The 69,451-nt window shown below is 39.7% G+C and overlaps 1 protein-coding gene and 3 long non-coding RNA genes across 4 annotated transcripts in view; all 4 read left to right on the forward strand.

Annotated features, from left to right (window-relative positions):
• Positions 1 to 5,233, forward strand: part of LOC121655329 — an 8,210-nt gene extending 2,977 nt beyond the window's left edge. The window contains exons 3-6 of the long non-coding RNA XR_006013165.1: positions 1,410 to 1,448; positions 2,433 to 2,471; positions 4,091 to 4,291; positions 4,481 to 5,233. This is a non-coding gene — a long non-coding RNA (uncharacterized LOC121655329). The remainder of the gene's footprint in view (positions 1 to 1,409; positions 1,449 to 2,432; positions 2,472 to 4,090; positions 4,292 to 4,480) is intronic.
• A 6,424-nt stretch (positions 5,234 to 11,657) lies between these two features.
• LOC121654262 (ATP-dependent DNA helicase PIF1-like) lies at positions 11,658 to 13,513 on the forward strand. Its single transcript, XM_042008309.1, has 2 exons — positions 11,658 to 13,301; positions 13,369 to 13,513. The coding sequence occupies exons 1-2, from the start codon at positions 12,003 to 12,005 to the stop codon at positions 13,372 to 13,374; spliced, it is 1,305 nt and encodes a 434-aa protein (XP_041864243.1). The 5' UTR covers positions 11,658 to 12,002; the 3' UTR covers positions 13,375 to 13,513.
• A 979-nt stretch (positions 13,514 to 14,492) lies between these two features.
• LOC121655342 lies at positions 14,493 to 15,362 on the forward strand. Its single transcript, XR_006013170.1, has 3 exons — positions 14,493 to 14,994; positions 15,087 to 15,216; positions 15,312 to 15,362. It is a non-coding gene; the product is annotated as an uncharacterized LOC121655342 (long non-coding RNA).
• Positions 15,363 to 32,886: 17,524 nt separating this feature from the next.
• Positions 32,887 to 40,728, forward strand: LOC121655227. The gene is made up of 5 exons (XR_006013104.1): positions 32,887 to 33,129; positions 34,560 to 34,596; positions 36,959 to 36,997; positions 37,972 to 38,009; positions 39,571 to 40,728. It is a non-coding gene; the product is annotated as an uncharacterized LOC121655227 (long non-coding RNA).
• The last annotated feature ends 28,723 nt before the right edge of the window (positions 40,729 to 69,451 follow it).

The following is a 69,451-nucleotide window of genomic DNA, read 5'->3' on the forward strand; positions in this document are numbered from 1 at the left end:
TTGTCCAGGTGATCTGCTGAAGCCAGACTCTCCTCACCTGGAGGAAACTCTGTCAGGTAACACAGACAGACCCACAATGAGACACCTGGATGAGCTTTGACTGACATTTCTGTTTCACAGCAAGCTGAAAACAAGCAGTGACAATCACAGATTACAGGTTTTTACTGAAGAAGGTTCAGTTTTAGGAGGAGAGCAGGATGTTTGTTCAGTCAGTCTGAGCAGGAACGAATCAGACGTGAAGCAGAATAAACCTGGATGAAGGTGGAAGAGGAAGATAAATGATTCAGTTTTACTTTATCATCACATCAGGTGTTTGTTTTAAAAGCTGCTTTAGATTTCTGACAAGAGATTTAACTAGCGGTCATCCAGACGTCTTCCTCCTCCATCCAGGTGATGTTAGAGCAGCAGATTTAAACATTTCTTCTTCTCAGGTTTCTACATGTTAACACACTGTGTGTTTCCTGAACTCAGACCTGATCAGACTGGTCCAGTTCTCTGCTGCTGGCTGGATTTAACAGATATGAGGTCTCCCTCTGAGACTCTTTCAGCCATAAACACTGAATCAAGGAGCTGCATGGAGCTCTACAGTAGAACATTTCAAATCAAATCAAATCAAATCAAATCAAATTTTATTTATAAAGCGCTTTTCATGCAAAGGCAACACAAAGTGCTTTACATAGTATAAATGCATATTAAAATGAAAAAAAAGAAAATCACAGAACAAAAACAATAAGCCCTTTACACACCCAGTTATGTGACAGATTAAACACCTCCCACCCCCCCCCCACCCCACCCCTCACCCATCCACACACACACACACACACACAAACTCTTAATATCTGTCTTTGGCTTGGCGCTGCTTTCACTGCTTTGTTTACTTAAAATCACACAGAAGAAATGTCTGACTTTACTGGACAGTAATGAAAGCATCTCAGGTCTTTTCTAGAAGATTACAGACACGACTGTCCTCATCATCTCCAGTAAATAACGTCTCTGTAATGCTGTTGCATTCTGCTTCAGTGGCTCCTAAAGACACTTTGTTCTCATTTAAAGATGATGAATCCTGTTTTATTTACCAGCCAACATGACGTTATGGTTCTCAGGGATGGAAGAGATGAGACATCAAGATGGAAAATATAGAAAATATTCAGGTTAATTTAAGTGGAACTTCAGTTTTCTGCTGTTTGTAGAAAAATATGATTATTAATTGTTGTCATGGGTTTTTAGTTTGTCATTGTTTCCCCAACAGTACACAGTATTAAAGCTTTAAACACAAACACACCAGCAGCTACAGTCCAGCAAACACAGTTTATCTTAGTAACTGAAAAGCTGTTTTACCTCCACAGCTGGTTACTGACTTTAACCAGAAGAGATGGATCTGATAACTAACCTGTCGTCTCTTTTCTCAGGCTGAGAGATTGTTTGCTGCTTCCTGTGCTTCTGCTGCGGTACGTATGATCATGTAGGAAACATGCAGTGTTCCTGTATTCTTACAGAACTCGTATCAGATGCCTCAGAGGCCGAGTCAGTAAAGTTTAGATGAGCTGAGTTCTTGTACCGAGGAGGATTGAACATCTGTAGTGGTGCTGGACAGTTTTATCAGCTTTCAATGACTGTAGGAACACATGCATGTCGGCCGCCATCACCTCATACAGTCTCGTGTTCATCTGCTCATGTCTGTGCAGTTCAGTCACATTCATGTTTCTTCTTAGGCTACAGAAATGAGCTATAAACATTAATAATTAGTCCAGCAGCTTGTAGAGAACCAAGCAGCTTCCACCAGAGATATTCCACATTTCACATGTAAACAGATGTTTCTCTGAGGATCCTGACATGTTCCTGGAAAGCTTTTAGTTCAGAAGATGTAGAACATCTACAGCTGTTATTTTACATCTGGACCATAAACACTTGGAGCCTCTGAGATGATGATCAGAGCTCCAGCCTCCAGTAAAACTAGTCAGGTGTCCACACTCTGGCAGTGGGACAGGATTGTGGTAAAGTTGCACTCAGACCTGTTCCTGCTACTTCCTGTTTACCTGCTGTCAATCATCCTGTCAACATGCAGCTGGTTAACATCCAGACCAGCAGACCTGGTCCTCTCAGACTGGATCCATGAACTGCAACATCCGTCATCACACAAGATGTTTCACAGCTGATCTGCTGCTGCTCTGCTTTCCTTCTGACCTCTGATCACTTCTGTATTGATCAGCAGCAGGACTGATGTCACCTTGTAGAAAGAGGACATGATATTTTTATCTTTGATCATGAAGCTTCCAGCCTCTGAAATGATCTTCTACCAGCAAGTTAAAGTCCAGAAAAGTCTGGATCAAAGCTCATCCTGTTCAGACCAGAGCAGAAGCAGTCAGCTGTGAGATCAGATGATCTTTTGATGGTTTCTGGCAGTGAACTAACTCCTCTGTTTCTCCTCTCAGACTCCGAGAGAACGGGTTTCAGGATTCCTGCTTTGTCTGGTAAGTGTTTATAGTAGATGGAGGTTGGGTCCATCACATGACTGAATGTAGGAGGTTTTCACATTTAAACCTTTTCATCCTGCTTAAGTTCAGTAAATATTGTTATTGATCAGAGCTGCTGACCAGGTGAGTTCCTACATACGTGTTAATAAAAACACATCTAGAAACGTTAAACTGAAGTCAGACATGAGAGACGAGCTGTTCTACCTGTACATGGATCAGACCTGGTCCAGCAGCAGTGGGCGGAGTCCACCAGTATAAAGCCGACAGTTTCCAGTTGGAACTTCCTGTTAGGTCCAGTTTAATGGATTTAATGACCACAGCCAGAAAGCAGCATGTGTTCATGTAATTATGACACTTTATTATGATCCGTGTGTTCCAGCTTCATCCTGGTTCCTACATTTAATAAATGAATCAGACCAATAAGCAGCTGCTGACTCTTCCTCTCAGACCACATCCAGGAGCTGAAACATGGATCATCATGTTACAGAACACCTGCAGCTCTGATGTTTTCTCTCTGCTCATTTATGATGTGTGATGGTCAGTTTAAGCTCTGTCATCAGTAACATGTAAACATGACGTCTCCATCTGAGTTAATCAGCTGTTGGATCAGGAGAGAGCAGGTGAGTCCTGTCAGCCAGAGGTGGGACTAGACCAGAACAGCTGGATTGTTCTGGTCTAGAAACTGCAGCTGCTCTGTGTTGAACTTGTTTCCTGGTCTGCATGACATCAGAGGAAGTCCACATCTACCAAGAGTACAATCTGCAGTGATCACCTGTGTTTAGTTCTGGACTGATCTGGTTCATGTAGACCAAGACCACACAGTATGGTCCTATGAGGGCAGCAGCCATGCTGGTTTTTAAAGTCTCCCTGCTCCAACACACCTGACTGAGTTGTTGTATTGGATCCATGTCAGTAGTCTGGTGTGTTGGAGCAGGAAACACTGAAAACCTGCAGGACTGCGGCCCTCGTACGCCTGAGCCAGCAGTCCTGATGTAATAAGTCAGAGGGTCTGAGTGGGTTCTACGTTTCATGGTGCCACTTACTTTCACACAAACTGCTGGAAGTAGTGCTACACAGAGAAACTTTGCTTTTCTTTCGTCTGTCTCCAAATTTGAAGATCTGGGATGTAATTTTCTATTTTCATGTGTAAAGTGAATGATTGAACATCTGCAGCTTTAGGTCATTACAGACCTGTTACTACACCCACATATCAGCTCATTCAGTCTCATATTGATCTAATATCTGAAGCTTAATGAACCTAGATTTAATCTGCTTCATGTGGCCTTTTTCAAACTGCAGGAATGAATTAGAGATATGACTAATTTAGTTAAATAATATAAGCAGGAAAAAAAGTGAAAAACAACTTTCAGAACATTTCTATAACAATGTTTCTGTAAGAATCCTGAAGTTACTGGACCAAAGCTTCTTATTAAATAATAAAGACTCATCCTTATATTTCATACAGTTGTACAGGAAAATGTGTTTTTAATAAGGCGGATTTATTTATGCATCATTTTATAATAAATAACATTAATGGGTCTCCACATAAGTTTGAATTGTGTTTCATTGAATTGATGATTTCAAACAATGTCTAATCAGTGTTTTCTGTCTTCCAGGTGTCCTGGTGTCCTCCACCTCTCTACCCCTCCCCCCCTCTACCTCTATCATTTTTGGATATCTATCTTTCCTGTCACTCTAGTGCATATCTATCTACATATTGGTTATTCTATCTTGTATCAATCTATCCCTCATCTATCTTTAGCACCTTATACCCCAGATAGGGTGGTGCGCCATTAGCACCTTATACCCCAGATAGGGTGGTGCGCCATATTGGTTTTTCTATCTTGTATCAATCTATCCCTCATCTATCTTTAGCACCTTATACCCCAGATAGGGTGGTGCGCCATTAGCACCTTATACCCCTGATAGGGTGGTGCGCCATATTGGTTATTCTATCTTGTATCAATCTATCCCTCATCTATCTTAGCACCTTATACCTCTGATAGGTGGTGCGCCATATTGGTTTTTGATCTTTTTGGATTCTGATATATGACACCAGAAATATATGCTACCTGATATATTGGACAAAGTTGTATGGTTCTCTGATCTTCTGTCTTAATGGACTCTCATTATTGGCCTTTCTGAAATATTTGGTTATAAACCCTCATCGGTAGTCCGTGGTGATCCTGCTGAGGTCTATCTGTTCTAATCCTGAGAGCATCTCCGCCCTCACGCTCTATCTCTCCGCTGTTCTGTCCTGTCCTGCACCCTTGCACTTAGAATTGGAAAGAACATAGTTAACTGGAATTGCTATACAATAAAAATACTCTTCCAGATTTGACATAAACATTTAACATTAATTGGACCAAAGACAAATACAGTTATTTGAAATATAAGCTTGTACATTTGCAGCAGAATAAAGAAGTCAATACACAAAAAAATTTGGCTGGACTTCAGACATATTTTATACTTTATATCATTTTGATCTTTTGATAGAGATCAGCTCAATTTATTCATCGCCAAAAGTACATCTTTATACAGCGCTTGTGATTTGTAGTTCACTATTGAGATAAATCCACACATAAAATCCAATTGGATTATAGTAAAATCCAGAGCACTGTCATTTATCTCAGTTTGTTCCTGCTCCTCATTTTGGACTAACTGAAGGTTTGTGATCTGTAAGTATTTGTACTGCACTCACTTAAAGTTTGTTATTTGTGTTAAAATATATAAATAAAAGTAAAAAATAACCGCTAGAAGTTCCTGGAAGTCTTTATTTTCAGTGAATCAGCTGTTACTGCTCCTGTGCTGCTGCCACTCGACTCACTGCAGGTTTGTTTATTAAAGTCTTGCTATAAAAGACCACATCCAGCATTGGAGAAGCTGTCTGCTGTGTCTTCGGAGCTGGGCTGAAAGAAGGAATCCAGAGACCAGAAGCCATCTTCATCCAACCACTGTCACTGATTCTGCCGTTTTCCAGATTTGCTCATAAAACTCGATATAAACTATTCACAGATCTGAATAGAGTTTAGTGCAAAGCTAACAGTCGCATAAAACCAAAGAAGTAATCTGGTGTAACATCTGACGTAACTGATCAATATATTTCTAGGTATTGGATCTTTGTAAAACCTAATTAAAAATATAAATTGGCTCCTGAGAAATACAGAAAATCAGTATCTGATATTTTCTGTCTCCTAATAACAGTTACTGGTTTACTTTAACAGATTCCAACTTATTCATCTCATTCAGATTAGTTTTTGAAGATTTAAGGACTTCACAGATATTTTAAAGAACGTGGTTAATTTACAGTTTAAAGACATTTTTGGGCGTGTTCTTGCTTGACCACTTGCACTGATTACATTTCCCTTTAAGAGTTGGTGCATATCAGATTATTTTCAAGTGAAAACTTTGTTGATTATTCACACCTATAAACTCCGTACCAAAACTTTTAGTAGTTTTGGGTCAACTGATAAATACTAGCTGATTGTGTAGCCTAAACATTATATTTACTGGTATAATTTTTTAAATAAAAACTGATAGAATCCTTTCAGTATATTGTTGTAAGTAGCACAACAGTTTGAAAATAAAACCTGCATAAATTCTGGTCTTCAAATATTAAATTTGTGCTTTTGAAGAGCATCAACAATGAGAAAGTCTCGTCAGAAGTCTCAAGCCCTGAAACGCAGATGGAAGGAGCAGAAAGAAGGAAAAGGTGAACAAGCACATTTCACATCTCAGAGCACCAACCAGGTAAACGTGTCTGTGCCATCCACTGAGAGATCTTCACCTGCAGCTCTGGTTTCAGATGGAAATGGTGGTATGAACAGATCACAAACTAATGTTCCCAGTGTATCACACACTTCAACTACACAGCAGATAAACCGGGCACAGCCACAAGTTTCTTATGCTGACATGGTAAAGAGAGGAAGTCCCAGAAATAATACGCCTGTTGTAAAGTCTTCTAGTGCTCAGCAGATAAACAGCAGAGATCAGACCAGTTCCTCCACTTCACCACCAGCTTCTGATGGTAAAACTGTCATGAATACTCCCCAGCATGATGCTTCTAAACACCAGGTAAACCAGAGTGTACCACCGGTATCTTATGCTGACGTTCTGAAGAGAGGACTTGATGCAGCTGGACCATCTCATGAACGCAGAATAAACGTGGAACCTCAACCATCTGTGACACGAGTGTGTGCTCCAAGGAGTCAGGATTCAGTCAGATATGGAGTTAAATCTAGAAACAAACAATGTGTAGCAAACAGTTTGATGTTTCTGTCGTTTCTCCATGAGGATGAAAACATTACCAGAACAGATCTTCAACGTGTTTTGGATAAAGGTGATGCACTGTACCGACAGATCATACAGAGGTTTCCTGGTAATGCTTATCTTGCTACAGATGAATTACCAGAACAGATAACAGCACGAAAGACTAAATACCACGTAGACCTGACTCAGCCTTCTTATTATGGGAACTTTGGAGGTGTATGTGGTCTTCAGAGTCTTGAGACAGGACTGAACCGTTTGTCTACCGATGTACAGTATGCAGTGCTCATCATGGGCGGGTTATCGATTGCAGTCTTTCGAACGACTGATGGTCGATTTGGCTTTTTTGACCCACATCGAAGAACCAAACATGGACTGCCAGTACCACCAGGAATTTACAACATTGGGAGCGCTATAATGCTGATATTTACACATCTGACTGACCTGATCAACCATATCAAACTAATCTATAATAGATTTCACATGCCATTACATCGTGAATATGAGCTCAAGCCCCTGTCATTTTACACGGAAAACTCATCCAGCCTGGAAAATGCTGAACCAGACAGAGAAAAAAGATCAACACCTGTTGATACACCAACTCTGGTGGATGAATCAAACACATGTACAGCCACTGATCAGTCTGATAACATTTATACAAACACTCACACTAAAGCTGTTGAACAACCCGACACTGATGTGGGATGTTTTGCAACACAGGACTGTCTTTCAAAAGAATCAAACGTGACAGCTCAAGTATTGATCCCTATCACTGAGATTTCTGCTGATGTAGCAAATGGATCCAGTGAACCTGTGACACAATCTCCTGTTATCAGTGTTGAACCAGAACAGAGGGAAATTGCTTCATTTGCAGCATGTAATACCATTCAGTGTGAAACAAATCTTTCTTCCCCAACAATACATAGACCAACTAAAGACCTTTCTGATGCTACGCTGCAACAAATCGCTTGTAAACTGTCCAAGTATAGTAAAAACGAAAGGCAAAAAATGAAAAGGAGATTATTAATGACAGAAAAACCAAGAAAACAAAAAGTTGATAAAAAACAGAAAGAGAGGCAGCGATATTCTTCTAATGAACTTTATAGAGCAAAGAAAAAATGTTCCTCTACAAAGAGATATCAAAACAACCCTAACGTTAGACAAAAGAAAACTCAGTACATCAGAGATCAGTACAAACATAATGCTGAATTTAGAGAGAAACAAAGATCATTTATCAGGAATTCTTACAGAGAAAATGCTGAATTTAGAGAGAAACAAAGATCATTTATCAGGAATTCTTACAGACAAAATGCTGAATTTAGAGAGAGGCAGAAAAAGTACATGAAGCAGTGTTACAGACAAAATGAGGTGTTACGACACACAAAAAAAACATATATCAGAAGTCGATACAAACAAAGTAAAGAATTTCGAAACAGTCAGAAAACCTATATCACTCAACGTTATGCAAATGACAGATTATTCAGACTCAGACACAAACAAGTGATGAAACAATTGATGAGAGACAGATACAATAACAACCATTCTTTCAGGATGATGCATAAGATCAGATGTGCTGTGAATGTAAAAAGGAAATATAGACGAATGAACAGACAAACTCACAATGTAGAAACTGAACCAGAGAACAGAATAAATCCCATTGTAGAGCAGAACCAGAGTGAGCCAGAGAACAGTTTAATCAATGAAGCAATATCTGTCTTCAGATCAAACATAAAAGCAGGTCCCACCTTTGTTTGTTCTTCATGTGAAAAAGCATCTTTTCCCAACCAAGTCAAAGTTTGCAAAAGATCAAATTATAAGAAAAATCCAGATGTAGTTGCACAGTGCCTGACAGGAAAGTACGTTCATGTTTGTGATGAATCCTGTATAAATGAGCAGTGCTCTGTGCCCAATGAGAGAAAAAAAGAGTGGATTTGTAACACATGCCATGAACATCTTAAAAAGGGGAACATGCCAAGACTTTCTGCAGCAAATAACCTTCAACTCCATGAGATTCCACCTGAACTGTGTGATCTAAACATCTTGGAGAGACATCTGATAGCAAAGTGCATACCATTTGCTAAGATCATTCCTCTACCTAAAGGCAGACAAAGACTCATACGTGGAAATGTGGTGTGTGTTCCATCAGAGGTTAATGAGACAATTAACATGCTACCTAGACTACGTTCTGAGTCTCAAGTTTTACGAGTAAAGCTGAAAAGACGTCTGTCTTATAAAGGTCACCAGCTGTTTCAGTCTGTCACCTGGTCCACACTTGTTCAAGCACTTCTCACGCTGAAGCAGATCCATCCCCAGTATCACGATATTACTATCCGAGATGAAGCTGAACTCTGTGATCCAACACTTCCTGATGCAGACGATGATGATAATGATGATGTAAGCATGGGAGAGGATGACTATGATGAAGCTGATTTAATGGAGATTGACATGATTGAAAAAGATGCACTGTGTGATGCAGAAAATGAGCCTGAAAGTGATCAGGACATGCAGAGTGACACTGAACCGGAACATAGAGATGATGCAGAACCAGATGATCTACCAAATGGAGGTTTTGCTATAGAATCGTGTCTTCAGCCTGTTGACATATCAGATGAGATTCTCGGTTACACCGATAGCATCTACTGTGTTGCTCCAGCAGAAAGAAATGATCCAGTCAGCTTTTTCAAAACACCAAAACTTGAAGCCATAGCGTTTCCCTGCCAATTTCCTACTGGTCAGAACACCATAGATGAAGCTCGAGAAACATATGTCACACCTAGTGGATATTTCAAGTCCAGACTTTTCCACATTGATGAGCGGTTTGCTAGAGATCCTAATTATCTGTTCTTTGCACAGTTTGTCACTGAAATTCATTTGGCCAATTCCAGCATGATGGTACAGTTAAGAAAAGGAAAAACAAAAACCAGAGACGGAAGAGAAATAAACTCAGCCATGTTACAGGACAGAACAGAAGTTCAGAAGCTGGTGAGAAATAAAGATGCAGTCAGATTCATGATCCCACTAAGAGGAACTCCTGCGTACTGGGAAAGAACCTCCAAAGATCTGTTTGCCATGATCAGACAGTTGGGAACTCCTACGTTCTTTCTGACTTTTTCTGCTGCTGAATTCAGATGGCCTGAAGTGATAACAGTTATAAAGAGACAGCAAGGTGAACACGTAGATTTTGAAGCTCTAAACTGGTCAGAAAAAAGTGAAATTCTCAGATCCAACCCTGTCACATCCATGCGTATGTTTGATAAGCGTGTTGAAGCCCTGTTCAGAGACCTGCTTCTCTCTCCTTCACAACCTCTGGGAGAAATTATTGATTTTTTCTACAGACTGGAGTTTCAACACAGAGGAAGCCCACATATACATGGTCTCGTTTGGGTAAAGGATGCTGTAGAACTTGATGTAAATGACGATCAGACTATCTGTGATTTCATTGACAAATACATCTCAGCCCAGCTGCCTAACCCAGACACACAACCTGAACTGTACAGGAAAGTGAGTGAGCTCCAGAAACACAGTAGGAACCACACAAGAACCTGTTTCAAGAGTGTAAACTCTGGTTGTCGGTTTGGTTTTCCAAAGCCGCCCTGCAGAAAAACCATGATTGTGAGACCTGATGAAGAAGGAGACATTAACGCTGCCAAAGAGAAACTGAAACCTCTCATGGACCTGCTTAATGAACCTGAAATTGCTTCCTTGAGTTTACAACAGATCCTGGTTCGTTGCAACCTGACGCTGCAAGAATATGAAGGATGTCTTCATTTGATGAACAAAAAGATTGCCATCCACCTGAAACGTGATCCCAAAGACTGCTGGATTAATGGTTACAACCCACATCTGCTGAAAGCCTGGGACGCTAACATTGACGTTTCATATATTGTCAATGCTTATTCCTGTGTGGAGTATCTCTGTAAATATATTACAAAACAGGAGACAAATCTTTCAAACTACTTGACAGATATGTTACAGAACGCAGACAGAGATCATGTCAATGAGTGTGATGAGATGCGAGCCGTCATGCAAGCTTACTCAAAGAAAAGAGAAGTCAGTGCTCAGGAGTGTGTGACTCGTGCATGTGGAATAAAAATGAAAAAGTCTTCACGAAGCACAATTTTTGTTCCCACAGAAGAAAACTGCTGTAAAATGAGTCGTTCTATAGCATTCTTGGAGGAACTGCCACCAGAATCTTGTGACGTCTGGATGACAAGTTTGAATGACAAGTACAAAGCCAGACCAGAGAGACCAGAGTATGAGGAGATGTGTTTGGCTGATTTTGCTGCTAACTGCAGATTTGTCAAGAGTGAAAATGCTAAAAAGGACGACGTTTTTCCACTGCTCAATGGACTAGGATATGTTCAACAGCGTAAAAATGATAAAACTGCTATTATCAGATATTACCACTGTTCAAAGGAAAAGCATCCTGAAGAATTTCATGAGAGATTACTGAGACTGTACCTTCCTCACAGATCAGAGCAGGAATTAAAAAGAAACTTTCCTACATATCAGTCTTTCTACTCTTCTGGATGGGTGGTGCTACCCGGATCAAACCATTCTGTCTATGTGAAGAACATTGTCAAACACAACAGAGACAAGTACGAGAAACACAGTGAGGCCATTGAAGAAGCACTGGAAGAGTTTGAGGAGAACAGAAACATTGTGATCGATGAATGGTGTAATCTTGCTCCAGAATCTGAAGTTGTGAGGTTGGATTGTGACGAGGACATGATGGTAAGAGAGCTAATCAATGAAAATGAGCAGGAAAATGTTCCTGACCTTTGTCCTCAGTCTGATGCTGCAACAGAACTCAGTGCAATCAGAGAAGCCCCTGCCATTGATCCAACTGTTCTCAGACAAATGTATCAGAACCTGAACCAGAAGCAGGCCTGTGTGTTCTATGCAATCCGAGACTGGTGCATCAAACGTGTCTGTTCTGTCAATCAAGAGCCATTTTTCTTCTATGTAAACGGTGGTGCAGGAACAGGAAAGTCTCATCTTATCAAATGCATTCACTCAGAAGCATCAAAGATACTGAGCAGACTGCCGAGACATGCAGAGGAAGCCGACATATCGAGCCCTACTGTTTTTCTCACTGCATTTACGGGAACTGCAGCTTTCGGGATTGGTGGAACAACGTTGCATTCTCTCCTTCGCTTGCCTCGCAGTTTAAAACCTCCCATTCAAGGACTTGGCAATAAACTGGATGAAGTCAGAGCTGAACTGTACAATGCTGAGATCATTATCATTGATGAGATTTCTATGGTTTCCAAGCAGCTTTTCGCCTATGTGGATGCCAGACTGAAACAGATCAAGGGTAATAACAGACCTTTTGGAGGAATGTCAGTCCTAGCTGTTGGAGATTTTTATCAGCTGCCACCAGTACGACAGTCTAAACCTCTCTGTGTGCACGACCCATCTGAGATTGACCTATGGCAGGAACATTTTCAGATGATCACCCTGACTGAGATCATGCGTCAGAAAGATGATGTTGCCTTTGCAGAAATGCTGAACAGAATTCGAGTGAAGGAGAAAGATGAGGAACTGTCTGAGTCTGACAGAGAATTGCTGACACAAGCCATCACTCAACCAGAACTTTGTTCCACCGATGTTCTGCACATTTTCCCCACAAATAAGTTGGTTGAAGATCACAACTCAGCAACGCTGTCTCGGTTATTTTCTGACATCATCACTGTTGATGCAGACGACTTCCAGAAAGATTCTCGATCAGAAAGAATGACACGGCAAGACAAACCCAGCAAAGGAGGACGCAATGATTTACCTGACACCTTGAAACTTGCGGAAGGAGCTCGTGTCATGCTCACCAGAAACATTGACATACAGAAAGGATTGGTGAATGGTGCCTTTGGTACTCTGATGAAGGTGATTACTTCTGAGACGGATCAACGCATCACAAAGCTTGGGCTGAGAATGGACAGTCAAACAGCTGGAAGACGTAGTGGACCTGCAGGATCTGATGATCTGGTTTACGTGGAGAGAGCAGAGGATACCGTGAAACAGAAAGGAGTGGTACGTAGACAGTTCCCTGTGAAGCTGGCCTTTTCTTGTACCGTGCATAAAACTCAAGGCTTAACGACACATGCAGCTGTAGTTTCCTTGGAGAAGATCTTTGAAGCAGGCATGGCTTATGTGGCTCTAAGCAGGGTGACTTCTCTCAGTGGACTCTATCTGTTGGACTTGGATGAGAAGAAAATCTACGCCAACCCTGAAGTTACTGCAGCCATCCAGACCATGAGACAAGCCAGTGTGGATGACATGATGCCTCTTCTTCCTCTGAGAGAAACAGTTAGCAGGCCTGACACTCTGACTGTCGTCCATCACAACACAGAGGGACTGCCATCTCACATCGATGACATCAAGAGACATCATGAACTGTGTCTGGCCGATGTACTGTGTCTAACCGAATCTCACCTGCAGGGCTCCTTTGTTGCAGACAGTCTTCAGCTGGATGGATTCACCTTGTACAAGCGTAACAGACACGTGTCGTACACAAACCTTCCTCAGATGGCCAGCAGATGTGGCGGTGGAGTTGCTGTTTATGTGCGAAACCACATTCAGGTGCATGAAAAACAGTATTTGCATAATGTGACTGATCTTGAGTTTGTAGTTCTGAAGGTTGAGGCTCCAGTCCAGGCACTGATCGCAGCAGTGTACAGACCCCCCAGCTACAGTTTGACACGCTTCCTGGAAAACATGGTAAGCCTTCTTGATGCACTGGAGACGATGGACTGTCACCCTGTAATTGTTTGCGGCGACTTTAACGAGAATCAGGTACCGACTTCTCCCAAACCCATTTTGGAGCTGTTCCAGTCTAAAGGTTATACACAGCTGATCACATCTGCCACCACAGACAAGAACACACTATTAGATCTCGTATTTATATCCCGGCCTCAGCAGTGTCTCCATTCTGGTGTCATGAGGACGTACTGGAGCTACCATAACCCGGTGTTCTGCATCGTTTCCACCAGTGAACCATGAACATGTCTGGTGAGTTTTAAAGAGGACGTTCATTTGAAAAACACTTTACTTTGTATTTTGGTGTACAGATCAGTGACAAGTGTGCAAAAATTGAATATATAAATCATGGTACAGAGAAATTATGGGAACACAAGTAATGATACCGAATATTTATGGAAACAGAAATAATGATACAGAATATTTATGGAAACAGACATAATAGTACAGAATATTTATGGAAACAGAAATAATAGTACAGAATATTTATGGAAACAGAAATAATAGTACAGAATATTTATGGAAACAGAATTAATGGTACATAACTTTTATGGATAGAGAATTAATGGTAGAAAATAATTATGGAAATAGATTTTTGGCCTGTGCATTTACCTGGGTGGGTTTGGGTTTGGGTTGGTAAATGCACAGGCCAAACATGGTAAGCCTTCTGGATGCAGAAGAATTCCCATGCAGTGCAGCGGCTGGTTTTGTACAAACCAGCCGCTGCACCTCATGGTACGCAGCTGTACTGCAGCAACTGCAGCACAGTTGCTGGTTTTGCACATACCAGCAACTGTTTGCAGCATCCAGAAGGCTTACCATGCAGTACAGCTGCTGGTTTGTATACATCCAGCAGCTGGACTAAAGCTGTTCAAAATAACTACATCAACACACCAGAAAGCATGAGCTTCCTGGTGTATTGATATACCAGCTGATACCCACAGGGTGCAGGGCATGGTGGGTTCGGGGTGGGGTGGGCAGTCAAAGGAACCATCACTGATTTATTCAGCTATTCACAGTTTCACTGCACTATTTGTGTGTACTTAGAGCTGAATGGCCAAATCTTTGACACGAGGATGTTTTTACCGGCAGAAAAGATGTTTTTGTTTAGAAGTTTCTTTTTTAGACGTGTGTACTCCAGACAGGAGACATGTTCTCCTGTGTCCTCTGTGACAACTTCATCCAGCACAACCATCTGCAGAAGATCTACACCATCACACTTCTACATCATCTTCATGAACTATTGGTGCAAACAAGAGACACCACTGCTGGACCACACAGAGAAGTCTTCTACATGCTGCCATCCCAGTCTTTCTTCAAGTAGGTGAGGAAATGTCACCTGTGAAGCTTCACCTGACCACCTGGCTGGGCCTGAGAAAGACCACTGACATCATGCTGCCATGCTGCACAACAACAACAGAGGAAGCAAGACTTCACGGGACTAAGAGACTCCTCCTCCTCCTGCCAGTGACCTGAGTTCCTCACAGTAGAAGAAAAGGTAATGGAATTATTCATTATTATTGTAATTAATATATATTAATCCATGTTGCTGATTACAGCGTCTAAGACCATTTGCTTTGTGTTTATCAGCTCTTTCTCTGCTGTGAGTCTTTCTCTTCACCATCGATCCTGATCATCTATACTGTCATCAAAACTCCCAAAGCATCTTAGTGTGAAACTGCACTGGCCAGGAGAAGACTGGACCTGCAGCACATTTAAGGTATATATTTATCATGTGCTATGCAGGCTTTCAGCTGGTGGTCTTAAATGAATTGAGTTAATACCAACATGTGTTTATCCATTTCTTTTCCTCAGGACCAGTTCCATGTTCATGCCTGCATGACACCAGCTCTTAAAAAGAGTGTAGCAAAGGGCCTTCTCAGTAAGACTCAACCTTCCTGTGTGCAGCAGAGACTGAACTGGTCCATGGAGGCAGCAGATGATCAGCCTCTGGAAAAGGAAACCATCACATGGTGAACACACCGTACATCTCCACTGTGACAACATGTTCTCAGACTGTCTAGAATGCACCAACACACTGGACCACCACCAATGTAAAAACAGAACTGAACTCAGCTTACACCACCAGTCTTTGTAAAGACTAAATGTTATAGTATAGTTTCATATTATTTATAGTTAAAGAATTAGTTTTGCAGTAATAATAGTAATGAAAGAATCACAATAACTGCCAATTATAATAAAATAATTATTTAATAAAGCATATTTATAACATAAATTAAAAGTTAATAATTTCCAAGTGAATTCTATTAAATTAAAAACAGATTATTCCCCTGATAATAAATTATAATGTTGTAAAGGTTTTAGTTTTATTTGTTCTGTTAGCTTCCTCTTTGGTTCCTTTGACTGCCCACCCACCCGAAGACACTCTGTTTATCTTCAGAGTGTGTTGGGGTGTGAACAATTGTCCATATTCCGTATAATCATATGGAATATATAAGATGTATATATTTACATATATATGTGTCTGTATGTGTATGTGTATATACATATTTACTGTATTTTGTGTCAGTTGCTATTATTGTATATTATAAGAATAATAGGTATGTTTATAATTATCATTAGAAATAATAATAATAATAATACATTTTATTTGTTGGCGCCTTTCTAGACACTCAAGGTCACCTTACAGTATAAAACACAAAAACAAATCAATAAATACATTAATAAATTAAAGCAGCGTGAAATTTTACAGTGAGTATGCCAGTTTGAACAGATGTGTTTTGAGTTTGGATTTGAACAGTTGTATTGAATCAGAGTTACGAAGGTCTGGGGGGAGGGAGTTCCAGAGATGAGGAGCAGAGCAGCTGAAAGCTCTGCTCCCCATGGTAACAAGGCGGGCTGGGGGGACGGTGAGGTGGATGGAGGAGGAGGATCTGAAATGATTATTACAGTACAGTAATTATACTGATTATTTATAGAAAGCATCCAGCAGGACTCACACATACATATGTTAACTTTAGATGCTGACTGTGCCTAATATTTAGGCCTTAACAAAAATGAATTGCCTAAATGAAATGGGGCATTGCAATGCCATTTAAAAACTTGGCATTTTCCACCATAAAGACTGCAAATGCAGCTAACAGCAGGTCCACAATTCAGTTAACAACCACAGCATCACAGTGTTGAAGCTGAAGAGACGGCCAAGCTAGCAAAGCCTGGAACATGTTTGTGTGAGTCCTGCTCAAGTGTGGGGTATCTGCTGGTATGTAGGTAGAAAACACATATCTACACTTAACCTTAACTAATATAGACCCCAGTTGGAGACAAACATCATATAAAGAATATAATGTGACCAAATATATTGACAATGATCCTCAGGGTGTTCAAAGTAGTTCTGAAATGCCCACAACTAATGAGGAGGTCACACAGGCCACATCCAGAGATGTGAGTCGTCTTGTAGTTTTACGTTCAACCTGGGGTAACTCAGGTTATGTGTTCATAGATTTCACTAATAATATGATTATCTGGAGTGGGGCTGGGTCTATGAAAGACTGTGTGTACCCACATCGAAGCACAAAAGAAAAGTCTGATGGGATGTGGCTCCACATATCCATTTAAACTGTGATATGTATTTTTTTTTATTACTATTAATGCCCGACAAAGGGTGATGTTTGTTTGAGTGTGTGCTATTAATAGCTTTTTGATTTTCCAATGTTTTATTTCGTATAATTGCTGGCATTTAATATGATTACGTTTATCAAACAAAGCCAGTGCTTTCTTTAGGGTGGAGAATTCTCTTTTTTTCTTTTGTTTGTTTGTTTTGTTTAGTTAGATTCTCCTACTATTTTATTTACATTTTTTAATATATCTGTTAAACTGTATTGTTTTTTTTTTTTTTTTTTTTTTTTTTTTTTTTTTTTTTAATTCAGTCATAATGTTAATATAAAGTATATTTGCTTTGGATATTGCCACATTTTCTTGGAGAAAATGTTTAAAATCTGTGCTGTAATTGCAGATGTTCTGCTTTCTTTGTTAAAATGGCTATTTTTTTTTTCCAATAGTGATATTACTTTTATGTTATATTTATTCAATCTGAAATGTTATCAAACTCTGGTTAATCTAAAAAGTCTAATTTGTTCCATTGTTATAAAATTAATTTCTGCCACATTTATTTTTCAAATTGTCATTCATGTTACTACATTTACAGATTATTGAGTTTCAATGTAATCTATGGCTTCCTTGATTAAAAATGTCTAACTTCTACTTATACAAACTCCACTGATCTGCTTTGTAGAAAGAATAATAAAAATGCACATTTTGAATATTGTCAGACTGAGTTTGAGATTATTCTCCTATTGAATTAAACTTAATTACTACTTGTGCTAAGACTTCAGCAGAAGGTTTCAGATTTTGAGCTTTAAAGACTAATAGTCTTCACTTCAGCTGCATAAATACTTTGTCAACTAGCAGATTGCACTTGTCTTCAAACCTCTTCAACTATATTAAGCACATTTAAGTTAAACTTTTCATCGTTTCATCATATTTTCTCACCAGTGTCAGCTTTTCTTTTGCTTTTTACAATGATTTATTCCACTTTTCACCACTTCAGACCCTTAAAACTGAGAATCATATAGTTCAAGTATAACTACATTTGAAATATATCCAAACAATCTTTAACAACCACATTTCAGCACTCGGTCTGTCCGACATGTTCTGTTTCCTTCAGCACCATGGACAGCAGCACTGTTTGTCTGTTGTGAGCGTTCACACACCTCCTGACAGCACCATGGACAGCGGCAGTTTTTGCACTTCAACCTTTCAACCTTTCAACCTTTCAGCACTTTTAAATTCCACTTTGAGCTATAAATACTTAAACAATTAATTTCAGCTTAATAAATACTTTTCAAAAGTCACATTTCAGCTATCTTTCACTATCTTCAGCCATCTTTTCAGCATTTTATTTCAATCATTCAGCATGACAGCATTCACACATGCTGTTATGCAATAACAGCTTTTTCTAGTGATAAAATTGTTTTTCCCTCTTCTCTGGGGTGTGAACATCGGTCGTCCGCCTACTCCTCTCGCAGCGTTCGGCCCACAGACGCCGTTCATACATCAAATCGATCGGCTCGGCCTGTAGATGTCTGCTATGACTCCTGTTGTCTGTATCTATTAAACTTTTTAAGATATCGAGGGTTGTTCGACCCACCATTTCTCCATAGGAATGAATGGGGAATCTTGGCAGAGCCTCCAAAAACATGGTCTCCTTTGAAACCTTTCTTCTCCTGCATACTTTGGGCTAGAGACTCCATTCAAAGTTTAAATCGATCACAAGGGACTGGGCTATAAATCTTCTATTCAGAATTTTGATATCTTTTATGGTTTATGAGATATGCCAGGTTAAAAATCACTAAAACTTGGATATCTGTTTCACACTCTGATTTTTCAGCTTTTTTCACTCCTCAAACAAACTCTCATAACTCCTACACCGTTTATCGTACAGACACAAATTATATATCAAAACGGAGGAAATCTTCTTGGCTACAAATGAACCCTGGATGATAATGGAGCTGGGAGCTACGGATTTTGAGCTACGCTGCTCTAAAGTCTACCTACGCCCTCCATTGAACTCCATTCTAAAGGCCTTCTGGACTCTGGGCCCAAAGTGCATTTCTCCTGTGTTTTCAACCCATCACCATTTAAATTCTGTTCGCATTACAGTAAAATAAATTACATCCCTGCGTTCCCCAGACCCTCCTGGCGCTCACGGTGAAAAAATTATCTGGATAACTCTTATAGTTTTCTTTTAATGAACAGTTGTTCGGGAGGTGCGCAGAGTGATGAGAACAGTGCAGCTCTGGTCTCTTCTCTGTGTGCCTATCAGCTGAGGTGGGGGCCGTCGTCATGACAACTCACTGACTGCTCTCAGCTGTTAGGAGCCAGCTGACCTTTGCCCTAATCCATTCAGTTTTCTTGATCCAGATCATGGACTTCTCACCTGGTTTTGGCCTCCTATTGAGTCCAGGCATGTCCCTCTGTCCTCTTCTCCTGTGTCCTCCTTGTCCATCTCATTACAACAGGCCACATGTCCTCCCCTATCTCTCCTCCTCTGTCTGTCCTCTCATCATGTCTTTTGCTGCTCACTTACATGATGGACTGTGTTTAAGCTGACAATTCACCTCTTTTCCAGCTCTTTCTGCCTTTTACAATCATTACTTCTACATTCAACCAGTTCAGCACCTTTAATATTCACTTTCAGCTGTAAATCCTTCAACTATTTACTTCAGCTTCATGATTACTGCAGCTGGTGCTTAAGGAAGCAGACTTCAGCCATTTTCAGCCATGTTGAACTGTCTTAAGCACATTTAAGTTAAACTTTCCACCATTTTAACTACATTTAAACACCTGCTTGTGCTTTAAATCCTTCCAACTACTGACTTAAGCTTCATATATACTTCTTCAACAACCATATTTCAGCCCTTTTCAGCCATCTTCAGCGATCTTAAGCACATTTCAGTTCAGCTTTCCACCTTTTTAACTACATTTAAACACCTGCTTGTGCTTTAAATCCTTCCAACTATTGACTTAAGCTTCATATATACTTCTTCAACAACCATATTTCAGCCATCGTCAGTAATCTTAAGCACATTTCAGTTCAACTTTCCACCATTTTAACTACATTTAAACACCAGTTTCAGCTTTAAATCCTTCCAACTACTGACTTAAGCTTCATATATACTTCTTCAACAACCATATTTCAGCCATCTTCAGCGATCTTAAGCACATTTCAGTTCAGCTTTCCACCTTTTTAACTACATTTAAACACCTGCTTGTGCTTTAAATCCTTCCAACTATTGACTTAAGCTTCATATATACTGCTTCAACAACCATATTTCAGCCCTTTTCAGCCATCTTCAGTAATCTTAAGCACATTTCAGTTCAACTTTCCACCATTTTAACTACATTTAAACAGCAATTTGTGCTTTAAATTGTTGAACTCTTCATTTCACCTTCATATATACTTCTTCAACAACCATGTTTCAGCTCTTTTCAACCATCTTCAGCAATCTTAAGCACATTTCAGTTCAACCTTTCAGACTTTCAGCACCCTTTAACTCCACTTTGAGCTTTAAATCCTTCAACTTTTCACTTCAGCTTAATAAATACTTATTCAACAAAGACATTTCAGCCTTTTTTAACCATCTTCAGCCACTTTTCAGCATTTTATTTCAATCATTCAGCATGACAGCATTCACACTTGCTGTTATGCAATAATAGCTTTTTCTAGTTGTGTGAATGCTTTCAAGCATTCACACTATAGTTTTCCTGTTTCTCTTTATTATTATTATTCTTCCGCCGTTTTTCGGCACGTTATAACTTGAGCTAGCTTCAGCCGATTTCAACAATTTTGGTATCAAAATGTTCAGCTCGTTCAGGAGATTCCTGCTTCTATTCAAATTTTTGATATCTGTTCAACTTTTCAAGTTATTGATCATTTATTGATCTTCAGCTCCCATTGAAATGAATGGCACTTCAGCTGTTCAGCCTTCAACTGCTTCAAAACTTTCAGCTCTTTCAGCTCTTATAACTTCAGCATACTTTCAGCTAGAAACACCATTCAAACTTTAAACAACTCACAAGGGATTGGGCTATTAAACTTGTATTCAACTTTTTGATATCTTTCACCGTTATTGATTTATGGCAGTTTAAAAATCAATAACTTTTAGAATGTTCACTCCACTCTCTCCCACTCTAGCTCTCACTCTAACCTTTCAGCCTGTTCCACTACTCCAAACAAATTCTCATAACTCCTACAACTTTCGTCGTAGAGACATTAATTATACATCAAAACGGAGGAATTTAAGTTGGCTTCGAAGAGAACCAAGAATGACAGAGCTGGGATTTACAGATCTCGAGCTATGCCTCTCCAAGCGAGGAAAAGTCTACTTTTGCTCCCATAGACTTCCATTCAAATCTGGATTCTAAGAGGAAAATGCATTTCTCATGTGTTTTTAACTTGTCACCATTTAAATTCTGTTCACATTACAGTAAAATAAACCACATCCCTGCGTTCCCCATACCCTCCTGGCGCTCACGGTGAAAAAATTATTTGGATAACTCTTATAGTTTTCTTTTAATGAACAGTTGTTCAGGAGGTGCGCAAAGTGATTGGAACAGTGCAGCTCTGCTCTCTGCTTGTCAGCTAAGTGAGGGGCCGTTGTCATGACGACTCACTGACTGCTCTCAGCTGTGAGCAGCCAGCTGACCTTTCACCTAATTCATTCAGTTTTATTGATCCAGATCATGGACTTCTCACCTGGTTTTGGCCTCCTATTGAGTCCAGGCATGTCCCTCTGTCCTCTTCTCCTGTCTCCTCCTTGTCCTTCACATTACAACAGGCCACATGTCCTCCTCTATCTCTCCTCCTCTGTCTGTCCTCTCATCATGTCCTTTGCTGCTCACTTACATGATGGACTGTGGTTCAGCTGCCAATTCAACTCTGTTTCAGCTCTTTCTGCCTTTTACAATCATTTCTTCTACATTCAACCAGTTCAGCACCTTTAACATTCACTTTCAGCTTTAAATCCTTTAACTGTTGACTTCAGCTTCATGATTACTTCAGCTGGTGCTTCAGCAAGCAGACTTCAGCCATTTACAGCTATGTTTGACTATCTTAAGCACATTTCAGTTCAACTTTCCACCATTTTAACTACATTTAAACAGCAATTTGTGCTTTAAATTGTTGAACTCTTCATTTCAACTTCATATATACTGCGTCATCAACCATATCTCAGCTCTTTTCAGCCATCTTCAGCAATCTTAAGCACATTTCACTTTAACCTTTCACCCTTTCAGCACCTTTTAACTCCCCTTTGAGCTTTAAATACTTAAACTTTTCACTTCAGCTTAATAAATACTTCTTCAAAAGTCACATTTCAGCTATCTTTCACTATCTTCAGCCATCTTTTCAGCATTTCAGTACAATCATTCAGCTTTAAATACTTTAACTATTGACTTCAGCTTCATGATTACTTCAACTGAGGCTTCAACACCCAGACTTCAGCCATTTTCAGCCATGTTGAACTGTCTTCAGCACATTTAAGTTCAGCTTTCCACCTTTTTAACTACATTTAAACACCAATTTGTGCTTTATATTGTTGAACTCTTCATTTCACCTTCATATACTTCTTCAACAACCATATTTTAGCCCTTTTCAGCCATGTTGAACTATCTTAAGCACATTTCAGTTCAGCTTTCCACCTTTTTAAGTACATTTAAACACCTGCTTGTGCTTTAAATCCTTCCAACACTTGACTTAAGCTTTATATATACTGCTTCAACAACCATATTTCAGCCCTTTTCAGCCATCTACAGCAAACTTAAGCACATTTCAGTTCAACCTTTCAGCCTTTCAGCACCTTTTAATTCCACTTTGAGCTTTAAATCCTTCAACTTTTCAATTCAGCTTAATAAATTCTTATTCAACAGACATTTCAGCCTTTTTTAACCATCTTCAGCCACTTTTCAGCATTTTATTTCAATCATTCAGCATGACAGCATTCACACTTGCTGTTATGCTAATAACAGCTTTTTCTAGTGATAGAATTGTTTTTCCCTCTTCTCTGGGGTGTGAACATCGGTCGTCCGCCTACTCCTCTCGCAGCGTTCGGGCCACAGACTCCGTTCATACATCAAATCGATCGGCTCGGCCTGTAGATGTCTGCTATGACTCCTGTTGTCTGTATCTATTAAACTTTTTAAGATATCGAGGGTTGTTCGACCCACCATTTTTCCATAGGAATGAATGGGGAATCTTGGCAGAGCCTCCAAAAACATGGTCTCCTTTGAAACCTTTCTTCTCCTGCATACTTTGGGCTAGAGACTCCATTCAAAGTTTAAATCGATCACAAGGGACTGGGCTATAAATCTTCTATTCAGAATTTTGATATCTTTTCTGGTGTATGAGATATGCCAGGTTAAAAATCACTAAAACTTGGATATCTGTTTCACACTCTGATTTTTCAGCTTTTTTCACTCCTCAAACAAACTCTCATAACTCCTACACCGTTTATCGTACAGACACAAATTATATATCAAAACGGAGGAAATCTTCTTGGCTACAAATGAACCCTGGATGATAATGGAGCTGGGAGCTACGGATTTTGAGCTACGCTGCTCTAAAGTCTACCTACGCCCTCCATTGAACTCCATTCTAAAGGCCTTCTGGACTCTGGGCCCAAAGTGCATTTCTCCTGTGTTTTCAACCCGCCACCATTTAAATTCTGTTCGCATTACAGTAAAATAAATTACATCCCTGCGTTCCCCAGACCCTCCTGGCGCTCACGGTGAAAAAATTATCTGGATAACTCTTATAGTTTTCTTTTAATGAACAGTTGTTCGGGAGGTGCGCAGAGTGATGAGAACAGTGCAGCTCTGGTCTCTTCTCTGTGTGCCTATCAGCTGAGGTGGGGGCCGTCGTCATGACAACTCACTGACTGCTCTCAGCTGTTAGGAGCCAGCTGACCTTTGCCCTAATCCATTCAGTTTTATTGATCCAGATCATGGACTTCTCACCTGGTTTTGGCCTCCTATTGAGTCCAGGCATGTCCCTCTGTCCTCTTCTCCTGTCTCCTCCTTGTCCATCTCATTACAACAGGCCACATGTCCTCCCCTATCTCTCCTCCTCTGTCTGTCCTCTCATCATGTCTTTTGCTGCTCACTTACATGATGGACTGTGTTTAAGCTGCCAATTCACCTCTTTTTCAGCTCTTTCTGCCTTTTACAATCATTAATTCTACATTCAACCAGTTCAGCACCTTTAATATTCACTTTCAGCTGTAAATCCTTTAACTATTTACTTCAGCTTCATGATTACTGCAGGTGGTGCTTAAGGAAGCAGACTTCAGCCATTTTCAGCCATGATGAACTGTCTTAAGCACATTTAAGTTAAACTTTCCACCATTTTAACTACATTTAAACACCAGTTTGAGCTTTAAATCCTTCCAACTACTGACTTAAGCTTCATATATACTTCTTCAACAACCATATTTCAGCCCTTTCCAGCCATCTTCAGCGATCTTAAGCACATTTCAGTTCAGCTTTCCACCTTTTTAACTACATTTAAACACCTGCTTGTGCTTTAAATCCTTCCAACTACTGACTTAAGCTTCATATATACTTCTTCAACAACCATATTTCAGCCCTTTTCAGCCATCTTCAGTAATCTTAAGCACATTTCAGTTCAACTTTCCACCATTTTAACTACATTTAAACAGCAATTTCTGCTTTAAATTGTTGAACTCTTCATTTCACCGTCATATATACTTCTTCAACAACCATATTTCAGCCATCTTCAGCGATCTTAAGCACATTTCAGTTCAGCTTTCCACCTTTTTAACTACATTTAAACACCTGCTTGTGCTTTAAATCCTTCCAACTATTGACTTAAGCTTCATATATACTGCTTCAACAACCATATTTCAGCCCTTTTCAGCCATCTTCAGTAATCTTAAGCACATTTCAGTTCAACTTTCCACCATTTTAACTACATTTAAACAGCAATTTGTGCTTTAAATTGTTGAACTCTTCATTTCACCGTCATATATACTTCTTCAACAACCATATTTCAGCCATCTTCAGCGATCTTAAGCACATTTCAGTTCAGCTTTCCACCTTTTTAACTACATTTAAACACCTGCTTGTGCTTTAAATCCTTCCAACTATTGACTTAAGCTTCATATATACTGCTTCAACAACCATGTTTCAGCTCTTTTCAACCATCTTCAGCAATCTTAAGCACATTTCAGTTCAACCTTTCAGACTTTCAGCACCCTTTAACTCCACTTTGAGCTTTAAATCCTTCAACTTTTCACTTCAGCTTAATAAATACTTATTCAACAAAGACATTTCAGCCTTTTTTAACCATCTTCAGCCACTTTTCAGCATTTTATTCCAATCATTCAGCATGACAGCATTCACACTTGCTGTTATGCAATAACAGCTTTTTCTAGTTGTGTGAATGCTTTTAAGCATTCACACTATAGTTTTCCTGTTTTTATTTATTATTCTTATTATTCTTCCGCCGTTTTTCGTCACGTTATAACTTCAGCTAGCTTCAGCCTATTTCAACAATTTTGGTATCAAAACGTTCAGCTCGTTCAGGAGATTCCTGCTTGTATTCAACTTTTTGATATCTGTTCAACTTTTCAAGTTATTGATCATTTATTGATTTTTTGATCCCATTGAAATGAATGGCATTTCAGCTCTTCAGCCTTCAACTGCTTCAAAACTTCCACCTCTTTCAACTCCTACTACTTCTACATACTTTCAGCTAGAAACACCATTCAAACTTTAAACAACTCACAAGGGATTGGGCTATTAAACTTGTATACAACTTATTGATATCTTTTAGCGTTATTGATTTATGGCAGTTTAAAAATCAATAACTTTTAGAATGTTCACTCCACTCTCTCCCACTCTAGGTCTCACTCTAACCTTTCAGCCTGTTCCACTACTCCAAACAAATTCTCATAACTCCTACAACTTTCGTCGTAGAGACATAAATTATACATCAAAACGGAGGAATTTAAGTTGGCTTCGAGCAGAACCAAGAATGACAGAGCTGGGATTTACAGATCTCGAGCTATGCCTCTCCAAGCGAGGAAAAGTCTACTTTTGCTCCCATAGACTTCCATTCAAATCTGGATTCTAAGAGGAAAATGCATTTCTCATGTGTTTTTAACTTGTCACCATTTAAATTCTGTTCACATTACAGTGAAATAAACCACATCCCTGCGTTCCCCAGACCCTCCTGGCGCTCACGGTGAAAAAATTATTTGGATAACTCTTAGAGTTTTCTTTTAATGAACAGTTGTTCGGGAGGTGCACAAAGTGATTGGAACAGTGCAGTTCTGCTCTCTGCTTGTCAGTTAAGTGAGGGGCCGTCGTCATGACAACTCACTGACTGCTCTCAGCTGTGAGCAGCACTCTGACCTTTGACCTAATTCATTCAGCTTTATTGATCCAGATCATGGACTTCTCACCTGGTTTTGGCCTCCTATTCAGTCCAGGCATGTCCCTCTGTCCTCTTCTCCTGTCTCTTCCTTGTCCTTCTCATTACAACAGGCCACATGTCCTCCTCTATCTCTCCTCTGTCTGTCCTCTCATCATGTCCTTTGCTGCTCACTTACATGATGGACTGTGTTTAAGCTGCCAATTCAACTCTGGTTCAGCTCTTTCTGCCTTTTACAATGATTTATTCTACATTAAACCAGTTCAGCATCTTTAACATTCACTTTCAGCTTTAAATCCTTTAACTATTGACTTCAGCTACATGATTACTTCAGCTGGTGCTTCAGCAAGGAGACTTCAGCCATTTCAGCCATGTTGAACTATCTTAAGCACATTTCAGTTCAACTTTCCACCATTTTAACTACATTTAAACACCTGCTTGTGCTTTAAATCCTTCCAACTACTGACTTCAGCTTCATATATACTTCTTCAACAACCATAATTCAGCCCTTTTCAGCCATCTTCAGCGATCTTAAGCACATTTCAGTTCAGCTTTCCACCATTTTAACTACATTTAAACACCTGCTTGTGCTTTAAATCCTTCCAACTATTGACTTAAGCTTCATATATACCTCTTCAACAACCATAATTCAGCCATTTTCAGCCATGTTCAACTGTCTTAGGCACTTTCAGTTCAGCTTTCCACCTTTTTAACTACATTTAAACACCTGCTTGTGCTTTAAATCCTTCCAACACTTGACTTAAGCTTTATATATACTTCTTCAACAACCATATTTCAGCCCTTTTCAGCCATCTTCAGCAAACTTAAGCACATTTCAGTTCAACCTTTCAGCCTTTCAGCACCTTTTAATTCCACTTTGAGCTTTAAATCCTTCAACTTTTCACTTCAGCTTAATAAATTCTTATTCAACAGACATTTCAGCCTTTTTTAACCATCTTCAGCCACTTTTCAGCATTTTATTTCAATCATTCAGCATGACAGCATTCACACATGCTGTTATGCAATAACAGCTTTTTCTAGTGATAGAATTGTTTTTCCCTCTTCTCTGGGGTGTGAACATCGGTCGTCCGCCTACTCCTCTCGCAGCGTTCGGGCCACAGACTCCGTTCATACATCAAATCGATCGGCTCGGCCTGTAGATGTCTGCTATGACTCCTGTTGTCTGTATCTATTAAACTTTTTAAGATATCGAGGGTTGTTCGACCCACCATTTTTCCATAGGAATGAATGGGGAATCTTGGCAGAGCCTCCAAAAACATGGTCTCCTTTGAAACCTTTCTTCTCCTGCATACTTTGGGCTAGAGACTCCATTCAAAGTTTAAATCGATCACAAGGGACTGGGCTATAAATCTTCTATTCAGAATTTTGATATCTTTTCTGGTTTATTAGATATGCCAGGTTAAAAATCACTAAAACTTGGATATCTGTTTCACACTCTGATTTTTCAGCTTTTTTCACTCCTCAAACAAACTCTCATAACTCCTACACCGTTTATCGTACAGACACAAATTATATATCAAAACGGAGGAAATCTTCTTGGCTACAAATGAACCCTGGATGATAATGGAGCTGGGAGCTACGGATTTTGAGCTACGCTGCTCTAAAGTCTACCTACGCCCTCCATTGAACTCCATTCTAAAGGCCTTCTGGACTCTGGGCCCAAAGTGCATTTCTCCTGTGTTTTCAACCCATCACCATTTAAATTCTGTTCGCATTACAGTAAAATAAATTACATCCCTGCGTTCCCCAGACCCTCCTGGCGCTCACGGTGAAAAAATTATCTGGATAACTCTTATAGTTTTCTTTTAATGAACAGTTGTTCGGGAGGTGCGCAGAGTGATGAGAACAGTGCAGCTCTGGTCTCTTCTATGTGTGCCTATCAGCTGAGGTGGGGGCCGTCGTCATGACAACTCACTGACTGCTCTCAGCTGTTAGGAGCCAGCTGACCTTTGCCCTAATCCATTCAGTTTTATTGATCCAGATCATGGACTTCTCACCTGGTTTTGGCCTCCTATTGAGTCCAGGCATGTCCCTCTGTCCTCTTCTCCTGTCTCCTCCTTGTCCATCTCATTACAACAGGCCACATGTCCTCCCCTATCTCTCCTCCTCTGTCTGTCCTCTCGTCATGTCTTTTGCTGCTCACTTACATGATGGACTGTGTTTAAGCTGCCAATTCACCTCTTTTTCAGCTCTTTCTGCCTTTTACAATCATTACTTCTACATTCAACCAGTTCAGCACCTTTAATATTCACTTTCAGCTGTAAATCCTTTAACTATTTACTTCAGCTTCATGATTACTGCAGCTGGTGCTTAAGGAAGCAGACTTCGGCCATTTTCAGCCATGTTGAACTGTCTTAAGCACATTTAAGTTAAACTTTCCACCATTTTAACTACATTTAAACACCAGTTTGAGCTTTAAATCCTTCCAACTACTGACTTAAGCTTCATATATACTTCTTCAACAACCATATTTCAGCCCTTTTCAGCCATCTTCAGCGATCTTAAGCACATTTCAGTTCAGCTTTCCACCTTTTTAACTACATTTAAACACCTGCTTGTGCTTTAAATCCTTCCAACTATTGACTTAAGCTTCATATATACTTCTTCAACAACCATATTTTAGCCCTTTTCAGCCATCTTCAGCAATCTTAAGCACATTTCAGTTCAACCTTTCAGCCTTTTAGCACCTTTTAACTCCAGTTTGAATTAAGCTTTAAATACTTTAACTAATGACTTCAGCTTCATGATTACTTCAGCTGATGCTTTAGCAAGCACACTTCAGCCATCTTCAGCAATAATTTCACTTCAACCTTTCACCCTTTCAGCACCTTTTAACTCCAGTTTGAGCTTTAAATCCTTCAACTTTTCATTTCAGCTTAATAAATATTTCTTCAATAAAGACATTTCAGCCTTTTTTAACCATCTTCAGCCATTTTTCAGCATTTTATTTCAATCATTCAGCATGACAGCATTCACACATGCTGTTATGCAATAACAGCTTTTTCTAGTTGTGTGAATGCTTTCAAGCATTCACACTATAGTTTTCCTGTTTTTATTTATTATCGTTAATTTATCATTCTTCCGCCGTTTTTTGGCACGTTATAACTTGAGCTAGCTTCAGCCGATTTCAACAATTTTGGTATCAAAACGTTCAGCTCCTTCAGGAGATTCCTGCTTCTATTCAAATTTTTGATATCTGTTCAACTTTTCAAGTTATTGATCATTTATTGATTTTCAGCTCCCATTGAAATGAATGGCATTTCAGCTCTTCAGCCTTCAACTCCTTCAAAACTTTCACCTCTTTCAGCTCTTATAACTTCAGCATACTTTCAGCTAGAAACACCATTCAAACTTTAAACAACTCACAAGGGATTGGGCTATTAAACTTCTATTCAACTTTTTGATATCTTTTATCGTTATTGATTTATGGCAGTTTAAAAATCAATAACTTTTAGAATGTTCACTCCACTCTCTCCCACTCTAGCTCTCACTCTAACCTTTCAGCCTGTTCCACTACTCCAAACAAATTCTCATAACTCCTACAAGTTTCGTCGTAGAAACATAAATTATACATCAAAACGGAGGAATTTTAGTTGGCTTCGAATAGAACCAAGAATGACAGAGCTGGGATTTACAGATTTTTAGCTATGCCTCTCCAAGCGAGGAAAAGTCCACTTTTGCTCCCATAGACTTCCATTCAAATCGGGATTCTAAGAGGAAAATGCATTTCCCCTGTGTTTTCAACCCGCCACCATTTAAATTCTGTTCACATTACAGTAAAATAAACCACATCGCTGCGTTCCCCAGACCCTCCTGGCGCTCACGGTGAAAAAATTATTTGGATAACTCTCGTAGTTTTCTTTTAATGAAGAGTTGTTCGGGAGGTGCGCAGAGTGATTGGAACAGTGCAGCTCTGCCCTCTGCTTGTCAGTTAAGTGAGGGGCCGTTGTCATGACAACTCACTGAGTGCTGTCAGCTGTTAGCAGCCAGCTGACCTTTGACCTAATTCATTCAGTCCTATTGATCCAGATTATGGACTTCTCACCTGGTTTTCGCCTCCTAATGAGTCCACATATGTCTCTCTGTCCTCTTCTCCTGTCTCCTCCTTGTCCTTCTCATTACAACAGGCCACATGTCCTCCTCTATCTCTCCTCCTCTGTCTGTCCTCTCATCATGTCCTTTGCTGCTCACTTACATGATGGACTGTGTTTCAGCTGCCAATTCAACTCTGTTTCAGCTCTTTCTGCCTTTTACAATCATTTCTTCTACATTCAACCAGTTCAGCACCTTTAATATTCACTTTCAGCTTTAAATACTTTAACTATTGACTTCAGCTTCATGATCACTTCAACTGATGCTTCAAGAAGCAGACTTCAGCCATTTTCAGCCATGTTTAACTATATAAAGGACATTAAAGTTTAACTTTCCACCTTTTAAACTATGTCTAAACACCTGTTTGAGCTTTAAATTGTTCAACTCTTCATTTCAGCTTCACATATACTTCTTCAACAAGCACATTTCACCCATCTTCAACTAGCATAAGTACATTTCTGTTCACCTTTCCACCATTTCAACAACACCTTTTCATTTATACTTCATATATTCCTCTTCAAGAATAAAACTTCAACCATCTTTTTCTGTCATTAATGCTTGACATACATCTTCAATCATCATACACCAGTTTGAGCTTTAAATTCTTAAACTATATTAAGTTAATTTCAGTTCTGATTTAAACCATTTCTATTCACATTTACACACCAATTGCAACCTCTATTTCTTCAGATAAACTTTTCAGTTACTTCTTTTCGGCCCTAACACACACATTTCACAAACTACAGACCAAAGTTCTTCTTCTTCTTCTTAGCTTTCTATAAGCCCATTCAGCACAGTCTCTGACCTAATCACCAATTCTCTGTCTACTTTCTTACAGTGATTGATTTATAAGATTAATTTAGAGTGTTTTGGCACCTTTATCAGATTTCACTAGAACGTCAGAATTATTTAAGCCTGATCTTTTCTTTAAAAAAAAGTTGTGGACATTTTACATAGTAATTTAGTTAAATTTAGTCTGATTCATGGAGTTCCTCTTTAGCTACAAAGCAAAGCAAAACCAGCAAAACTACTACCCGGTAGTTGTTAACCAGCCATCATCTTTCAGGCTTCAACTGATAAAATTAATTCATGGAATTCCAGAAAGGCAAAGCAGAGCCAACTACTATTACCAGTTGTGATAGAGTTATGGCTGACCTGTGTACCTTTTTTTTTTTTTTTAACTTGTCCTGTCCAGCATCATAGCAGCAAAATAATAATCTGGTTTCTGTATCGTGCTGAACAAATTTGCTCTGCCAAGGGGAGCCTATGGGTAAGGCTCCTCTTGATAATGTGATTAATTTATTTATTTACTTTGAATCACGGAATCTATGTAATCTTGCTGGACCTGACCGGAGGGGACAGAAAAAGATGGAAAATAGCAAAAAAAGAGCAAAAGGGAAAGAAGAAAGGAGACAAAAAATCACAGACAGAAGGAAACGACCTTCAATCCACCATCACCAGACAACAAGCTGTTAGACCTGTACATGAACACACCAGAACATTTCCTACAACTTTTACAAAAGCAGAAACACACACACAGAAAAAACAGAGCTGCTAGTCATTAAGAGTTTTTAAATAATAACCAAATCAAAAACACATAACAGCGACCAGATACTAACTCACAGGAAAAATAAAAAAATAGAATTATTGATAAGTATAAAAACACACTGGACAAATCAGTGACTGTCAGCATGCAGAGCATGAGGAAGAGGAGTGATCAGTGATGGAGAGTGAGATCGTGCAAATGCGACCTCGCCTCCACGGAGGTCAGAGGCAGACCAGGGCAGCCCAGAGACCCGGGCCCTCAGCAACAGACCCAGAGCACCAACCCAAGTCACCGCACCACGAAGACGACTCCAGCCCCACCCGAAGGGCGGCAGAGGAGAGCCCCACCAAGAACCCTCCACGGTCCCGGGGCACAGGCCCCAGTGGGCCTAGATCAGCAGCAGCCGGCCCCACCAGGGACCAGCCACCCAGGGCAGCCCAAGCGAAGGGCCCAGGGCCCCCGGAGTCCAGAGGCGGCCGCCCCACCCCCCAAAGACAGAGGGCCCGCAACATGCCCAGGAGGACCAGGCCCCCCCAGACAGCCACCCCGTGTAGGCCAGCACACACCCCGATGTTCCAGCCGCACATGTACTGACTTATGTACCATAACAATATCCACACATGTATAATATTCAGAGGTTTTCTGTGCAAAACCATTTAATGATTAACACCACAGGTGTTAAATTCATTATCCTATTCACTAATTCTACTATCAACATGTGAAACGTTTAGTTTTAAAGAGAAGTTCAAGGACACCTTACAATGGCTTTATATCACACTGTTATCATCCTAATTATTGTTGTAATTGTATTAAATCTGTCTACATTACTTAGAAAATATTGTTAGTTAGCGGGCTGATAAGATGAGAACTTCACTTATTTATATTTTACACTGTTTTCAATCAAGCGCTGGAATTTCTGACTTCCCGTGAACTCACCACAGCGTTTCTACGAGGCCCTCGCGCTGCGCTCCCTCCTCCCCTTTTGCTGGCTTCGTCAGACGGTGAGTACACCAGAGTTTTCTCACGGTTAAATGATAAATATTTTAACTATAAACAGCTGTAAACGTCCTCTAACGTGTCCTGAGATGTTGTTCAACTGTAAGCGAAGTAAAACCAATCCAAGAACGATCGAAATTAATTACTATTTTAACAGTTTGAATCGAAGCGGACCGGAAGTCCATCCATTTTGCTTCGTCACGCTAGCGGAGATTAATATCTAATGTCCCTCGGTTAAATGATTCATTTATGAACTGTAAACACGTTTAAGCATCTTCTAACATGTCCAGAGTTGTTGTTGAATGGTAAACGATGTAAAATCAGCCAAAGAATAATCGAAATTAACCATATGAACAAGTATATTTTAACAGTGTGAAGCTAGCTAACCGTTCGGGTGGCTAACGCTAACGGCTAATTTTAACAGCATAAAAATGTCTTCAGCTCTTGTTAAACTGCAAACGAATTCAAACAAACCAACGAGCCACCTGATTTATTTATCCTTTAACCACAGTGACGAAGTTAAATGACCTGGCTAATGGCAGCTAGGGAGAAAGCAACAAAACTCATTATTATCCCACTTATAGTAACTAGGCTTGTACAGTAAGCTAGTGGTTAGTATTATGTTAACAGCTAGCTGTCTGTTCAACCACACCTGTAGATAATTAGGTGTGTTTTGTCTGAGGGATTCATATACAGTTAACTGCTAATGCTATCCTGTCTGGATGAAATAATCAGTAAAAAAAACTCTCATTCTCAGTTAAAAGGTTTAATATGTACAGCTGTATATTTAATAATGTTATAACTGAGTTAACTGTTAAGCTGACAGGGACCAAAAGGAGATATTAGATTTGTTTTCTCTGGTTCCACAGACAGGTATGAGGATTTTTACTGAAACCAGAATAAACATAGATAACTTAAGGACTCTACAGTCTGACTGCAGCTGTGTCTTACAGATGTTTACTGTCTGTAAAGGTGAGACATACATCAGACTGACCAGATGGAAAATTAATTCCTTGTATTTATCACTGATTTTATGTCCACATGACTTTTAACATACTACTCTACATAGAAATGAAATGACTGCTTGAGTGACTTTTTTTTATTATTATTATTATTTATAGTCAGGTCATTATTCTGTAAGAACTTGTTTAAATGAAACTGGTACAGTTAAACTGGACTCTTCATACAGCAGAACAGTTTGAACTGGATAATATATTTAAACTGAACTGGACTGTATCATTAAAAATGTCCTGAGAGGACCTGCTCATTATCTGGTGTTTTAGAAATTAGCTGCATTGAAGATTTTACCGCAAAATAAAATGGAAATGTGGTATCATCAGTATTGTGTGTGTGTGTGTGTGTGTGTGTGTGATGGAGTTCTGACAGACTGACTTCTCTCAGCTCAGATAATAAACTGTTTATCTGTTTTTCTCAGACTAGAGAGAAACTCCTGGTGGTTGATCGACTGTTTGGTAAGTACAGACTGATTTAAAGCAGTGGTTCTCACTGTTTTAGAAAAAAATGTAAATTAAAATACATTTAGACTGAGAAATGACTTAATATTTTTATATTTATTTGAGTTATTTGACAGGGACATTGCATTTGTACATAGTCACAAAATATTGTAGCTGATGCCATGCAGAGTTTTTAAGCCAAAGCTTGTTATCAACTCTTGTCCAGTAAATTATTTATTAATACATATTGTAATAGCTGCAGCTATAAAACCTTCATCAGAAGAAATTCAGTGTTCCTGAGGTTCCTGACTCTAAAACAACCAGAAGAAACCTTTAAACATTTTCATGTCATGTTAGCAGGATTTTACAGTCATGTGGACCAGACAGTCCATCTTCTTCCAGTTCACAGGTGTAATTTATCAGGACATAATGAGAAGTTATCTGGTCCTCACCAGCTCTGAAAATGAACTTAATACACCATCAGATAAAAATATACACATCTCTAACCATGCTGTTATTTAATGAACAAAAACATGAAATCTGATGAAGAACAAGTCACATTGATCTTGTCCTGATATGTTAAACTTTAGAAATGAAAGAGTGGACTTTGTTTTACCAGGACTGTTAAATCCAGTAGATCCTGATGGACTGGATGGAATTAAATGTGATTGAAGAAATGTTCAGTTTAATGGATGATGTCTTAAAAAATATGTTCTGATCAGTCAGCCTGTTCATTTTATATGTTAAGATAATTTTTTACATCCTGGTAACACAAGTAAAACTACAAACCAGTCTAGATGTGGAAAACTCAGGGTGTGTGGTGGTCGGGAAGCTGGAAGCTGATCAGGTATTTTATAAAGCCGACTGTCTCCAGAGAAAAGAAGATGATCTCACACTGAAAGTCTCTGTTTTTATCCACGTATGTTCTCCTGAATTCAGCTTTCTTCTGGAAGAAAATCCTGATCCTGGATTTTTTATGACTGTTTTTGGTTTGCTGTGAAACACTTTGAACATCTCAGCCAATAGAAACAGACGTGATGCTGACATCACTACCAGCTCAGAGTAACCAGACCCAGTAATCAGTAATCAGAGTAACTAACACGTGTTGACTTTACAAAGTGAGACATGAGTCAGTAAATCCACCATCATGTGATCAGCAGGACTGACTCAGGCCTAAACTGTAGATTCACTTCTAAACTTAAACATGAAGATTTATCCTCTGACTCTCTGAGCTGAGCTTGTCCAGGTGATCTGCTGAAGCCAGACTCTCCTCACCTGGAGGAAACTCTGTCAGGTAACACAGACAGACCACAATGAGACACCTGGATGAGCTTTGACTGACATTTCTGTTTCACAGCAAGCTGAAAACAAGCAGAGACAATCACACATTACAGGTTTTTACTGAAGAAGGTTCAGTTTTAGGAGGAGAGCAGGATGTTTGTTCAGTCAGTCTGAACAGGAACAGATCAGACGTGAAGCAGAATATACCTGGATGAAGGTGGAAGAGGAAGATAAATGATTCAGTTTTACTTTATCATTACATCTGTGTTTGTTTTAAAAGCTGCTTTAGATTTCTGACATAAGACTTAACTAGCGGTCATACAGACATCTTCCTCCTCCGTCCAGGTGATGTTAGAGCAGCAGATTTAAACATTTCTTCTTCTCAGGTTTCTACATGTTAACACACTGTGTGTTTCCTGAACTCAGACCTGATCAGACTGGTCCAGTTCTCTGCTGCTGGCTGGATTTAACAGATATGAGGTCTCCCTCTGAGACTCTTTCAGCCATAAACACTGAATCAAGGAGCTGGATGGAGCTCTACAGTAGATCATTTCACTGCTTTGTTTACTTAAAATCACACAGAAGAAATGTCTGACTTTACTGGACAGTAATGAAAGCATCTCAGGTCTTTTCTAGAAGATTACAGACACGACTGTCCTCATCATCTCCAGTAAATAACGTCTCTGTAATGCTGCTGCATTCTGCTTCAGTGGCTCCTAAAGACACTTTGTTCTCATTTAAAGATGATGAATCCTGTTTTATTTACCAGCCAACATGACTTATGGTTCTCAGGGATGGAAGAGATGAGACATCAAGATGGAAAATGTAGAAAATATTCAGGTTAATTTAAGTGGAACTTCAGTTTTCTGCTGTTTGTAGAAAAATATGATTATTGATTATTGTCATGGGTTTTTAGTTAAGTCATTGTTTCCCCAACAGTACACAGTATTAGAGCTTTAAACACAAACACACCAGCAGCTACAGTCCAGCAAACACAGGTTATCTTAGTAACTGAAAAGCTGTTTTAGCTCCACAGCTGGTTACTGACTTTAACCAGAAGAGATGGATCTGGTAACTAACCTGTCGTCTCTTTTCTCAGGCTGAGAGATTGTTGGCTGCTTCCTGTGCTTCTGCTGCGGTACGTATGATCATGTAGGAAACATGCAGCGTTCCTGTATTCTTACAGAACTCGTATCAGACGCCTCAGAGGAGAGTCAGTAAAGTTTAGATGACTTCCTGTAAAGTGGAGGATTGAACATCTGTAGTGGAGCTGGACAGTTTTATCATCTTTCAATGATTGTAGGAACACAGACATGTCGGCCACCATCAGCTCATACAGTCTCTGATTAATCTGCTCATATCTGTGCAGTTCAGACACATTCATGTTTCTTCTTAAACTACAGGAATGAGCTATAAACATTAATAATTAGTCCAGCAGCTTGTAGAGAACCAAGCAGCTTCCACCACAGATGTTCATGTTTCACATGTAAACAGATGTTTCTCTGAGGATCCTGACATGTTCCTGGAAAGCTTTTAGTTCAGAAGATGTAGAACATCTACAGCTGTTATTTTACATCTGGACCATAAACACTTGGAGCCTCTGAGATGATGATCAGAGCTCCAGCCTCCAGTAAAACCAGTCAGGTGTCCACACTCAGCCAGTGGGACAGGATTGTGTTAAAGTTGTACTCAGACCTGTTCCTGCTACTTCCTGTTTACCTGCTGTCAATCATCCTGTCAGTGTGCAGCTGGTTAACATCCAGACCAGCAGACCTGGTCCTCTCAGACTGGATCCATGAACTGGAACATCCGTCATCACACAAGATGTTTCACAGCTGATCTGCTGCTGCTCTGCTTTCCTTCTGACCTCTGATCACTTCTGTATTGATCAGCAGCAGGACTGATGTCACCTTGTAGAAAGAGGACATGATGTTTTTATCTTTGATCATGAAGCTTCCAGCCTCTGAATTGATCTTCTACCAGCAAGTTAAAGTCCAGAAAAGTCTGGATCAAAGCTCATCCTGTTCAGACCAGAGCAGAAGCAGTCAGCTGTGATATCAGATGATCTGATGGTTTCTGGCAGTGAACTAACTCCTCTGTTTCTCCTCTCAGACCCAGAGAGACCGGGGTTCAGGATTCCTGCTCGTCTGGTAAGTGTTTATAGTAGATGGAGGTTGAGTCCATCACAGGACTGGATGTAGGAGGTTTTCACATTTAAACCTTTTCATTCTGCTTAAGTTCAGTAAATATTGTTATTGATCAGAGCTGCTGACCAGGTGAGTTCCTACATACGTGTTAATAAAAACACATCTAGAAACATTAAACTGAAGTCAGACATGAGAGACGAGCTGTTCTACCTGTACATGGATCAGACCTGGTCCAGCAGCAGTGGACTGAGTCCACCAGTATAAAGCCGACAGTTTCCAGTTGGAACTTCCTGTTAGGTCCAGTTTAATGGATTTAATGACCACAGCCAGAAAGCAGCATGTGTTCATGTAATTATGACACTTTATTATGATCCGTGTGTTCCAGCTTCATCCTGGTTCCTACATTTAATAAATGAATCAGACCAATAAGCAGCTGCTGACTCTTCCTCTCAGACCACATCCAGGAGCTGAAACATGGATCATCATGTTACAGAACACCTGCAGCTCTGATGTTTTCTCTCTGCTCATTCATGATGTGTGATGGTCAGTTTAAGCTCTGTCATCAGTAACATGTAAACATGACGTCTCCATCTGAGTTAATCAGCTGTTGGATCAGGAGAGAGCAGGTGAGTCCTGTCAGCCAGAGGTGGGACTAGACCAGAACAGCTGGATTGTTCTGGTCTAGAAACTGCAGCTGCTCTGTGTTGAACTTGTTTCCTGGTCTGTATGACATCAGAGAAAGTCCAGATCTACCTAGACTAGAATCTGCAGTGATCACCTGTGTTTGGTTCTGGACTGATCTGGTTCATGTAGACCAGGACTACACAGTTTGGTCCTATGAGGACAGCAGTCCTGCAGGTTTTAAAGTCTCCCTGCTCCAACACACCTGACTGAGTTGTTGTGTTGGATCCATGTCAGTAGTCTGGTGTGTTGGAGCAGGAAACACTGAAAACCTGCAGGACTGCAGCCCTCGTACGACTGAACCAGCAGTCCTGATGTAATAAGTCAGAGGGTCTGAGTGGGTTCTACGTTTCATGGTGCCACTTACTTTCACACAAACCGCTGGAAGTAGTGCTGCACAGAGATTTATTAAACTTGGTTTTTCTTTCAGCTTTCTCTTCATTTGAAGATCTTGGATGTAATTTTATATTTTATGTGTAACGTGGATGATTGAACAACTGTCAGTCATTACAGACCTGTTACTACACCCACAGCTTAATAAACCCTGATGGAGTTAGTTTCATGTGGCCTTTCTCAAACTAAAACAAGGAATGAGAAATATGATTTTTCCAGATAATATATACAGAAAAAAGTGCAAAACATCTTTCAGAACATTTATATAAAGATGTTTGTTAGTATCCTGATGATAGTGAACGAAAGCTGCCTTTAAAAAACTACCCATCCTGATCTTACTGCAAACAGTTTTAAAGGAAAATTAGTGATTTTTTTAATAAGGAGACTTTGTTTTATATGTAAGATAGTTAAAGGGTCTCCAGAGTAGATTGTGTTTCATTGAAGTGATAATATTAAACAATGTCTAATGAATGTTTTCTGTGTCTTCCAGGTGTCCTGGTGTCCTCCACCTCTCTTTACCCCTCCCCCCTCTACCTCTATCATTTTTGGACATCTATCATTCCTGTCACTCTAGTGTATATCTATCTAATTTTTGGACATTCTATCTTGTATCAATCTATCCTCATCTATCTTTAGCACTTAAGGTGGTGCGCCATTTTGGGGTTGGACCTTCAGATACCAGAGTTTGGGCAACATTTTGGGAAAAGTTTTCTGGACAAAGTTTTATGGGAACCCGGTTTTGGACAAAGATTTTTGTGTGATCCTGTTAAGATCTACCTGTTCTGATCTGAGAGCGTCTCTGCCCTCGCACTCTATCTCTGCTGTTTTGTCCTATCCTGCAAGTTCCTGGAGTGTGTTAATTTTCAGTAAATCAGCTGTTTCAGCTCCTGTGCAGCTGCCACTGGACTCACTGCAGGTTTGTTAAAGTCTTGCTATAAAAGACCACATCCAGCATTGGAGAAGCAGTCTGCTGTCTGTCCTGAGCTGAACTGACGAGAGGAATCCAGAGAACAGAAACCATCTTCATCCCACCACCGTCACAGTTGCTGCTGCGTTCCACATTTGCTCAAAAAACTCGATATAAAGCAGTTGCAGATACAGTTCTGTCTTGGCAAAGCTAAGAGTAGCATAAAACTAAATAAGTAATCTGAGGTAACTGATCACTATATATATTTCTGTGTATTGAATAATTGTAAAATCTAGTTATAAATTGGCTCCTGAGAAATACTGATTTTCAGTATCTGATATTTTCTGTCTCCTGGTAAGCGTTACTGGTTTAGTTTAACAGATTCTAGCTTATTCATCTCATTCAGAATAATTTTTGAAGATATAAGGACAGATATTGGTTAATTTACAGTTTGAACAGTAAATATTTTAGGTGCGTTCTTGCTTAACCACTTGCAGTGATTACATTTCCCTTTAAGAGTTGGTATCAGATTAATTTCACGTGAAAACCTAGTTGATTATTCACACCCATAAACTTTATACCACAACTGTTTTAATAGTTTTGGGTCAACTGATAAAATACTAGCCGACTGTGAAGCCTGAACATTATATTTACTGGTATAATTTTTGAATAAATACTGAGAGAAACCTTTCAGTATATTGCAAGTAGCACAAGTGGTTGAAAATAAAACCTGAATATTTACTTGTCTTAAATTTCTGGATTTAAAGAACATCAACAATGGGAAGACGTAACCAGAAGTCTCAAGCTCTGAAACGCAGATGGAAGGAGCAGAAAGAAGGAAAAGGTGAACAAGCAGATTTCACTTCTCAGAGCCCCAACCAGGTAAATGTGTCTGTGCCATCCACTGAGAGATCTTCACCTGCAGCTCTGGTTTCTGATGGAAATGGTGGTATGAACAGATCACAAAGCAATGCTCCCAGTGTATCACACGTCACGGCTACACAGCAGATGAATCAGACACAGCCACAGGTTTCTTATGCTGACATGGTAAAGAGAGGAAGTCCCAGAAACAATACGCCTGTTGTAGAGTCTTCTAGTGCTCAGCAAATAAACAGCAGACATCAGACCAGTTCCTCCACTTCACCACCAGCTTCTGATGGTAAAACTGTCACAAATACTTCCCAGACTGATGCTTCTAAACACCAGGTAAACCAGAGTGTACCACCGGTATCTTATGCTGACGTTCTGAAGAGAGGACTTGATGCAGCTGGACCATCTCATGAACACAGAATAAACGTGGAACCTCAACCATCTGTGACACGAGTGTGTGCTCCAAGGAGTCAGGATTCAGTCAGATATGGAGTTAAATCTAGAAACAAACAATGTGTAGCAAACAGTTTGATGTTTCTGTCGTTTCTCCATGAGGATGAAAACATTACCAGAGCAGATCTTCAACGTGTTTTGGATAAAGGTGATGCACTGTACCGACAGATCATACAGAGGTTTCCTGGTAATGCCTATCTTGCTACAGATGAATTACCAGAACAAGTTAAAGCACGAAAGACTAAATACCACGTAGACCTGACTCAGCCATCTTATTATGGGAACTTAGGAGGTGTATGTGGTCTTCAGAGTCTTGAGACAGGACTGAACCATTTGTCTTCAGATGTACAATATGCTGTGTTCATAATGGGCGGGTTATCGATTGCAGTCTTTCGAACTACTGATGGTCGTTTTGGCTTTTTTGACCCACATCGAAGAACCAAACATGGACTGCCAGTACCGCCAGGAATTTACAACATTGGGAGCGCTATAATGCTGATATTTACACGTCTGACTGACCTGATCAACCGTATCAAATTAATCTATAATAGATTTCACATGCCATTACATCGTGAATATGAGCTCAAGCCCCTGTCGTTTTACATGGAAAACTCATCCAGCCTGGAAAATGCTGAACCAGACAAAGAAAAAAGATCAACACCTGTTGATACACCAACTCTGGTGCATGAATCAGACACATGTACAGCCACTGATCAGTCTGATAACATTTATACAAACACTCACACTAAAGCTGTTGAACAACCCGACACTGATGTGGGATCTTTTCCAACACAGGACTGTCTTTCTAAAGAATCAAACCAGACAGCTCAAGTATTGATCCCTATCACTGAGATTTCTGCTGATGTAGTGAATGGATCCAGTGAACCTGTGACACAATCTCCTGTTATCTGTGTTGAACCAGAACAGAGTGAAATCAGCTCATATTCAGCTAGTGATACCATTCATTGTGAAACTAATCTTTCTTCCAAAACCATAAACAGACCAGCTACAGTTCTTTCTGATGCTACACTGCTACAAATGTCCTGTAAACTGTCCAAGTATAGTAAAAACGAAAGGAGAAAAATGAAGAGGAGAAACAGAAAAAACATGACAGAAAAACCTGGACAAAGAGAGAATAAAAAAAGTAGAGAAAGAGATCGTTATGCATCAGATGAAATGTTTCGAGCAAAGAAAAAAGATTATTCAAGCTGCAAATATCAAAGTAATTCTGATATCAGACAAAAGAAAATGCTGCACATTAGAAATCAGTATGAAAACAATGCTGACTTTAGAGAGAAACAAAGATCATACATCAGAAATTCTTATAAGGACAATGTTGAGTTCAGACAGAAACATAAAGAGTACATGAAGCAGTATGTTTCTAAACATTACAAGGAAAGTCAAGTTATTCGTAACAGACTGAAAATGTATATTAGAAACCATTATAGACAGAGTGAACATTACAGACAAAAACAACTGATCTATATCAGAAACCGTTATAGACAAAGTGAAGCGTTTCAACAGAGGCAAAGATCTTACATCACTCGACGTTATGCAAATGACAGAGTATTCAGACTCAGACACAAACAACTGATGAAACAACTGATTAGAGACAGATATCATAACAATGCTTCTTTCAGGATGATGCATAAGATCAGATGTGCTATGGATGTAAAAAGGAAATACAGACAGATAAACAGACAAACAAACAATGTAGAAGCTGAACTAGTGAACAGACTGAATCAGACTGTAGAGCAGAACCAGAGTGAGCCAGAGAACATTTTGATCAATGAGGCAATATCTGTTTTCAGATCAAATATAAAAGCAGGTCCCACCTTTGTTTGTTCTTCATGTGAAAAAGCATCTTTTCCCAACCAAGTCAAAGTTTGCAAAAGATCAAATTATAAGAAAAATCCAGATGTAGTTGCACAGTGCCTGACAGGAAAGTACGTTCATGTTTGTGATGAATCCTGTATAAATGAGCAGTGCTCTGTGCCCAATGACAGAAAAAAAGAGTGGATTTGTAACACATGCCATGAACATCTGAAAAAGGGGAACATGCCAAGACTTTCTGCGGCAAATAACCTCCAACTCCATGAGATTCCACCTGAACTGTGTGATCTAAACATCTTGGAGAGACATCTGATAGCAAAGTGCATACCATTTGCTAAGATCATTCCTCTACCTAAAGGAAGACAAAGACTCATACGTGGAAACGTGGTGTGTGTTCCATCAGAAGTCAATGAGACAATTAACATGTTACCTAGACTACGTTCTGACTCTCAAGTTTTACGAGTAAAGCTGAAAAGACGTCTGTCTTATAAAGGCCACCAGCTCTTTCAGTCTGTCACCTGGTCCAAACTTGTTCAAGCACTTCTCAAGCTGAAGCAGGTCCATCCCCAGTATCAGGATATTACTATCCGAGACGAAGCTGAACTCTGTGATCCAACACTTCCTGATGCAGACGATGATGATGATGATGATGATGTAAGCATGGGAGAGGATGACTATGATGAAGCTGATTTGCTGGAGATTGACATGATTGAGAAAGATGCACTGTGTGATGCAGAAAATGAGCCTGAAAGTGATCAGGACATGCAGAGTGACACTGAACCGGAACACAGAGACGATGCAGAACCAGATGATCTACCAAATGGAGGTTTTGCTATAGAATCGTGTCTTCAGCCTGTTGACATATCAGATGAGATTCTCGGTTACACTGATAGCATCTACTGTGTTGCTCCAGCAGAAAGAAATGATCCAGTCAGCTTTTTCAAAACACCAAAACTTGAAGCCATAGCGTTTCCCTGCCAATTTCCTACGGGTCAGAACACCATAGATGAAGCTCGAGAAACATATGTCACACCTAGTGGATATTTCAAGTCCAGACTTTTCCACATTGATGAGCGATTTGCTAGAGATCCTAATTATCTGTTCTTTGCACAGTTTGTCACTGAAATTCACTTGGCTAATGCCAGCATGATGGTACAGTTAAGAAAAGGAAAAACAAAAACCAGAGATGGAAGACAAATAACCTCAGCCATGTTACAGGACAGAACAGAAGTTCAGAAGCTGGTGAGAAATAAAGATGCAGTCAGATTCATGATCCCACTAAGAGGAACTCCTGCGTACTGGGAAAGAACCTCCAAAGACCTTTTTGCTATGATCAGACAGTTGGGAACTCCTACGTTCTTTCTGACTTTTTCTGCTGCTGAATTCAGATGGCCTGAAGTGATAACAGCTATAAAGAGACAGCAAGGTGAACACGTAGATTTTGAAGCTCTAAACTGGTCAGAAAAAAGTGAAATTCTCAGATCCAACCCTGTCACATCCATGCGTATGTTTGATAAGCGCATTGAAGCCCTGTTCAGAGACCTGCTTCTCTCTCCTTCACAACCTCTGGGAGAAATTATCGATTTTTTCTACAGACTAGAGTTCCAACACAGAGGAAGTCCACACATACATGGTCTCGTCTGGGTAAAGGATGCTGTAGAACTTGATGTAAATGACGATCAGACTATCTGTGATTTCATTGATAAATACATCTCAGCCCAACTGCCTAACCCAGACACACAACCTGAACTGTACAGAAAAGTGAGTGAGCTCCAGAAACACAGTAGGAACCACACAAGAACCTGTTTCAAGAGTGTAAACTCTGGTTGTCGGTTTGGTTTTCCAAAGCCGCCCTGCAGAAAAACCATGATTGTGAGACCTGATGAAGAAGGAGACATTAACGCTGCCAAAGAGAAACTGAAGCCTCTCATGGACCTGCTTAATGAACCTGAAATTGCTTCCTTGACTTTACAACAGATCCTGGTTCGTTGCAACCTGACGCTGCAAGAATATGAAGGATGTCTTCATTTGATGAACAAAAAGATTGCCGTCCACCTGAAACGTGATCCCAAAGACTGCTGGATTAATGGTTACAACCCACATCTGCTGAAAGCTTGGGATGCTAACATTGACGTTTCATATATTGTCAATGCTTATTCCTGTGTGGAGTATCTCTGTAAATATATTACAAAACAGGAGACAAATCTTTCAAACTACTTGACAGATATGTTACAGAACGCAGACAGAGATCATGTCAATGAGTGTGATGAGATGCGAGCCGTCATGCAAGCTTACTCAAAGAAAAGAGAAGTCAGTGCTCAGGAGTGTGTGACTCGTGCATGTGGAATAAAAATGAAAAAGTCTTCACGAAGCACAATTTTTGTTCCCACAGAAGAAAACTGCTGTAAAATGAGTCGTTCTATAGCATTCTTGGAGGAACTGCCACCAGAATCTTGTGACGTCTGGATGACAAGTTTGAATGACAAGTACAAAGCCAGACCTGAGAGACCAGAGTATGAGGAGATGTGCTTGGCTGATTTTGCTGCTAACTGCAGGTTTGTCAAGAGTGAAAATGCTAAAAAGGACGATGTCTTTCCACTGCTCAATGGACTAGGATATGTTCAACAGCGTAAAAATGATAAACCTGCTATCATCAGATATTACCACTGTTCAAAGGAAAAGCATCCTGAAGAATTTCATGAGAGATTACTGAGACTGTACCTTCCTCACAGATCAGAGCAGGACCTAAAGAGAAACTTTCCTACATATCAGTCTTTCTACTCTTCTGGATGGGTCGTGCTACCCGGATCAAACCATTCTGTCTATGTGAAGAACATTGTCAAACACAACAGAGACAAGTACGAGAAACACAGTGAGGCCATTGAAGAAGCACTGGAGGAGTTTGAGGAGAACAGAAACATTGTGATCGATGAATGGTGTAATCTTGCTCCAGAATCTGAAGTTGTGAGGTTGGATTGTGATGAGGACCTGCTGGTAAGAGAGCTAATCAATGAAAACGAGCAGGAAAATGTTCCTGACCTTTGTCCTCAGTCTGATGCTGCAACAGAACTCAGTGCAATCAGACAAGCCCCTGCCATTGATCCAACTGTTCTCAGACAAATGTATCAGAACCTGAACCAGAAGCAGGCCTGTGTGTTCTATGCAATCAGAGACTGGTGCATCAAACGTGTCTGTTCTGTCAATCAAGAGCCATTTTTCTTCTATGTAAACGGTGGTGCAGGAACAGGAAAGTCACATCTGATTAAATGCATTCACTCAGAAGCATCAAAGATACTGAGCAGACTGCCAAGACATGCAGAGGAAGCCGACATATCGAGCCCTACTGTTTTTCTCACTGCATTTACGGGAACTGCAGCTTTCGGGATTGGTGGAACAACGTTGCATTCTCTCCTCCGCTTGCCTCGCAGTTTAAAACCTCCCATTCAAGGACTTGGCAATAAACTGGATGAAGTCAGAGCTGAACTGTACAATGCTGAGATCATTATCATTGATGAGATTTCTATGGTTTCCAAGCAGCTTTTCGCCTATGTGGATGCCAGACTGAAACAGATCAAGGGTAATAACAGACCTTTTGGAGGAATGTCAGTCCTAGCTGTTGGAGATTTTTATCAGCTGCCACCAGTACGACAGTCTAAACCTCTCTGTGTGCACGACCCATCTGAGATTGACCTATGGCAGGAACATTTTCAGATGATCACCCTGACTGAGATCATGCGTCAGAAAGATGATGTTGCCTTTGCAGAAATGCTGAACAGGATTCGAGTGAAGGAGAAAGATGAGGAACTGTCTGAGTCTGACAGAGAATTGCTGACACAAGCCATCACAAAACCAGAACTTTGTTCCACCGATGTTCTGCACATTTTCCCCACAAATAAGTTGGTTGAAGATCACAACTCAGCAACGCTGTCTCGGTTATTTTCTGACATCATCACTATTGATGCAGACGACTTCCAGAAAGATTCTCGATCACAAAGAATGACACGGCAAGACAAACCCAGCAAAGGAGGACGCAATGATTTACCTGACACCTTGAAACTTGCGGAAGGAGCTCGTGTCATGCTCACCAGAAACATCGACATACAGAAAGGATTGGTGAATGGTGCCTTTGGTACTCTGATGAAGGTGATTACTTCTGAGACGAATCAACGCATCACAAAGCTTGGGCTGAGAATGGACAGTCAAACAGCTGGAAGACGTAGTGGACCTGCAGGATCTGACGATCTGGTTTACGTGGAGAGAGCAGAGGATACTGTGAAACAGAAAGGAGTGGTACGTAGACAGTTCCCCGTAAAGCTGGCCTTTTCTTGTACCGTGCATAAAACTCAAGGCTTAACGACACATGCAGCTGTAGTTTCCTTGAAGAAGATCTTTGAAGCAGGCATGGCTTATGTGGCTCTAAGCAGGGTGACTTCTCTCAGCGGACTCTATCTGTTGGACTTGGATGAGAAGAAAATCTACGCCAACCCTGAAGTTACTGCAGCCATCCAGACCATGAGACAAGCCAGTGTGGATGACATGATGCCTCTTCTTCCTCTGAGAGAAACCGTAAGCAGGCCTGACACTCTGACCGTCGTCCATCACAACACAGAGGGACTGCCATCTCACATCGATGACATCAAGAGACATCATGAACTGTGTCTGGCCGATGTACTGTGTCTAACCGAATCTCACCTGCAGGGCTCCTTTGTTGCAGACACTCTTCAGCTGGATGGATTCACCTTGTACAAGCGTAACAGACACGTGTCGTACACAAACCTTCCGCAGATGGCCAGCAGATGTGGTGGTGGAGTTGCTGTTTATGTGCGAAACCACATTCAGGTGCATGAGAAACAGTATTTGCATAATGTGACTGATCTTGAGTTTGTAGTTCTGAAGGTTGAGGCTCCAGTCCAGGCACTGATCGCAGCGGTGTACAGACCCCCCAGCTACAGTTTGAGGCGCTTCCTGGAAAACATGGTAAGCCTTCTGGATGCACTGGAGATGATGGACTGTCACCCTGTAATTGTTTGCGGCGACTTTAACGAGAATCAGGTACCCACTTCTCCCAAACCCATTTTGGAGCTGTTCCAGTCTAAAGGTTATACACAGCTGATCACATCTGCCACCACAGACAAGAACACACTACTAGATCTTGTATTTATATCCCAGCGTCAGCAGTGTCTCCATTCTGGTGTGATGAGGACGTACTGGAGCTACCATAACCCCGTGTTCTGCATCCTTTCCACCAGTGACCCATGAACATGTGTGGTGAGTTTTAAAGAGGACGTTCATTTGAAAAACACTTTACTTTGTATTTTGGTGTACAGATCAGTGAAAAGTGTGCAAAAATTTAATAAATCATGAAGAAATCATGGTACAGAGAAATTATGGGAACAGAAATAATGATACAGAATATTTATGGAAACAGAAATAATGATACAGAATATTTATAGAAACAGAAATAATGATACAGAATATTTATAGAAACAGAAATAATGATACAGAATATTTATGGAAACAGAAATAATGATACAGAATATTTATAGAAACAGAAATAATGATACAGAATATTTATAGAAACAGAAATAATGATACAGAATATTTATGGAAACAGAAATAATGATACAGAAATTTGATGGATAGAGAATTAATGGTACAGAACCTTTATGGATAGAGAATTAATGGTAGAAAATAATTATGGAAATAGATTTTTGGCCTGTGCATTTACCTGGGTGGGTTGGGTTTGGGTTGGTAAATGCACAGGCCAAACATGGTAAGCCTTCTGGATGCAGAAGAATTCCCATGCAGTGCAGCGGCTGGTTTTGTACAAACCAGCCGCTGCACCTCATGGTAAGCAGCTGTACTGCAGCAACTGCAGCACAGTTGCTGGTTTTTCATATACCAGCAACTGTTTGCAGCATCCAGAAGGCTTACCATGCAGTACAGCTGCTGGTTTGTATACATCCAGCAGCTGGACTAAAGCTGTTCAAAATAACTACATCAACACACCAGAAAGCATGAGCTTTCTGGTGTATTGATATACCAGCTGATACCCACAGGGTGCAGGGCATGGTGGGTTGGGGGTGGGGTGGGCAGTCAAAGGAACCATCACTGATTTATTCAGCTATTCACAGTTTCACTGCACTATCTGTGTGTACTTAGAGCTGAATGGGCAAATCTTTGACACGAGGATGTTTTTACCGGCAGAAAAGATGTTTTTGTTTAGAAGTTTCTTTTTTAGACGTGTGTACTCCAGACAGGAGACATGTTCTCCTGTGTCCTCTGTGACAACTTCATCCAGCACAACCATCTGCAGAAGATCTACACCATCACACTTCTACATCATCTTCATGAACTATTGGTGCAAACAAGAGACACCACTGCTGGACCACACAGAGAAGTCTTCTACATGCTGCCATCCCAGTCTTTCTTCAAGTAGGTGATGAAATGTCACCTGTGAAGCTTCACCTGACCACCTGACTGGGCCTGAGAAAGATCATTGACATCATGCTGCCATGCTGCACACCAACAACAGAGGAAGCAAGACTTTACGGAACTAAGAGACTCCTCCTCCTCCTGCCAGTGACCTGGGTTCCTCACAGTAGAAGAAAAGGTAATGAATTATTCATTATTATTGTAATTAATATATATTCATCCATGTTGTTGATTACAGCGTCTAAGACCATTTGCTTTGTGTTTATCAGCTCGTCCTCTGCTGTGAGTCCACCATCGATCCTGATCATCAATACTGTCATCAAAACTCCCAAAGCATCTGGGTGTGAAACTGCACTGGCCAGGAGAAGACTGGACCTGCAGCACATTTAAGGTATATATTTATCATGTGCTATGCAGGCTTTCAGCTGGTGGTCTTAGATGAATTGAGTTAATACCAAAATGTGTTTATCCATTTCTTTTCCTCAGGACCAGTTCCATGTTCATGCCTGCATGACACCAGCTCTTAAAAAGAGTAACCTGTGCTGACTCTTGAGTCAGAGACCAGCCATGTTGCTGCAGGGAAACATTGCTGAGGACCAGTCAACGTTTCTGGACTAACTTCCTCTCATCTGTGTAGCAAAAGGCCTTCTCAGTAAGACTCAACCTTCCTGTGTGCAGCAGAGACTGAACTGGTCCATGGAGGCAGCAGATGATCAGCCTCTGGAAAAGGAAACCATCACATGGTGATCACACCGTACATCTCCACTGTGACAACATGTTCTCAGACTGTCTAGTCTGCACCACCACACTGGACCACCACCAAAACAAAACTGAACTCAGCTCACACCATCCATCTTTGTAAAGATTATATTTTATAGTATAGTTCCATATTATTTATAGTTAAAGAATTAGTTTTGCAGTAATAATAGTAATGAAAGAATCACAATAACTGCCAATTATAATAAAATAATTATTTAATTAAGCATATTTATAACATAAATTAAAAGTTAATATTTGCCAAGTGAATTCAATTAAATTAAAAACCAATTAATCCCCTGAAAGGAAATTATAATGTTGTAAAGGTTTTAGCTTTCCCTTTTCTGTTAGCTTCCTCTTTGGTTCCTTTGACTGCCCACCCACCCGAAGACACTCTGTTTATCTTCAGAGTGTGTTGGGGTGTGAACAATTGTCCATATTCCGTATATTCATATGGAATATATAAGATGTATACATTTACATATATATGTGTCTGTATGTGTATGTGTATATACATATTTACAGTATTTTGTGTCAGTTGCTATTATTGTATATTATAAGAATAATAGATATGTTTATAATTATCATTACAAATGATTATTACAGTACAGTAATTATACTGATTATTTGTAGAAAGCATCCAGCAGGACTCACACATACATATGTTAATCTTTGGATGCTGTCTGTGCCTAATATTTAGGCCTTAACAATAATAAATTGCCTAAATGAAATAGGACATTGCAATGCCATTTCAAAACTTGGCATTTTCCACCATAAAGACTGCAAATGCAGCTAACAGCAGGTCCACAATTCAGTTAACCACCACAGCATCACAGTGTTGAAGCTGAAGAGACGGCCAAGCTAGCAAAGCCTGGAACATGTTTGTGTGAGTCCTGCTCAAGTGTGGGGTATCTGCTGGTATGTAGGTAGAAAACACATATATACACTTAACCTGGACTAATATAGACCCCAGTTAGAGACAAACATCATATAAAGAATATAATGTGACCAAATATATTGACAATGATCCTCAGGGTGTTCAAAGTAGTTCTGAAATGCCCACAACTACTGAGGAGGTCACACAGGCCACATCCAGAGATGTGAGTCGTCTTGTAGTTTTACGTTCAACCTGGGGTAACTCAGGTTATGTGTTCATAGATTTCACTAATAATATCATTATGTGCAGTGGGGCTGGGTCTATGAAAGACTGTGTGTACCCACATCGAAGCACAAAAGAAAAGTCTGATGGGATGTGGCTCCACATATCCATTTAAACTGTGATATGTATTTTTTTATTACTATTAATGCCCAACAAAGGGTGATGTTTGTTTGAGTGTGTGCTATTAATAGCTTTTTGATTTTCCAATGTTTTATTCCATATAATTGCTGGCATTTAATATGATTACGTTTATCAAACAAAGCCAGTGCTTTCTTTAGGGTGGAGAATTCTCCTTTTTTTTTGTTTGTTTGTTTTGTTTAGTTAGATTCTCCTACTATTTTATTTACATTTTTTAATATATCTGTTAAACTGTATTGTACTTGTGAATGTTTCAGTCATAATGTTAATATAAATTATATTTGCTTTGGATATTGCCACATTTTCTTGGAGAAAATGTTTAAAATCTGTGCTGTAATTGCAGATGTTCTGCTTTCTTTGTTAAAATGGCTATTTTTTTTCTAATAGTGATATTACTTTGATGTGTTATATTTATTCAATCTGAAATGTTATCAAACTCTGGTTAATCTAAAAAGTCTAATTTGTTCCATTGTTATAAAATTAATTTCTGCCACATTTATTTTTCAAATTGTCATTCATGTTACTACATTTACATGTTATTGAGTTTCAATGTAATCTATGGCTTCCTTGATTAAAAGTGTCTAACTTCTACTTATACAAACTCCACTGATCTGCTTTGTAGAAAGAATAATAAAAATGCACATTTTGAATATTGTCAGACTGAGTTTGAGATTATTCTCCTATTGAATTAAACTTAATTACTACTTGTGCTAAGACTTCAGCAGAAGGTTTCAGGTATTGAGCTTTAAAGACTAATAGTGTTAACTTCAGCTGCATAAATACTTTGTCAACTAGCAGATTGCACCTGTCTTCAAACCTCTTCAACTATATTAAGCACATTTAAGTTAAACTTTTCATCGTTTCATCATATTTTCTCACCAGTGTCAGCTTTTCTTTTGCTTTTTACAATGATTTATTCCACTTTTCACCACTTCAGACCCTTAAAACTGAGAATCATATAGTTCAAGTATAACTTCATTTGAAATATATCCAAACAATCTTTAACAACCACATTTCAGCACTCGGTCTGTCCGATATGTTCTGTTTCCTTCAGCACCATGGACAGCAGCACTGTTTGTCTGTTGTGAGCGTTCACACACCTCCTGACAGCACCATGGACAGCGGCGGTTTTTGGACTTCAACCTTTCAACCTTTTAAATTCCAGTTAGAGCTATAAATACTTAAACAATTAATTTCAGCTTAATAAATACTTTTCAAAAGTCACATTTCAGCTATCTTTCACTATCTTCAGCCACTTTTCAGCATTTCATTTCAATCATTCAGCATGACAGCATTCACACATGCTGTTATGCAATAACAGCTTTTTCTAGTGATAGAATTGTTTTTCCCTCTTCTCTGGGGTGTGAACATCGGTCGTCCGCCTACTCCTCTCGCAGCGTTCGGGCCACAGACTCCGTTCATACATCAAATCGATCGGCTCGGCCTGTAGATGTCTGCTATGACTCCTGTTGTCTGTATCTATTAAACTTTTTAAGATATCGAGGGTTGTTCGACCCACCATTTCTCCATAGGAATGAATGGGGAATCTTGGCAGAGCCTCCAAAAACATGGTCTCCTTTGAAACCTTTCTTCTCCTGCATACTTTGGGCTAGAGACTCCATTCAAAGTTTAAATCGATCACAAGGGACTGGGCTATAAATCTTCTATTCAGAATTTTGATATCTTTTCTGGTTTATGAGATATGCCAGGTTAAAAATCACTAAAACTTGGATATCTGTTTCACACTCTGATTTTTCAGCTTTTTTCACTCCTCAAACAAACTCTCATAACTCCTACACCGTTTATCGTACAGACACAAATTATATATCAAAACGGAGGAAATCTTCTTGGCTACAAATGAACCCTGGATGATAATGGAGCTGGGAGCTACGGATTTTGAGCTACGCTGCTCTAAAGTCTACCTACGCCCTCCATTGAACTCCATTCTAAAGGCCTTCTGGACTCTGGGCCCAAAGTGCATTTCTCCTGTGTTTTCAACCCATCCACCATTTAAATTCTGTTCGCATTACAGTAAAATAAATTACATCCCTGCGTTCCCCAGACCCTCCTGGCGCTCACGGTGAAAAAATTATCTGGATAACTCTTATAGTTTTCTTTTAATGAACAGTTGTTCGGGAGGTGCGCAGAGTGATGAGAACAGTGCAGCTCTGGTCTCTTCTCTGTGTGCCTATCAGCTGAGGTGGGGGCCGTCGTCATGACAACTCACTGACTGCTCTCAGCTGTTAGGAGCCAGCTGACCTTTGCCCTAATCCATTCAGTTTTATTGATCCAGATCATGGACTTCTCACCTGGTTTTGGCCTCCTATTGAGTCCAGGCATGTCCCTCTGTCCTCTTCTCCTGTCTCCTCCTTGTCCATCTCATTACAACAGGCCACATGTCCTCCTCTATCTCTCCTCCTCTGTCTGTCCTCTCATCATGTCTTTTGCTGCTCACTTACATGATGGACTGTGTTTAAGCTGCCAATTCACCTCTTTTCCAGCTCTTTCTGCCTTTTACAATCATTACTTCTACATTCAACCAGTTCAGCACCTTTAATATTCACTTTCAGCTGTAAATCCTTTAACTATTTACTTCAGCTTCATGATTACTGCAGCTGGTGCTTAAGGAAGCAGACTTCGGCCATTTTCAGCCATGTTGAACTATCTTAAGCACATTTAAGTTAAACTTTCCACCATTTTAACTACATTTAAACACCAGTTTGAGCTTTAAATCCTTCCAACTACTGACTTAAGCTTCATATATACTTCTTCAACAACCATATTTCAGCCCTTTTCAGCCATCTTCAGCGATCTTAAGCACATTTCAGTTCAGCTTTCCACCTTTTTAACTACATTTAAACACCTGCTTGTGCTTTAAATCCTTCCAACTATTGACTTAAGCTTCATATATACTTCTTCAACAACCATATTTCAGCCCTTTTCAGCCATCTTCAGTAATCTTAAGCACATTTCAGTTCAACTTTCCACCATTTTAACTACATTTAAACACCAGTTTGAGCTTTAAATCCTTCCAACTACTGACTTAAGCTTCATATATACTTCTTCAACAACCATATTTCAGCCATCTTCAGCGATCTTAAGCACATTTCAGTTCAGCTTTCCACCTTTTTAACTACATTTAAACACCTGCTTGTGCTTTAAATCCTTCCAACTATTGACTTAAGCTTCATATATACTGCTTCAACAACCATATTTCAGCCCTTTTCAGCCATCTTCAGTAATCTTAAGCACATTTCAGTTCAACTTTCCACCATTTTAACTACATTTAAACTAGCAATTTGTGCTTTAAATTGTTGAACTCTTCATTTCACCTTCATATATACTTCTTCAACAACCATGTTTCAGCTCTTTTCAACCATCTTCAGCAATCTTAAGCACATTTCAGTTCAACCTTTCAGACTTTCAGCACCCTTTAACTCCACTTTGAGCTTTAAATCCTTCAACTTTTCACTTCAGCTTAATAAATACTTATTCAACAAAGACATTTCAGCCTTTTTTAACCATCTTCAGCCACTTTTCAGCATTTTATTTCAATCATTCAGCATGACAGCATTCACACTTGCTGTTATGCAATAACAGCTTTTTCTAGTGATAGAATTGTTTTTCCCTCTTCTCTGGGGTGTGAACATCGGTCGTCCGCCTACTCCTCTCGCAGCGTTCGGGCCCACAGACTCCGTTCATACATCAAATCGATCGGCTCGGCCTGTAGATGTCTGCTATGACTCCTGTTGTCTGTATCTATTAAACTTTTTAAGATATCGAGGGTTGTTCGACCCACCATTTTTCCATAGGAATGAATGGGGAATCTTGGCAGAGCCTCCAAAAACATGGTCTCCTTTGAAACCTTTCTTCTCCTGCATACTTTGGGCTAGAGACTCCATTCAAAGTTTAAATCGATCACAAGGGACTGGGCTATAAATCTTCTATTCAGAATTTTGATATCTTTTATGGTTTATGAGATATGCCAGGTTAAAAATCACTAAAACTTGGATATCTGTTTCACACTCTGATTTTTCAGCTTTTTTCACTCCTCAAACAAACTCTCATAACTCCTACACCGTTTATCGTACAGACACAAATAATATATCAAAACGGAGGAAATCTTCTTGGCTACAAATGAACCCTGGATGATAATGGAGCTGGGAGCTACGGATTTTGAGCTACGCTGCTCTAAAGTCTACCTACGCCCTCCATTGAACTCCATTCTAAAGGCCTTCTGGACTCTGGGCCCAAAGTGCATTTCTCCTGTGTTTTCAACCCAGCCACCATTTAAATTCTGTTCGCATTACAGTAAAATAAATTACATCCCTGCGTTCCCCAGACCCTCCTGGCGCTCACGGTGAAAAAATTATCTGGATAACTCTTATAGTTTTCTTTTAATGAACAGTTGTTCGGGAGGTGCGCAGAGTGATGAGAACAGTGCAGCTCTGGTCTCTTCTATGTGTGCCTATCAGCTGAGGTGGGGGCCGTCGTCATGACAACTCACTGACTGCTCTCAGCTGTTAGGAGCCAGCTGACCTTTGCCCTAATCCATTCAGTTTTATTGATCCAGATCATGGACTTCTCACCTGGTTTTGGCCTCCTATTGAGTCCAGGCATGTCCCTCTGTCCTCTTCTCCTGTCTCCTCCTTGTCCATCTCATTACAACAGGCCACATGTCCTCCCCTATCTCTCCTCCTCTGTCTGTCCTCTCATCATGTCTTTTGCTGCTCACTTACATGATGGACTGTGTTTAAGCTGCCAATTCACCTCTTTTTCAGCTCTTTCTGCCTTTTACAATCATTACTTCTACATTCAACCAGTTCAGCACCTTTAATATTCACTTTCAGCTGTAAATCCTTTAACTATTTACTTCAGCTTCATGATTACTGCAGCTGGTGCTTAAGGAAGCAGACTTCAGGCCATTTTCAGCCATGTTGAACTGTCTTAAGCACATTTAAGTTAAACTTTCCACCATTTTAACTACATTTAAACACCAGTTTGTGCTTTAAATCCTTCCAACTACTGACTTAAGCTTCATATATACTTCTTCAACAACCATATTTCAGCCCTTTTCAGCCATCTTCAGCGATCTTAAGCACATTTCAGTTCAGCTTTCCACCTTTTTAACTACATTTAAACACCTGCTTGTGCTTTAAATCCTTCCAACTATTGACTTAAGCTTCATATATACTTCTTCAACAACCATATTTCAGCCATCTTCAGTAATCTTAAGCACATTTCAGTTCAACTTTCCACCATTTTAACTACATTTAAACACCAGTTTCAGCTTTAAATCCTTCCAACTACTGACTTAAGCTTCATATATACTTCTTCAACAACCATATTTCAGCCATCTTCAGCGATCTTAAGCACATTTCAGTTCAGCTTTCCACCTTTTTAACTACATTTAAACACCTGCTTGTGCTTTAAATCCTTCCAACTATTGACTTAAGCTTCATATATACTGCTTCAACAACCATATTTCAGCCCTTTTCAGCCATCTTCAGTAATCTTAAGCACATTTCAGTTCAACTTTCCACCATTTTAACTACATTTAAACAGCAATTTGTGCTTTAAATTGTTGAACTCTTCATTTCACCTTCATATATACTTCTTCAACAACCATGTTTCAGCTCTTTTCAACCATCTTCAGCAATCTTAAGCACATTTCAGTTCAACCTTTCAGACTTTCAGCACCCTTTAACTCCACTTTGAGCTTTAAATCCTTCAACTTTTCACTTCAGCTTAATAAATACTTATTCAACAAAGACATTTCAGCCTTTTTTAACCATCTTCAGCCACTTTTCAGCATTTTATTTCAATCATTCAGCATGACAGCATTCACACTTGCTGTTATGCAATAACAGCTTTTTCTAGTGATAGAATTGTTTTTCCCTCTTCTCTGGGGTGTGAACATCGGTCGTCCGCCTACTCCTCTCGCAGCGTTCGGCCCACAGACTCCGTTCATACATCAAATCGATCGGCTCGGCCTGTAGATGTCTGCTATGACTCCTGTTGTCTGTATCTATTAAACTTTTTAAGATATCGAGGGTTGTTCGACCCACCATTTTTCCATAGGAATGAATGGGGAATCTTGGCAGAGCCTCCAAAAACATGGTCTCCTTTGAAACCTTTCTTCTCCTGCATACTTTGGGCTAGAGACTCCATTCAAAGTTTAAATCGATCACAAGGGACTGGGCTATAAATCTTCTATTCAGAATTTTGATATCTTTTATGGTTTATGAGATATGCCAGGTTAAAAATCACTAAAACTTGGATATCTGTTTCACACTCTGATTTTTCTGCTTTTTTCACTCCTCAAACAAACTCTCATAACTCCTACACCGTTTATCGTACAGACACAAATTATATATCAAAACGGAGGAAATCTTCTTGGCTACAAATGAACCCTGGATGATAATGGAGCTGGGAGCTACGGATTTTGAGCTACGCTGCTCTAAAGTCTACCTACGCCCTCCATTGAACTCCATTCTAAAGGCCTTCTGGACTCTGGGCCCAAAGTGCATTTCTCCTGTGTTTTCAACCCGCCACCATTTAAATTCTGTTCGCATTACAGTAAAATAAATTACATCCCTGCGTTCCCCAGACCCTCCTGGCGCTCACGGTGAAAAAATTATCTGGATAACTCTTATAGTTTTCTTTTAATGAACAGTTGTTCGGGAGGTGCGCAGAGTGATGAGAACAGTGCAGCTCTGGTCTCTTCTCTGTGTGCCTATCAGCTGAGGTGGGGGCCGTCGTCATGACAACTCACTGACTGCTCTCAGCTGTTAGGAGCCAGCTGACCTTTGCCCTAATCCATTCAGTTTTATTGATCCAGATCATGGACTTCTCACCTGGTTTTGGCCTCCTATTGAGTCCAGGCATGTCCCTCTGTCCTCTTCTCCTGTCTCCTCCTTGTCCATCTCATTACAACAGGCCACATGTCCTCCTCTATCTCTCCTCCTCTGTCTGTCCTCTCATCATGTCTTTTGCTGCTCATTTACATGATGGACTGTGTTTAAGCTGCCAATTCACCTCTTTTTCAGCTCTTTCTGCCTTTTACAATCATTACTTCTACATTCAACCAGTTCAGCACCTTTAATATTCACTTTCAGCTGTAAATCCTTTAACTATTTACTTCAGCTTCATGATTAATGCAGCTGGTGCTTAAGGAAGCAGACTTCGGCCATTGTCAGCCATGTTGAACTGTCTTAAGCACATTTAAGTTAAACTTTCCACCATTTTAACTACATTTAAACACCAGTTTGAGCTTTAAATCCTTCCAACTACTGACTTAAGCTTCATATATACTTCTTCAACAACCATATTTCAGCCCTTTTCAGCCATCTTCAGTAATCTTAAGCACATTTCAGTTAGATTTTCCACCATTTTAACTACATTTAAACACCAGTTTGAGCTTTAAATCCTTCCAACTACTGACTTAAGCTTCATATATACTTCTTCAACAACCATATTTCAGCCATCTTCAGCGATCTTAAGCACATTTCAGTTCAGCTTTCCACCTTTTTAACTACATTTAAACACCTGCTTGTGCTTTAAATCCTTCCAACTATTGACTTAAGCTTCATATATACTGCTTCAACAACCATATTTCAGCCCTTTTCAGCCATCTTCAGTAATCTTAAGCACATTTCAGTTCAACTTTCCACCATTTTAACTACATTTAAATAGCAATTTGTGCTTTAAATTGTTGAACTCTTCATTTCACCTTCATATATACTTCTTCAACAACCATGTTTCAGCTCTTTTCAACCATCTTCAGCAATCTTAAGCACATTTCAGTTCAACCTTTCAGACTTTCAGCACCCTTTAACTCCACTTTGAGCTTTAAATCCTTCAACTTTTCACTTCAGCTTAATAAATACTTATTCAACAAAGACATTTCAGCCTTTTTTAACCATCTTCAGCCACTTTTCAGCATTTTATTTCAATCATTCAGCATGACAGCATTCACACTTGCTGTTATGCTAATAACAGCATTTTCTAGTTGTGTGAATGCTTTTAAGCATTCACACTATAGTTTTCCTGTTTTTATTTATTATTCTTATTATTCTTCCGCCGTTTTTCGTCACGCTATAACTTCAGCTAGCTTCAGCCTATTTCAACAATTTTGGTATCAAAACGTTCAGCTCGTTCAGGACATTTATGCTTGTATTCAACTTTTTGATATCTGTTCAACTTTTCAAGTTATTGATCATTTATTGATTTTCTGCTCCCATTGAAATGAATGGCATTTCAGCTCTTCAGCCTTCAACTGCTTCAAAACTTCCACCTCTTTCAACTCCTACTACTTCTACATACTTTCAGCTAGAAACACCATTCAAACTTTAAACAACTCACAAGGGATTGGGCTATTAAACTTGTATTCAACTTATTGATATCTTTTAGCGTTATTGATTTATGGCAGTTTAAAAATCAATAACTTTTAGAATGTTCACTCCACTCTCTCCCACTCTAGGTCTCACTCTAACCTTTCAGCCTGTTCCACTACTCCAAACAAATTCTCATAACTCCTACAACTTTCGTCGTAGAGACATAAATTATACATCAAAACGGAGGAATTTTAGTTGGCTTCGAAGAGAACCAAGAATGACAGAGCTGGGATTTACAGATCTCGAGCTATGCCTCTCCAAGCGAGGAAAAGTCTACTTTTGCTCCCATAGACTTCCATTCAAATCTGGATTCTAAGAGGAAAATGCATTTCTCATGTGTTTTTAACTTGTCACCATTTAAATTCTGTTCACATTACAGTAAAATAAACCACATCCCTGCGTTCCCCAGACCCTCCTGGCGCTCACGGTGAAAAAATTATTTGGATAACTCTTCATAGTTTTCTTTTAATGAACAGTTGTTCAGGGAGGTGCGCAAAGTGATTGGAACAGTGCAGTTCTGCTCTCTGCTTGTCAGTTAAGTGAGGGGCCTGTTGTCATGACGACTCACTGACTGCTCTCAGCTGTGAGCAGCCAGCTGACCTTTGACCTAATTCATTCAGCTTTATTGATCCAGATCATGGACTTCTCACCTGGTTTTGGCCTCCTATTCAGTCCAGGCATGTCCCTCTGTCCTCTTCTCCTGTCTCTTCCTTGTCCTTCTCATTACAACAGGCCACATGTCCTCCTCCTATCTCTCCTCCTCTGTCTGTCCTCTCATCATGTCCTTTGCTGCTCACTTACATGATGGACTGTGTTTCAGCTGCCAATTCAACTCTGGTTCAGCTCTTTCTGCCTTTTACAATGATTTATTCTACATTAAACCAGTTCAGCATCTTTAACATTCACTTTCAGCTTTAAATCCTTTAACTATTGACTTCAGCTACATGATTACTTCAGCTGGTGCTTCAGCAAGGAGACTTCAGCCATTTCAGCCATGTTGAACTATCTTAAGCACATTTCAGTTCAACTTTCCACCATTTTAACTACATTTAAACACCTGCTTGTGCTTTAAATCCTTCCAACTACTGACTTCAGCTTCATATATACTTCTTCAACAACCATAATTCAGCCCTTTTCAGCCATGTTGAACTATCTTAAGCACATTTCAGTTCAGCTTTCCACCATTTTAACTACATTTAAACACCTGCTTGTGCTTTAAATCCTTCCAACTATTGACTTAAGCTTCATATATACCTCTTCAACAACCATAATTCAGCCCTTTTCAGCCATGTTCAACTGTCTTAGGCACATTTCAGTTCAGCTTTCCACCTTTTTAACTACATTTAAACACCTGCTTGTGCTTTAGAGCCTTCTAACTATTGACTTAAGCTTCATATATACCTCTTCAACAACCATAATTCAGCCCTTTTCAGCCATGTTGAACTATCTTAAGCACATTTCAGTTCAGCTTTCCACCTTTTTAACTACATTTAAACACCTGATTGTGCTTTAAATCCTTCCAAGTATTGACTTCAGCTTCATATATACTGCTTCAACAACCATATTTTAGCCCTTTTCAGCCATGTTGAACTATCTTAAGCACATTTCAGTTCAGCTTTCCACCTTTTTAAGTACATTTAAACACCTGCTTGTGCTTTAAATCCTTCCAACACTTGACTTAAGCTTTATATATACTGCTTCAACAACCATATTTCAGCCCTTTTCAGCCATCTTCAGCAAACTTAAGCACATTTCAGTTCAACCTTTCAGCCTTTCAGCACCTTTTAATTCCACTTTGAGCTTTAAATCCTTCAACTTTTCACTTCAGCTTAATAAATTCTTATTCAACAGACATTTCAGCCTTTTTTAACCATCTTCAGCCACTTTTCAGCATTTTATTTCAATCATTCAGCATGACAGCATTCACACTTGCTGTTATGCTAATAACAGCATTTTCTAGTTGTGTGAATGCTTTCAAGCATTCACACTATAGTTTTCCTGTTTTTATTTATTATTCTTATTATTCTTCCGCCGTTTTTCGGCACGTTATAACTTGAGCTAGCTTCAGCCGATTTCAACAATTTTGGTATCAAAACGTTCAGCTCGTTCAGGAGATTCCTGCTTCTATTCAACTTTTTGATATCTGTTCAACTTTTCAAGTTATTGATCATTTATTGATCTTCAGCTCCCATTGAAATCAATAGGATTTCAGCTCTTCAGCCTTCAACTGCCTTCAAAACTTTCACCTCTTTCAGCTCTTAGAACTTCAGCATACTTTCAGCTAGAAACACCATTCAAACTTTAAACAACTCACAAGGGATTGGGCTATTAAACTTCTATTCAACTTTTTGATATCTTTTAGCGTTATTGATTTATGGCAGTTTAAAAATCAATAACTTTTAGAATGTTCACTCCACTCTCTCCCACTCTAGCCCTCACTCTAACCTTTCAGCCTGTTCCACTACTCCAAACAAATTCTCATAACTCCTACAACTTTCGTCGTAGAGACATAAATTATACATCAAAACTGGAGGAATTTAAGTTGGCTTCGAAGAGAACCAAGAATGACAGAGCTGGGATTTACAGATCTCGAGCTATGCCTCTCCAAGCGAGGAAAAGTCTACTTTTGCTCCCATAGACTTCCATTCAAATCTGGATTCTAAGAGGAAAATGCATTTCTCATGTGTTTTTAACTTGTCACCATTTAAATTCTGTTCACATTACAGTAAAATAAACCACATCCCTGCGTTCCCCAGACCCTCCTGGCACTCACGGTGAAAAAATTATTTGGATAACTCTTAGAGTTTTCTTTTAATGAACAGTTGTTCGGGAGGTGCACAAAGTGATTGGAACAGTGCAGCTCTGCTCTCTGCTTGTCAGTTAAGTGAGGGGCCGTCGTCATGACAACTCACTGACTGCTCTCAGCTGTGAGCAGCACGCTGACCTTTGACCTAATTCATTCAGCTTTATTGATCCAGATCATGGACTTCTCACCTGGTTTTGGCCTCCTATTGAGTCCAGGCATGTCCCTCTGTCCTCTTCTCCTGTCTCCTTCCTTGTCCTTCTCATTACAACAGGCCACATGTCCTCCTCTATCTCTCCTCCTCTGTCTGTCCTCTCATCATGTCCTTTGCTGCTCAGTTACATGATGGACTGTGTTTCAGCTGCCAATTCAACTCTGGTTCAGCTCTTTCTGCCTTTTACAATGCATTTATTCTACATTCAACCAGTTCAGCATCTTTAACATTCACTTTCAGCTTTAAATCCTTTAACTGTTGACTTCAGCTACATGATTACTTCAGCTGGTGCTTCAGCAAGGCAGACTTCAGCCATTTCAGCCATGTTGAACTATCTTAAGCACATTTCAGTTCAACTTTCCACCATTTTAACTACATTTAAACACCTGCTTGTGCTTTAAATCCTTCCAACTACTGACTTCAGCTTCATATATACTTCTTCAACAACCATAATTCAGCCCTTTTCAGCCATCTTCAGCGATCTTAAGCACATTTCAGTTCAGCTTTCCACCATTTTAACTACATTTAAACACCTGCTTGTGCTTTAAATCCTTCCAACTATTGACTTAAGCTTCATATATACCTCTTCAACAACCATAATTCAGCCCTTTTCAGCCATGTTCAACTGTCTTAGGCACATTTCAGTTCAGCTTTCCACCTTTTTAACTACATTTAAACACCTGCTTGTGCTTTAGATCCTTCCAACTATTGACTTAAGCTTCATATATACCTCTTCAACAACCATAATTCAGCCCTTTTCAGCCATCTTCAGCAATCATTTCACTTCAACCTTTCACCCTTTCAGCACCTTTTAACTCCAGTTTGAGCTTTAAATCCTTCAACTTTTCACTTCAGCTTAATAAATATTTCTTCAACAAAGACATTTCAGCCTTTTTTAACCATCTTCAGCCATTTTTCAGCATTTTATTTCAATCATTCAGCATGACAGCATTCACACATGCTGTTATGCAATAACAGCTTTTTCTAGTTATTATTCTTATTCTTCCGCCGTTTTTCGTCACGTTATAACTTGAGCTAGCTTCAGCCGATTTCAACAATTTTGGTATCAAAACGTTCAGCTCGTTCAGGAGATTCCTGCTTCTATTCAAATTTTTGATATTTGTTCAACTTTTCAAGTTATTGATCATTTATTGAGTTTTTGCTCCCATTGAAATGAATGGCATTTCAGCTCTTCAGCCTTCAACTCCTTCAAAACTTTCAGCTCTTTCAGCTCTTATAACTTCAGCATACTTTCAGCTAGAAACACCATTCAAACTTTAAACAACTCACAAGGGATTGGGCTATTAAACTTGTATTCAACTTATTGATATCTTTTAGCATTATTGATTTATGGCAGTTTAAAAATCAATAACTTTTAGAATGTTCACTCCACTCTCTCCCACTCTAGCCCTCACTCTAACCTTTCAGCATGTTCCACTACTCCAAACAAATTCTCATAACTCCTACAACTTTCGTCGTAGAGACATAAATTATACATCAAAACGGAGGAATTTTAGTTGGCTTCGAAGAGAACCAAGAATGACAGAGCTGGGGTTTACAGATCTCGAGCTATGCCTCTCCAAGCGAGGAAAAGTCTACTTTTACTCCCATAGACTTCCATTCAAATCTGGATTCTAAGAGGAAAATGCATTTCTCATGTGTTTTTAACTTGTCACCATTTAAATTCTGTTCACATTACAGTAAAATAATCCACATCCCTGCGTTCCCCAGACCCTCCTGGCGCTCACGGTGAAAAAATTATTTGGATAACTCTTATAGTTTTCTTTTAATGAACAGTTGTTCGAGAGGTGCGCAAAGTGATTGGAACAGTGCAGTTCTGCTCTCTGCTTGTCAGTTATGTGAGGGGCCGTTGTCATGACGACTCACTGACTGCTCTCAGCTGTTAGGAGCCAGCTGACCTTTCACCTAATTCATTCAGTTTTATTGATCCAGATCATGGACTTCTCACCTGGTTTTGGCCTCCTATTGAGTCCAGGCATGTACTCTCTGTCCTCTTCTCCTGTCTCCTCCTTGTCCTTCTCATGACAACAGGCCACATGTCCTCCTCTATCTCTCCTCCTCTGTCTGTCCTCTCATCATGTCCTTTCCTGCTCAGTTACATGATGGACTGTGTTTAAGCTGCCAATTCACCTCTTTTTCAGCTCTTTCTGCCTTTTACAATCATTTCTTCTACATTCAACCAGTTCAGCACCTTTAACATTTAGTTTCAGCTTTAAATCCTTTAACTATTTACTTCAGCTTCATGATTACTGCAGCTGGTGCTTAAGGAAGCAGACTTCGGCCATTTTCAGCCATGTTGAACTATCTTAAGCACATTTCAGTTCAACTTTCCACCATTTTAACTACATTTAAACACCTGCTTGTGCTTTTAATCCTTCCAACTACTGACTTCAGCTTCATATATACTTCTTCAACAACCATAATTCAGCCCTTTTCAGCCATCTTCAGCGATCTTAAGCACATTTCAGTTCAGCTTTCCACCTTTTTAAGTACATTTAAACACCTGCTTGTGCTTTAAATCCTTCCAACTATTGACTTAAGCTTCATATATACCTCTTCAACAACCATAATTCAGCCCTTTTCAGCCATCTTCAGCGATCTTAAGCACATTTCAGTTCAGCTTTCCACCTTTTTAACTATATTTAAACACCTGCTTGTGCTTTAAATCCTTCCAACTATTGACTTAAGCTTCATATATACCTCTTCAACAACCATAATTCAGCCCTTTTCAGCCATGTTGAACTGTCTTAGGCACATTTCAGTTCAGCTTTCCACCTTTTTAACTACATTTAAACACCTGCTTGTGCTTTAAATCCTTCCAACTATTGACTTCAGCTTCATATATACCTCTTCAACAACCATAATTCAGCCCTTTTCAGCCATGTTGAACTATCTTAAGCACATTTCAGTTCAGCTTTCCACCTTTTTAACTACATTTAAACACCTGCTTGTGCTTTAGATCCTTCCAACTATTGACTTCAGCTTCATATATACTGCGTCAACAACCATAATTCAGCCCTTTTCAGCCATGTTGAACTATCTTAAGCACATTTCAGTTCAGCTTTCCACCTTTTTAAGTACATTTATACACCTGCTTGTGCTTTAAATCCTTCCAACACTTGACTTAAGCTTTATATATACTGCTTCAACAACCATATTTCAGCCCTTTTCAGCCATCTTCAGCAAACTTAAGCACATTTCAGTTCAACCTTTCAGCCTTTCAGCACCTTTTAATTCCACTTTGAGCTTTAAATCCTTCAACTTTTCACTTCAGCTTAATAAATTCTTATTCAACAGACATTTCAGCCTTTTTTAACCATCTTCAGCCACTTTTCAGCATTTTATTTCAATCATTCAGCATGACAGCATTCACACTTGCTGTTATGCAATAACAGCTTTTTCTAGTGATAGAATTGTTTTTCCCTCTTCTCTGGGGTGTGAACATCGGTCGTCCGCCTACTCCTCTCGCAGCGTTCGGCCCACAGACTCCGTTCATACATCAAATCGATCGGCTCGGCCTGTAGATGTCTGCTATGACTCCTGTTGTCTGTATCTATTAAACTTTTTAAGATATCGAGGGTTGTTCGACCCACCATATTTCCATAGGAATGAATGGGGAATCTTGGCAGAGCCTCCAAAAACATGGTCTCCTTTGAAACCTTTCTTCTCCTGCATACTTTGGGCTAGAGACTCCATTCAAAGTTTAAATCGATCACAAGGGACTGGGCTATAAATCTTCTATTCAGAATTTTGATATCTTTTATGGTTTATGAGATATGCCAGGTTAAAAATCACTAAAACTTGGATATCTGATTCACACTCTGATTTTTCAGCTTTTTTCACTCCTCAAACAAACTCTCATAACTCCTACACCGTTTATCGTACAGACACAAATTATATATCAAAACGGAGGAAATCTTCTTGGCTACAAATGAACCCTGGATGATAATGGAGCTGGGAGCTACGGATTTTGAGCTACGCTGCTCTAAAGTCTACCTACGCCCTCCATTGAACTCCATTCTAAAGGCCTTCTGGACTCTGGGCCCAAAGTGCATTTCTCCTGTGTTTTCAACCCGCCACCATTTAAATTCTGTTCGCATTACAGTAAAATAAATTACATCCCTGCGTTCCCCAGACCCTCCTGGCGCTCACGGTGAAAAAATTATCTGGATAACTCTTATAGTTTTCTTTTAATGAACAGTTGTTCGGGAGGTGCGCAGAGTGATGAGAACAGTGCAGCTCTGGCCTCTTCTCTGTGTGCCTATCAGCTGAGGTGGGGGCCGTCGTCATGACAACTCACTGACTGCTCTCAGCTGTTAGGAGCCAGCTGACCTTTGCCCTAATCCATTCAGTTTTATTGATCCAGATCATGGACTTCTCACCTGGTTTTGGCCTCCTATTGAGTCCAGGCATGTCCCTCTGTCCTCTTCTCCTGTCTCCTCCTTGTCCATCTCATTACAACAGGCCACATGTCCTCCTCTATCTCTCCTCCTCTGTCTGTCCTCTCATCATGTCTTTTGCTGCTCACTTACATGATGGACTGTGTTTAAGCTGCCAATTCACCTCTTTTTCAGCTCTTTCTGCCTTTTACAATCATTACTTCTACATTCAACCAGTTCAGCACCTTTAATATTCACTTTCAGCTGTAAATCCTTTAACTATTGACTTCAGCTTCATGATTACTTCAGCTGGTGCTTAAGGAAGCAGACTTTAGCCATTTTCAGCCATGTTGAACTGTCTTAAGCACATTTCAGTTCAGCTTTCCACCCTTTTAACTAAATTTAAACACCTGCTTGTGCTTTAAATTGTTCAACTCTTCATTTCAGCTTCATATATACTTCTTCAACAACCATATTTCAGCCCTTTTCAGCCATCTTCAGCAATCTTAAGCTCATTTCAGTTCAACCTTTCAGCACCTTTTAACTCAAGTTTGACCTTTAAATCCTTCAACTTTTCACTTCAGCTTAATAAATACTTATTCAACAAAGACATTTCAGCCTTTTTTAACCATCTTCAGCCACTTTTCAGCCATATTTTCAGCATTTCAGCACATTTCAGTTCAACTTTCCACCATTTTAACTACATTTAAACACCTGCTTGATGCTTTTAATTGTCTGCAACTCTTCACTTTCAGCTTCATATATACTTCTTCAAACAAGACATATTTCAGCCTTTTTTAACCATCTTCAGCCACTTTTCAGCCACTTTTCAGCATTTTATTTCAATCATTCAGCATGACAGCATTCACACATGCTGTTATGCAATAACAGCTTTTTCTAGTTATTATTATTATTCTTCCGCCGTTTTTAGGCACCTTCCTCCTTCCGCATTTTTTGTGCTATTTCAACAATTTTGGTATCAAAACGTTCAGCTCGTTCAGGACATTCCTGCTCTGACTTTTGGTATTTATAACTTTTATACTTTTTAAAATATTTAACTTTAAACAAAAATATTTTGCCATTGAAATCAATGGAAAACGTTTCAGCTCATTCAAAAACTTCCGCTTCTTTCAACTCCTACTACTTTTACATACTTTCAGCTAGAAACACCATTCAAACTTTAAACAACTCACAATGGATTGGGCTATTTAAAAATGACTTTTTTTGCCGATATGTTTTACGGTTTTGGATTTATGGAAGTTTAAAAATCATCAAAATCTTGATTTTCAACAAAATCTCTTGTCACTCTAGCGCCCTCTAGCTTTTCAGCCTGTTCCGCCACTCAAACAAATTCTCATAACTCCTACAATTTTCATCGTAGAGACATACATTATACATCAAAACGGAGGAATTTAAGTTGGCTTCGAATAGAACCAAGCACGACAGAGCTGGGACTTATAGATTTTGAGTTACGCCTCTCCAAGCGAGCAAAAGTCAACTTTTGCTCCTATACCCTTCCATTCAAATCAGAGGCAGGATTCTGGGTCAAAGTGCATTTCTCCTCTGTTTTTAACTCGCCACCATTTAAATTCTGTTCAAAGTAGGGATGAATAAATTACATCCATGCCTTCCTCAGACCCTCCTGGCGCTCACGGTGAAAGAATTATTTGGATATCTCCTAAAGTTTTCTGTCAGGAGCGAGGAGTTCGAGAGGTGCGCAGAGTGATTCGGCAGTTCTGCTCTGCTCTTTTCCCAGTCTGTGCCTGTCAGTTAAGTGAGGGGCTGTTGTCATGACAACTCACTGAGTGCTCTCAGCTGTTAGGAGCCAGCTGACCTTTGACCTCATACATTCAGTCTTATTGATCCAGATTATGGATTTCTCACCTGGTTTTGTCCTCCTAATGAGTCCACATATGTCTCTGTCCTCTTCTCCTGTCTCCTCCTTGTCCTTGAGGCCACATGTCCTCCTCTATCTCTCCTCCTCTGTCTGTCCTCTCATCATGTCCT

Source organism: Melanotaenia boesemani, chromosome 2, assembly GCF_017639745.1.
Source record: "Melanotaenia boesemani isolate fMelBoe1 chromosome 2, fMelBoe1.pri, whole genome shotgun sequence".
Taxonomy (NCBI): domain Eukaryota; kingdom Metazoa; phylum Chordata; class Actinopteri; order Atheriniformes; family Melanotaeniidae; genus Melanotaenia; species Melanotaenia boesemani.

What these genes read in the sequence shown, in the direction of transcription:
- LOC121654262 (XM_042008309.1), top strand. Translation starts at nt 12,003, where the DNA reads ATGGTTTCCAAGCAGCTTTTCGCCTATGTGGATGCCAGACTGAAACAG.